This window comes from Budorcas taxicolor, chromosome 16 (genome assembly GCF_023091745.1).
Source record: "Budorcas taxicolor isolate Tak-1 chromosome 16, Takin1.1, whole genome shotgun sequence".
NCBI lineage: Eukaryota > Metazoa > Chordata > Mammalia > Artiodactyla > Bovidae > Budorcas > Budorcas taxicolor.
The window spans coordinates 2770779-2842146 of NC_068925.1; the positions used below are offsets into that span (position 1 = coordinate 2770779).

At 47.6% G+C, this 71368-nt stretch overlaps 1 protein-coding gene, 1 long non-coding RNA gene and 1 pseudogene across 2 annotated transcripts; 2 read left to right on the forward strand and 1 right to left on the reverse strand.

The window, feature by feature from the left end:
- Window positions 1–9304: 9304 nt before the first annotated feature.
- Window positions 9305–27767, reverse strand: LOC128061887 (uncharacterized). The gene is made up of 3 exons (XR_008200750.1): window positions 27719–27767; window positions 13918–14048; window positions 9305–9433 (listed from the first exon to the last, which is right to left on the reverse strand). It is a non-coding gene; the product is annotated as an uncharacterized LOC128061887 (long non-coding RNA).
- Window positions 27768–40338: 12571 nt separating this feature from the next.
- Window positions 40339–40977, forward strand: LOC128061618 (60S ribosomal protein L10-like; annotated as a pseudogene).
- A 6098-nt stretch (window positions 40978–47075) lies between these two features.
- Window positions 47076–49180, forward strand: BTG2 (BTG anti-proliferation factor 2). Its single transcript, XM_052653693.1, has 2 exons — window positions 47076–47288; window positions 48720–49180. Exons 1-2 carry the CDS (start codon window positions 47171–47173, stop codon window positions 49052–49054), a joined length of 453 nt encoding a protein of 150 aa, XP_052509653.1. The 5' UTR covers window positions 47076–47170; the 3' UTR covers window positions 49055–49180.
- The last annotated feature ends 22188 nt before the right edge of the window (window positions 49181–71368 follow it).

The window sequence follows — 71368 nt, forward strand, 5'->3', positions numbered from 1 at the left end:
GTGAAAATGTTAGTCACTCAGTCGTGTCCAGCTCTTTGCAACCCCATGGACTATATCCCGCCAGGCTCCTCTGTCCATGGAATTAATTCTCCAGGCACGAATATCAGAGTGGATAGGCATTCCATTCTCCAGGGGATCTTCCTGACCCAGGGATCAAGCCTGGGTCCCCTGCATTGCAGGCAGATTCTTTACCATTTGAGCCACAAGAGAATCCTGAAGTCATACGTAACAGACAGTCAAACCAGTTGGAGAAAGTGCTGTCAGTGTTCCATAAAAACTATGTCCCTTCTGACTTCTGCCCTGTATCCATTGTTCTCCTAAGACCCCTTGGCTGGAATCTCAGTCTGGTTTCTCTCGTTGTTGTCCTTATCTATTCTCACTGCCATTGCTCTAGCCAAGATCTGGTCACCTAGCTAGCAATTCCCCCTGGAAACACTCGCTGCTTTCCCTCCACAGGTCCCTGAGTGCCAGCTCAAACTTCACCTCCTAGAAAGCTTCCCCATCAGCTTGGCTCAGTGGTTCTCCTCATTCTGACTTTTTCTAATGTCTGTATAGATCTTAAGTCTACTTAAGATCTTTCCTAAGTCTACTCTGCCACATAACTGGTCTTCCCGATCAACCTGGGCTGCCCTGGTGAAACCTGATTCAGATTAGCAGGGGAAAATAATGCACTTATTTGGATAGAAATGACATCCTCTGTTGGTAAATATATATAATGACTGGATTTTTTCGTAAGCTGTATAAGGACCTTCACTTCCCAAAGCTGAGAAAACCGGGGAAACTCAGTTGCCCCTCTCTGCTCACCTCACTCCCTCCCAGGTAACATTCAACCCACTGACCCACTCACCAGATTTCTTCCCCTTCCTAACACACTAAGAGGTTCCTGATGCCAAAGTCTCTTGGATAACAATCTGTAACATTTACTGAATACCTGCTGTATGCCATACATAGGATTAATTTCCTTAAGTATGTTATATCATTTTATCCTCATAGAGATTTTATGAGGTAGACACTTGGGAAAGGCTCCCTGAAGCAAACTTCAGTATGTGTTAGCTAGCCATTTAGCATTTGTCCAACACCTGCCATATACCATGCCTGGGAAAGTGATCTGGCTGGGCACAATGTGCCAAACAACAGAAATTCTCATTTCTACCACACAAATGCAGAATCGTAATCTTTGTATTTATAGATTCTTCATATTTGGTATCTCATTGAATGTTGCAATAATCATGAGAGATAGTGATTATCATTCCCATTATACAAACCAGGAGAGAGACAAGATAGGAGACTCGCTCAAGATCAACCCGCCAGTTAAATATGTCCTGTCTGTTTGGGAATACCACTTTCCTAGATATGTAGCCAGCTGTTGTCAGTCCTAGCTCAGACTCTCCTCCGTGATGTGCAGGCTCTGAGAGTTTACCAGTGGGATATTACAGCCCTTTTAATTCAAACTCCTACTCAGCCCTGAAGCTGATAACCACCCCTCATAAGATCAAGTAAGAGAAAATATACTTCCTGACTGGAAGGGAGCCATGCCTTGCCGACCTGACATTTAAAAACCCTTGTGGCAAGAGAATGCACCTGGGACATTCCTCACCTTTTCAGCAGTTTTCCTTAGTCAAGTTTCATTAGAGGTGACCCAGTAGACCAGAGTCTGTCAGTGGAGATGGAGGGACCCAGGGCTCCCTGAGTACAGCTTTCACCTGCCACAAGGGGTGGCTGTGTGGCAAGTCTTGTGGCAGAGAGCTGGAGTTTCCTGGATCTTAGGGGAGCTGTCATCTCCACCACCCTCTCAGGGTCCTGGGTTTTGTCCCCAAGTTGCCTCTGTATCCGTCAAATGCCCCTGAGCTCTCTTTGGAATGAATGAGTATAAAGAGCCACATCAGACAAGCTCCCTGCCTCCAATTCCCACCCCCTTACATTTCCACCTAAGAGACGACGGGGGTACAGCTGGAGCACACGCAGGGCCCGAGAAGCATCAGATTGTGGTGGGATAGTGTGGGCTTAAGATCTCATTGACTCAGGTTCAAATTCCCCACTCCATCACTTACTAAGCTAGGTAGCTCATCGGGATAAGGCACAAATGAAGGTAACAGAAAACCCACACCAACAAAGGCTTTAACAAGGTACAAGCTTATTTTCCTCTCACATCAAAGTGCTGAGAAGGAGTTCAGGACTGGTGCGATGCCCCAGTCTCTTCCCAGACCGTTACTCTGTGCTCTCAGTGGGCACCCTCGTCCTGGTGGCTCAGGGTGGCTCCCACCTTCCAAACAGCAAAGTAGAGGGAGGGACAAAGAAGGGCTTCCAACCGCTGGAGTAAGCAGCAAGGACTTGCCTTACCTTCACGTCCACCACTGTGACATCTGTGAAAAGAGAATCTTCTCACTCACCTTTCTGATACTGCTAGCAATTTTGTAAGAAAACACCAGCCCAGCCCCTCACGGGAGCCCCAGATCTGATTCTTGCCCTGATGCGGGTGCTGAAGCCCAAGAGAGCTGAGACTTAATTCAAGGAGAGATCTCAGACGTGCAAAAGCCTGTAGGAAAGCTGAGGCAGCGCCAGTGAAGAGGGCTTGCTGGGCAGGGACCACCTCCTCTCACACATCGGTGTCAGACTCATCAAATCTCTCTAAAGCAGCAAGAGTGACCCTTAACCAGATAACCCCTGACCCCCACGTTTAGAGTATAGAGCGGGTGACAATAAATGAAATCACTTCCTTCAGTCTTCTCTTTTTTCTTTAAAATTTGTTCAAATTTCACATCAGTAAAGTACTTACATTAAGTTCCCTACATACAAACCTTCAAGGTGTGAACTTTCAAAGGTGTGAAACATCAAGCATGAGTGAAATTGCAGCTTGCTCCCCATCTCCTTTCACTGCTGACCCTTCAGCTCTGCCTTCCTCACCTCCTCTCCCTCCTCCGGTCAGTAAGTCTTCTTGCCAATTCACTTGATGCCAGCCTCCGTATGCCAGCTATTGTATTGTACTACTGTACTTTTCAAGATACCATACTGTAAGATCTAAAATGTTTTTATTTTTTGTGTTTGTTTATGTATGTATTATTTGTGTGAACAGTATTATAAACCTTTTATGGTACACTGCTATACAGATAATTGTGTTAGTTGGGTACCTAGGCTAACTTTGTTGAACTTACAAACAAATTGAACTTAGGAATGTGCTCTCAGAAGGGAACTCATTCATATACAGGGGACTTACTGTAGTGTACTTCAAAATGCGTGTGTGTGTGTGTTTGCTAAGTCTGTTCAATCTTCAGGGACTCTCTGTGACCCCATGGACTGTAGCCCGCCAGGCTCCTCTCTTCATGGGATTCTCCAGGCAAGAATACTAGACTGGGTTGCCGTGTCCTCCTCCAGGGGATCTTCTTGACTCAGGAGTTGAACCAGGGTCTCATCAGCTCCTGCATTGTAGGTGAATTCTTTACTGCTGAGCCACCAGGGAAGCCCATTACTTCAAACTGTATTTCCCTAAATGCTGCAACTAAATTTACACCCCAGCAGTGTATGCCATGTTTGTCCTTCACCTTCACTTGTCCTCAGCCCGCAGTTCATGCCCTTTGGAGTCACGGCATCATCCCTATGTTCACGTACAATCCCATGTGATATGAACTGTTACACGGACTGACAGATTTGGAAACTGAGGTTGAGAGGTTACACAGACTGCCAAAAGAAATACAAAGGACAGCTGGTTGAAATAGCCCCTCTGGCTCTAAATCCTTGTCCTGTAATCATCGTGTAAGAAAGTAGGGGCTACCCACCACCTGGTGATGTAACCTGTTGCTAAGGATCTTGGCCCTTCAGGGGAGTCAGAAGGAAGGGGTCCAATGAAGGAAGGCCTCTCCTAGATGACAAGATTGAGCTTCAGGAATTGTGGGCCATTGCCTACAGGTGAAGTGAGTGAAGTCGCTCAGTCGTGTCCGACTCTTTGCGACCCCATGGACTGTAGCCTTCCAGGCTCCTCTGTCCATGGGATTTTCCAGGCAATATACTGGAGTGGATTGCTATTTCATTTTCCAGGGGATCTTCCCAACCCAGGGATTGAACCCGGGTCTCTCGCACTGTAGACAGACACTTTACCATCTGGGAAGACTACAGAAGTTACCACCAAATCAACCTACCAAGCTGCCTGAGGCTAGAGAGATGCTTCAACTAATAGCAGGGGACCAGCTTGGGACTTGTTTGGGGCTCTTTCGCATGTTGCCCTGAACTCAAGTGTAGAGAGCCAGGACCAGATAGGACTGGGAAGAGGCCCTCACTGCTGTTCAGTGACTGTGAAAAACGCAAGCTCCTTGGTGAGCTAGAGTCATCTATGAGGGCTGATTTCAGCCTGAAGTTCAGGAGTTCCTGGGGGAACTGAGGCCCATGTGGCCAAGAAAAGCAATACATGTGCACTGTCTCTCCGATACTAGAAGGATACACAAATGCCCCATGTGATCCTGGAGAGGCCGAGCACGGAGGAAAGTTTATAGGGAATTACGTTAAGGAGGTGACGATCTAGGCCCGACTGCCTGCTAGAGACACCAGCCTGTTTCAAGCCATCTTCTGACTTCCTCTGGCCGTGGGTTTGGAAGTGGCTGAGTGCAGAGAAGCCCGTGGCCGGCAGTCTGGGGAATTCCCGGTGTGCCTCCAGGCTTCGTCCTGAGCTGTGGGTGCAGCTTCTCCCATCAGCTCAAGTCCGAGGCCCCAGGCAGCGGCCAGGCTGCACACTTTTGCCCTCAGAGAGGCTGCTGATGCTGCACTGGAGTCCCGAACCATTCACCGCCTTGTCCAGCCCAGAAAGGAGTTATTCTGTAGGCCCTGCAGGACAATGGACCAGGCACAGAGACAGTCCTGGGAGGAAGTCCAGCCCTTGACCCCTGCGGCAGCTCCCCACCCACTTCCCTCCACCCCTTCTCCTTCCTGCTCTCCAGGTGATCGTGGGCCCAGGACAAAAGAAGTCTCCCTTGCTTCTCTGGCCAGAGGAACGGAGCCAAGAGATTGCAATAAAGCCCTTGGGTTCTTGGACAAGAAGGCAAAACAAAACACAAAATAAAAAGCTCAGTGAGATCACTGTCCTGCCCAGAGGCAAGTCATTGCTCAAGTCAAGTCAGCCAACCTGCCCTCTATCCCTGCTGAGTCCCAGAAAGAGGCTGCCTGGCTAGGCGATCTGATGAGGGTGGGTGGGGGAGCTGAGCCCCTGCCCTGGAGCTCCTGGCCCAGGGGAGGGATGCTGTCTTCCTCTCAGAAAACCACGGGAGGGAACAGTGTGCAGGACCATTTTCCACCAAGGATAAATCAGGCTGTTCCAAAGCAGCCTGTGGCCATGTAAGGCAGAGATGAATCTAAACCACAAAGCATTTAAACTCAGACAAATTGCTGAGCCCCTTCCCATGGCCCAGTCAGCGGCTCTCCGGTCTTCTGACTGCCCAGGTCATCCCCTTTCAAACACTTACCAAAGGGCCACTGTGGGCCTGTCCTCCCCAAGCTGAGGGTACAGACAAGGAGCTTGCCGAGTAGGGTGGGTGCTGGACTATTCCCACGGAGCGACAAGCTATGTAGGAGGCTTCTGCTTGAGGAGAGGTATTGGGCCTGCCTCCCAACACCTAAAAGGAAGTGATACTCACACTGGAGAGAAACTGGAAGGAAGTGATGCTCACACTGAGGAGGCAGAAAAATGATCTGGGTAGATGACAGGAGCAAGGCCCCGCTGCAGCTCCCGCCCCAGAGGGACCCAGGGTCAGTGCCGGGCAGACATGCAACTGTCAGTATAACCCATGGAAGACCACAAAGCACTTTAGCTCACTGAGTTATTTCATTTACCTTTATTCTGTGACATAGTTCAGAAAATAAAGTTCAGAGAAGTGAAATAGCTAACCCCAGGTCACACAGCAAGAAGCTCTGATTCCACATTCCAAGCCTCAACTAGTTTTTTTGGTAGCCACTGCCCTCAACTCCCAGAGACAGAACCCTGTTGAAAACATGTCTAGAACTTGTTTTTTTCAAGTTGGTTCACATATGGAGACCCGGCTCATGCCAACCAAACACACAGGAGGTGGATGGGCAAACAGACACCCAATATGCTCATTTACAGACAGCATACATTTGTCATTAAGGCTAGTGTTGAGAATTTGCTGAAGCCACCCATTCCCCCATGGCAATGCCGAGAAAAGCAGAGCCCAAGCAAACGGAGCCAGCCCATTCTGAAGGACTCATCAATCCATCAGATCAAGTGAAGGAGAAGCAGGATGTTCTGGAAGCTTGAAGAAAGGTGACTCTGGAGCAACCTGGATTGGAATCTCAGCTCTACCAGCCTCTGACTGTGTGTCCCTGGCAGGTTACTTAATCCTCAGCTTCTTCATCTGCTAGATGGAGACAATCACAGAACAACGCAGAATTGCTGAAGCGGATTAGACTTGGAAGGTATGTGACACCTTGTCCAGCATGTGGGGGAACTTAATAAATGGTAACCGCTTTGTCATTAGGATAGTGGTGTAGGTTTTACAGGCTTCAAGTTCAGAGGCCTTGTCTATGTAACCATGGTGTAACTGGAGTATACTAATGACAAGATCTTTTTTTTTCTTAATTAATTTATTTATTTTAATTGGAGGCTAATTACTTTACAATATTGTAGTGGTTTTGCCATACATTGACATGAATCAGCCATAGGTGTACACGTGTTCCCCATCCTGAACCCTCCCACTTCCCTCCCATGCCATCCCTCTGGGTCGTCCCAGTGCACCAGCCCTGAGCACCCTGTCTCATGCATCGAACCTGGACTGGTGAACTGTTTCACATATGGTAATATACATGTTTCAACACTATTCTCTCAAATCATCCCACACTCGCCCGCTCCCACAGAGTCCAAAAGACTGTTCTACACATCTGTGTCTCTTTTGCTGTCTCGCATATAGGGTCATCATTACCATCTTTCTAAATTCCATATATATATGTGTTAATATACTGTATTGTTGTTTTTCTTTCTGACTTACTTCACTCTGTATAATAGGCTCCAGTTTCATCCACTTCTTTAGAACTGATTCAAATGCATTCTTTTTAATAGCTGAGTAATATTCCATTGTGTATATGTACAAAGCTTTCTTATCCATTCGTCTGCCGATGGACATCTAGGTTGCTTTCATGTCCTAGTTATTGTAAACAGTGATTCGATGAACATTGGGGTATACGTGTCTCTTTCAATTCTGGTTTCCTTGGTGTGTACACCCAGCTATGGGATTGCTGGGTCATATGGGAGTTCTATTTTCAGTTTTTTAAGGAATCTCCACACTGTTCACCATAGTGGCTGTCAACTAGTCTGCATTCCCACCAATAGTGTAAGAGGGTTCCCTTTTCTCTGCACTCTCTCCAGCATTTGTTGTTTGTAGACTTTTTGATAGCAGCCATTCTGACTGGCGTGAGATGATACCTCATTGTGGTTTTGATTTGCATTTCTCTGATAGTGAGTGATGTTGAGCATCTTTTCATGTGTTTGTTAGCCATTTGTATGTCTTCTTTGGAGAAATGTCTGTTTAGTCTTTGGCTCATTTTTTGACTGGGTCATTTATTTTTTCTGGAATTGAGCTTCATGAGCTGCTTGTATATTTTTGAGATTAGTTCTTTGTCAGTTGCTTCATTTGCTATTATCTTCTCCCATTCTGAAGGCTGTCTTTTCACCTTGCTTATAGTTTCCTTCATTGTGCAAAAGCTTTTAAGTTTAATTAGGTCCCATTTGTTTATTTTTGCTTTTATTTCCATTACTCTGGGAGGTGGGTCATAGAGGATCCTGCTGTGATGTATGTCGGAGAGTGTTTTGCCTATGTTTTTCTCTAGAAGTTTTATAGTTCCCGGTCTTACATTTAGATCTTTAATCCATTTTGAGTTTATTTTTGTGTATGGTTAGAAAGTGTTGTAGTTTCAGTCTTTCACAAGTGGTTGACCAGTTTTCCCAACACCACTTGTTAAAGAGATTGTCTTTTCTCCATCGTATATTCTTGCCTCCTTTGTCAAAAATAAGGTGTCCATAGGCACGTGGACTTATCTCTGGAGATCTTATAACTGAATTGCTGTTAGAGCCCATGGGTGGAAAAGTTAACTTCACAAAGAGGAAGACAGGGGAGGTTCCCTGTGAGCACTTGGACCAGGTCTATCTACTCACACCCATCCCCTCAGGTGTGTCCCCCATCACTGTCTTCGATCCCGCTTGTCCCCTTCAGAGCATCCACTTGGCACGCAGTGTGACCTGAGAAAAGGGGGTGGGAAGAAGGCCGCCCTGCAGGCCGGTGTGCTCCCTGAGCCCTCCCGCATCACCAGGAGACCTGAGGGCTCTCCAGGAGTCCGGGGATTCGGGGTCGGGTGGGTGGAGAAGCTGAGGCCTTTCTGAAGAGCCTTTCTTCTCCCTGACAGACCCCCTCCCTGCCTCTACCCCCACCCCACACTCTCTGTACACAAACTCCTGAAGGAGGCAGGCAGTCTCAGAATAGGTCTTCTCAGGGACACCACCTCAGGCATAGCCTCCAAGAAAGCACACTCGTATCTGCTGCGCATCTGCTGCGATTGGAGCCAGTGGGCTTCCCAGGTGGTGCCAGGGGTAAAGAACATGCCTGCCGATGCAGGAGACATAAGAGACACAGGTTTGATCCATGGGCCAGGATGAGCCCCTGAAGGAGGGCATGGCAACCCACTCCAGTGTTCTTGCCTAGAGAATCCACGGACAGAGGAACCTGGTGGGCTACAGTCCACAGGGTGGCAAAGAGTCAGACAGGACTGAAGCGGCCTAGCAGCAGCCGCAAGCGTGTGAGCTGCGTAGGACAGCGGCAGCACCCGCGCTTGGGCTCCACACGTCCAACGAGCCCTGTTGCGGCTCAGGCGTGCGGGCGGGGCTTGGTGGCTGCTCTTCACAGTTCAGCAACTGTTATTAATGGTCCCTAAACCACAAGACTCAAAAGAGGTTTTGTGACAAGTACTAAATGTATAATGACTTATATCTTGAGCATTTAATTAAAATTCTACCAGACTGTAGACTGCAGTCAACCATCTCCATTCCCTAATGCTGTGAGGTTTACCGCCTCCACAGCTTCAGTGCTCTGGCGTTGGGTAAGGAGCAGTCTATACTGTGGCCTAGGTTCTGCACGTGAATATTTGGGCAACACAAGGATTTGCCCTACACCAGCCTCGACACGGAGGCAACTGTCTTCCAACCCAAAGTCGATGCAACCAAAGCAACAGGAATTTAAACTTAGTGTTAAAGTGAATGGCTTTATTCAGATATTAGAGTTTCACGTCCTTAATCAAAAGCTTTCATTACACTGCAGCAGCCCTCCACTGATTTTGGGAATGAAGAAAGGCAGCAAAGAAGTGAGGTTAGAGGCACAGACTGCAGAGCCAGATGGCCTAGGTCCAATCCTGGGTAGGAGACCTAACCTCTCTGCCTCAGTTTCATCATCTGTAAAATGGAGAACAGATTTTTTTTTTTAATTTTAAATCTTTATTGAAGTATAATTGGCATATAACATTTTAATTTTAAGTATACAACATAATGATTCGGCATTTGCATATACTGTGAAATGATCACATCTACCACCATACACAGAAAAATTTGTTTTTCTTGGGATAAGCACACTTAAGATCTACTCTATTAGAAACTTCAAATAGGCAATACAGTATTATTAACTGTAAGCACCATGCTGTACATTAGTTAACCCCCATACCTTACTAATTTGATAACCTTTCAACCCCCTTCACCAATTTTGCTCACCCAAAGCCTTCCAATGACAACCACCAGCCAGTTCTCTGCATCTATGAGCTTGGAGTTTTGTTTGTGCTTTTTATTCTTATTTTTTTTTTTTAGATTGTGGGTGTAATATCATGCAGTAACAAATATTTTATCCCCATTTTACAGATAAAGAGATTGGGGCTTAAACAGTAAGGGACCATATCCCTCACTCTAAAGTCATATGGAGAACAGGACTCAGCTCTCTCCCAAGATAAGCGCAGTTTCTACTGGTCCCAGACAAGCCGGAAGGCCACGGAGGGCAGCGTGGCTGACACACAGCCCAGCTTGGCTGCCCGGTGAGAGACGCCAAGCCTAGTGCTCCAGAGAGCAGGTGGGTGGCCAGCCCTTCCCCACCCAGGTCCCGACCACTGAGAAGGGCTCAGCCTTGAGAAGAACTGTCAGAAGCCTGAATTCTTTGGCCTGGAACAGAACAGAAGCACAATAAAGGACAGACATGGACCTAACAGAAGCTGAAGATATTAAGAAGAGGTGGCAAGAATACACAGAAGAACTATGCAAAAAAGATCCTCATGACCCAGATAATCACGATGGTGTGAACACTCACCTAGAGCCCATGGGTGGAAAAGCCCATAGGGAAACAGTGGAAACAGTGAGAGACTTCTTGGGCTCCAAAATCACTGCGGATGGTGACTGCAGCCATGAAGTTAAAAGAGGCTTGCTCCCTGGAAGAAAAGCTATGACCAACCTAGACGGCATATTCAAAAGCAGAGACATTACTTTGCCAACAAAGGTCTGTCTAGTCAAAACTATGGTTTTCCCAGTAGTCATGTATGGATGTGAGAGTTGGACTATAAAGAAAGATGAACGCTGATGAATTGATGCTTTTGAACTGTGGTGTTGGAGAATACACTTAAGAGTCCCTTGGACTGCAAGGAGATCAAACCAGTCAATCCTAAAGGAAATCAGTCCTGAATATTCATTGGAAGGATTGATGCTGGAGCTCCAATACTTTGGCCACATGATGTGAAGAAATGACTAATTTGAAAAGACCCTGATGCTGGGAAAGATTGAAGGTAAGAGAAGGGGACGACAGAGGATGAAATGGTTGGATGGCATCGCCGACTTGATGGACATGAGTTTGAGCAAGCTCTGGGAGTTGGCACTGGACAGGGAGGCCTGGCGTGCTGCAGTCCATGTAATCGCAGAGTCAGACATGAGAGAGAGACTGAACTGAACTGACTGAGAGCCTACCTCCACTCTGAGAATCCCTGTGAGTCTGAGTTTTCCCTTTTTCACTCTAACTCGGGTTTTTTTTTGCTTTTTTTTGTTTGCTCCAGAGCTGACAATAAGGGAGAGAAGCGGATACAAATTTCTGAGCTAGGAATATGGAAGGGGAATTGGGCTGGACTCCGCTGCATATCAATATTAATTCTGTGAACCAATTTTAGCAGGTCTGCCCTAACTGGGACCTTGAGGATTATCATGGTTGAAAATATCTGATGGCCCCATCTTCTATCTCTGTCTGTCCCTGCCTGTTTCCTGTGTCTGTCTTTGTCTCTTTCCATAGATACAAATATACATATATAATACATACTTACATACACTTGTGTGTGTGTATATATATATATATATATGAAATATATACACATACATGTGTATTTCTCTGTCTCTGTCTCTAAACACTGATTTAACTTGAAGGATCACAGATGTGGATGGGAGAAGAGTTTTCTCAGACATTCACTACCAGGTTGGTTCTTGAACCATTGGATGTGGGTCAGATTTTCAAACAAAGTCCCACTTCTCACCGCTAGGAGTCAGTCCACACTCAGCCTGAATCTGACGGTTTCATATTCCCTCCTTAGGCCAAACTCACATCCTTTGTACTGCAGTTTGAATACTCACTTTAGTGTGTGAGGGAAATAGTGATAAGACAGAAACTGGCCTTGCCTGATGGGTGGTGAAGTTTGACGCTCTATGGGACTAAGGCACACCAAGAGAAGGGAAGAAAGTGGCAGAGCAGCTCAGAGTGTGGCAGGCTGCTGTCATGGCCGTGTATGAATACCAGCCCAGTGCTGGGCATATTTATCGACGCGCACAAACGTGGGAAAGCACTGTTTGTTTCCTGGAAACAGGTGCCAGTTCTCGCTATTTCACCAGATTCCCCAAGTCGCGTCTTCCTGAAAGAGGGAAAACTTTGTCTTCTCCCTGGCATCCACTGATGCGAAGAGAGATATTTGGAAAACAGACCTAAGCACCTCTCTTCCCTTTGGAAGACTGCAGGGATTTCCCCTTGTCCTCAGGGTAAGCTTTTCCCCGAAGGCCTGACTGCCCAGCTAACTGCTCCAGCCCCAGTCCTGCTTCCCAGGGCTCCCTGAACCTCTCCCAAATCCCTGTATGTCCAGTCTTCTGAATGCAGCAGACTGCCTCATACTCTCCTTGACATTCGGTTCCCCCAGCCCGGAAAGGTTTTCCATCCCTTATTCTCCTGGCAGAGTCCTACCTGGTCTCCACATCCAGCTCACACTGTCCCCAGGGACATAGTTACACATTCCTCTGAGGGTTTAGGACTCTGCCCTCGTACCTCACTGTTGTATTTCTATTCATATCTGTCTCTTCCTCCCATATGACCTCTCCAAGGTCAAGAACTCTCTCTTACTCATTTCTGCCTCCTCAACATCTGGGCCAGCGCCTGCAGCAGGGTAGATGTGTACTGGAGAGCTACTGAGTGGATGGGTGGGATGTTTACAGCGGCTGAGGGCTTAGGGCCTGCTTTTGGTGGAAGGGTGGATTGAAACACCAGCTCCACCACCTGCTACTCACAGGATTTTTCCAGTCTCTTAGCCTCTCTGCCAATCCCCTAATCTGTAAGGTTGCTGTTTTTGTTATTTAGTCATTAGGTTGTGCCTGACTCTTTTGAGACTCCATTCACCATAGCCCACCAGACTCCTCTCTTCCAGGCAACAACACGGGAGTGGGTTGCCATTTCCTTCTCCAGGGGATCCTCCAGGACCAAGGACCAAACCCACATCTCCTGGATTGGCAGGAGGATTCTTTACCACTGAGCCACCTGGGAACTCCACTTATGCGAAAATTTAATGATGTGTATGCAAGCGATTTCCTGGCATCAGTTCAGTTGCTCAGTCATGTCTGACTCTTTGCTACCCCATGGACTACAGCACTCCAGGCCTCCCTGTCCATCACTAACTCCTGGAGTTTACTCAGACCCATGTCCATCGAGTCAGTGATGCCATCCAACCATCTCATCTTCTGTCGTCCCCTTCTCGTCTTGCCTTCAATCTTTACCAGTATCAGGGTCTTTTCAAATGAGTCACTTCTTCGCATCAGGTGGCCAAAGTATTGGAGCTTCAGCTTCAGCATCAGTCCTTCCAATGAATATTCAGCACTGATTTCTTTGGAATTGACTGGTTGGATCTCCTTGCAGTCCAAGGGACTCGCAAGAGTTCTCCAACATCATAGTTCGAAAGCATCAGTGCTTCGGTGCTCATCTTTCTTTATGGCCCAACTCTCACATTCATACATGACCACTGGAAAAACCGTAGCCTTGACTAGACGGCCTTTGTTGGCAAAGTAATGTCACTGCTTTTTAATACGCTGTCTAGGTTGGTCATAGCTTTTCTCCCAAGAAGCAAGTGTCTTTTAGTTTCATGGCTGCAGTCACATCTGCAGTGATTTTGGAGCCCAAGGAAATAAAGTCTGTCACTGTTCTCATTGTTTCCCTGTCTTTGCCATGAAGTGATGGGACTGGATGCCATGATCTTAGTTTTCTGAATGTTGAATTTTAAACCAAATTTTAGGCTCTTCAGCTCCTCTTTGCTTTCTGTGAAGGGTGGTCATCTGCATATCTGAGATTATTGATATTTCTCCCGGCAATCTTGATTCCAGCTTGTGCTTTGTCCAGCCCGGCATTTCTCATGATGTACTCTGCACATAAGTTAAATGAGCAGGGTGACAATATACAGCCTTGATGTACTCTTTTCCAAATTTGGAACCAGTCTGTTGTTCCATGTCCGGGTCTAACTGTTGCTTCTTGACCCTCATACAGATTTCTCAGAAGGAAGGTGGGATGGTCTGGTATTCCTGGCATAGGCACATACTATTTTTCTCAAAACCCACATTCTGTCTATCAGCAAATCCCGCAGGATCCTCCTTTAAAATATCCAGCCACTTTTTACCTTTTGACTGCTAATAGCCCAATTCAAACTGCAGTCGTTTCCCACAGACATGTTCTGGTGGCCTCCTCTCTGGTCTCTCTGCCTCCTTCCTTGTCCCATATCTATTTTCAGCACAGCTGCCAGCTGCAGTCCTTTAAAAACATAAATCAAATCAGATCACTCTTCTGCCACAATCCGCCTTTGGTTTCCCTTCCCTACTGCAGACAACAAGGTTGCTGTTACCTCTCATTCCATCTCCTCACTTTCCCCCTTCCTTTCCCAGCTTCAGCCACAATGGCCAATGTGTTATAATTCAAACCTGCTGCATACCACCCTGCCCCAGTACATTTGCACTTGCCATTTCCTTGGCCTGGAATTCTAAAGTCTTCATTTTCAAAAGTCACGTTCTCCAGGAGACTCTCACTGGCTATTCCATCTAAACTTTCAACAATATTCACTGAACTTTCTGTCCCACTTCCCTCTTTATTATTAGCCTTTATCATTAATAGAAAGACATTTTTATTATTTTGTTCACCATCTATTCCCCTAGTAGAATATAAGCTCTAAGAAGGCAGAGGCCTGTTTTGCTCACTGCTGTGAACCATATCTAGAACCATATCTGGCACAAAGTACGTGTTCAGTAAGTACTTTGTTGAAATGAAAAGATGAAAACTTAGATTGCTATAAAATATGGGGACAGCAGTGTCTGGGCTGAGCTTGGGCCACTCCTTGCTGTCTCTAGGCAGTCCGAGCTGACTCAGGAAGCAGAACCCCAAACCATGCTTCTGTCCTCAGACTGGATTTTCCTCTTTTTCCAGCCCAACCCAGCTCTGCCCTGCCCAGTAAAGGGCTTGGCTGGGAACTCCAAGTTCCTCCTATTCGCTAGAGAGACGGGGGCATAGTACAGACTCCAGGAAGGAGTGGCATGTGACGATACCCTAGGACTTGAAGGCAGGGGGACACTGCTGAAGCTGCCTTTTGTTCCATTTTCTTGGGGTTCCCACAGGTTACTTTCTCAGGAAAAAATCAGTGCTACCCTTCTTGGACTTGTTTTCCCAAAAAAGCAACGCTCCTCGGTGTGGGTCCATGACATCACACTTCTGGGCCCGGCTCCAGGCCTACTATCAGACTCTCTGTGCAAGCCAGGAGATTCTTCTTTATACATAAATGAGAGCCACCCATCAGATAGTGGCCTCCTTGGGGTGGGGATTGCGGCCTTCTCACAACCCAGCCACCTGGTCTCAAGTTTCACCCCCTCCCCTGCTTTATTTTCCTCCTTAGCACTTACCACAATGTAATCTAACATAGAATGTACATATTCCACTTACTTTCCTGTGTATTATCTGATCCTCCACCACCCCCTTGTACACACCAGGAAAGGATTTTTTATCTGTTTTATTCGTTGCTGTATTCCCAATGCATAAACACCTGACACAGAGTAAGTGCTTTTTAAGTACTTGTCCTATGACTAAATCCTTATCCAAAGCCCTCCACACTAAGAGCTCATTACTGAGGGAGGCGAGGGCAGAGAGATAGTAATCCTCTTACAGTGAGATTACCCTTGCCCTCCAGGGACTTCCAGAAGCCACTGGCAGAGCAATCCTGGAGAATTCCTCCTAAGTCACCTATGCACCTTTCTCCGGCTGACCTAAGTGCTGGGCCACTTTGTAGAGCAGGGGTGCATTGTGATGGGGCTTAAAACAAGTGGTGCATTGTCTTCCCTCCCAGGACTTCCTTCCTTTTGCCTTATAATCACCATCCATTCTATAGGCCCCTTCTCACCCAGCAGGCCCCCTTTTCCTTCTCTGAGCCCTAAGAAGCACCAGGGGGCAGTACCATCATCTGAGCACCGATGGCCAGGTTGGCTGCTGCACAGTCAGTGGACCCTTCACAGACATCCTCCTTTCTTCCACCCTAAATAGACTGTGAGTTTGCTGACAGTATGCGCGTGCGTGCTAAGTTGCTTCTGTTGTATCTGACTATGTGTGACCCTATGGACTGTAGCCAACCAGACTCCTCTGTCCATGGGATTCTCCAGGTGAGAATACTGGAGTGGGTTGCCATGCCCTCCTCCAAGGAATCTTCCCAACCCAGGGATTGAACCCATGTCTCTTATGTCTCCTGCATCGACAAGTGGGTTCTTTACCACTAGCGGCATCAGCTGACAGAACAGACTCTGTCTAATTTACCTTCGTCTGCCAGTACCTACATCACTTCTATTCAAAGCACATCATGCGAAATGCTGGGAGGGATGAAACACAAGCTGGAATCAAGATTGCTGGGAGAAATGTCAATAACCTCAGATATGCAGATGACACCACCCTTATGGCAGAAAGTGAAGAAGAACAAAAAAGCCTCGTGATGAAAGTGAAAGAGGAGAGTGAAAAAGTTGGCTTAAAGCTCAACATTCAGAAAACTAAGATCATGGCATCCGGTCCCATCACTTCATGGCAAAGACGGAGAAACAATGGAAACAGTGACAGACTTTATTTCCTTGGGCTCCAAAATCACTACAGATGTGACTGCAGCCATGAAACTAAAAGACACTTGCTTCTTGGAAGAAAAGCTATGACCAGCCTAGACAGCATATTAAAAAGCAGTGACATTACTTTGCCAACAAAGGTCTGTCTAGTCAAGGCTATGGTTTTTCCAGTAGTCATGTATGGATGTGAGAGTTGGACTATAAAGCAAGCTGAACGCTGAAGAAATGATGCTTTTGAACTGTGGTGTTGGAGAAGACTCTTGAGAGTCCCTTGGACGGCAAGGAGATCCAACTAGCCCATCCTAAAGGAGATCAGTCCTGGATGTTCATTGGAAGGACTGATGCTGAAGCTGAAACTCCAATACTTTGGCCACATGATGCAAAGAAGTGACTCATTGGAAAAGACCCTGATGCTGGGAAATATTGAAGGTGGGAGGAGAAGGGGACAACAGAGGGTGAGATGGCTGGATGGCATCACTGACTCGATGGACATGGGTTTGAGTAAACTCCAGGAGTTGGTGATGGACAGGGAGGCCTGGCGTGCTGCAGTCCATGGGTGACAAAGACTGAGCAACTGAACTGAACTACCAGTAGCTACATTATAGTAGAGGCCCCCTGAGTCATGAGTCTGTGGCTTTATGAAAGAAAAGCACATGGAATGCAGATATATTCAGGGCTTGGTGTATGCGAGGGCACAGAAGGGGCTGAACAGAGTTTTCCTTTACTGTGTACACAGATTAACTATGGACGGGGGACTACACAGCAACATGCCTTGATGTTGGAACTAAATTGCCTACCTATTTCCTCTTACTATTACCTCCAGGAATAATAGCTCACATTAATATAATATTTACGGTGTGCTAAGTGCAGTTCGAAGCATTCCCCAAGGATTATCTCATTTAATTCTCATAATATTTAAAGATAGGGAACATTATTATACATGTGACATGCATTTCAGAATCAGGGCTATTTCAGGGATAAAGACTATGAAGTGTTGGTGGGAAGGCCAAACTTGTGTGCTGAGAGATCAATGAACAGATCAGAAAAAGGGATTTCATCAGTGTGTAAACCCCACGTATACGAGGTAGCATAACATTTCCACAGCAGAGTCAGTTCCATCTCTATCATGCCTTCAGTCCTGATACGTCTCAGGAACATCATTCAGGATTTCCCAGTTCTAGAGGTTTAACCTTCAAAATCCCAACCTAGGAATCAAGGGTCCAATGTTTGTGAACATTTATTTGTATGCTGGCCCCATTTTTTACTTATTCAACTGGCTTTCTTCCCATTTGAATTGGGAGTGAAGTAAATATGAAATCACCCTTTCCTGTCCTTATTTCCCACCTGCTTCCCAAGAAGTCTTCCTAAGAAAGGATCCTGCCCTCTTTAACTTCCACCAGACAGAGGCCCTATGGGGCAGGGCCATGTCTACCCACTCAGTGGGACCTCTCTGCCCCCCTTGCCCCACCAATCCCATGACTAGGAACCTCTCTTGACCCTTTGTCACTAGTGGTGAGCCCTGGGCCCCACTCCCAAGCACCTCTCTCTGTCCTGAGAACACGCTCTCTGGGCTCCCAGCTGGGAGTGACACATAAGATGCTCCTGGGTGCTCTTGAGTAGTCGAAAGAAGACAGAAAGGCAAGGACTGGTGACAGGGTGTGAGAAAGCCAGAGAGCAGGAGAGGCTGGAGAAAGCAGCAAATCCATTCCCCTCCCTCTCAGCTTGGAAACTGGGCTTGTAAATAACATCTGAGTGGTCTCTGCTGCTGTGTTTGAATCATGACTTTCTACTCTGCAAATAGACCTTGACTATCTGCTCCAGGCATTCCATGGGCACCGGGGGTAGGACTGGACCCTGTCCTCCCCACTCAGGGCACTCTAGCGGCAGGATCCAGGACTCATGGGCTAGCGGCAGGGTTCTGCTGAAATATGGTCAGTGTGACCTTTGCAACACGTCTGTGTCCCTGTTTTCAACAGTTCGTAAGAGAGATGTTATGGGGAGGGAGGTGGGAGGGGGGGTTCATATTTGGGAACACATGTACACCCGTGGTGGATTCATGTCAATGTATGGCAAAACCAATACAGTATTGTAAAGTAAAATAAAGTAAAAATAAAAATTCAATTTTAAAATAAATAAATAAATAAATAACTACCAAAAAAAAAAAAAAAAGGGTGGCAAATGTTGCTGTGTTTCCCGCTGGAAATAAACAGATTCAGATGTTCTGGGGGCACAAGATTGGGCTTAAAAGAAATGTGTGTTTAAGCCCTATAGAAATACATCCACTCACACCTCCTCCCCAACAAGTTTTGGGTCTCCCAAGAAGACTCTGTGAACAGGCAGTGAAAAGACCCAGTGCAATTGCTGCTGGAAATGGCTGAGAGGAGGCAGGGTGGAGAAGAGAACGGTCAGAGCCATACAAACCTGCAGCTGGGTGTTCTGTCCCCACTCTTGTGTGTCTCCATGCCACCCTCCATGCCTCCTGCCGTTTCATATTTTATGCTCCAATAATTTCTCTTCCTTCTGCATAGCAAAGAAGTGACTGAAGAATCTGCCATCTGCTGCCTCCCCCAATGCCCAGCTCCCTGTGCCAGGGTAACCCGAACAATTTAGGAAACTGAGATAAGATTCTTGCTGCCATTAAACATGGACAGGTCAGAGCATGCTGCTCAGCTGCAGTGAAACTCCCTGGCTAGTCTGCAGGGAAACAGGGAGACCAGAGCAGCTGGGCCATTAAACATGGATGGAAACCAACCCATGGAAGAAAGTGGTGGCACTTCTCCTGTTGGCCAGAGGGAGGGACAAGGAAGATTTAGCAAAGGTCAGCAGGGCTCATACTGAGCAGCATTCAGTCTCAACTACTCACGCCCTTCACATTCTGTCAGTTGGACAGAAAAAGCATGGCCTCTAGAGTCAGGCTGACGTGGAAAATTCTGAAAGAGATGGGAATACCAGACCACCTGACCTGCCTCTTGAGAAACCTATATGCAGGTCAGGAAGCAACAGTCAGAACTGGACATGGAATAACAGACTGGTTCCAAATAGGAAAAGGAGTACGTCAACGCTGTATATTGTCACCCTGCTTATTTAACTTCTATGCAGAGTACATCATGAGAAACCCTGGGCTGGAAGAAGCACAAGCTGGAATCAAGATTGCCGGGAGAAATATCAATAACTTCGGATATGCAGATGACACCACCCTTATGGCAGAAATTGAAAAGGAGCTAAAAAGCCTCTTGATGAAAGTGAAAGTGGAGAGTGAAAAAGTTGGCTTACAGCTCAACATTCAGAAAACAAAGATCATGGCATCTGGTCCCATCACTTCATGGGAAATAGATGGGGAAACAGTGAAAACAGTGTCAGACTTTATTTTTGAGGCTCCAAAATCACAGCAGATGGTGACTGCAGCCATGAAATTAAAAGACACTTACTCCTTGAAAGAAAATTTATGACTAACCTAGATACCATATTCAAAACCAGAGACATTACTTTGCCAACAAAGGTCCGTCTAGTCAAGGCTATGGTTTTTCCTGTGGTCATGTATGGATGTGAGAGTTGGACTGTGAAGAAAGCTGAGCGCCAAAGAATTGATGCTTTTGAATTGTGGTGTTGCAGAAGACTCTTGAGAGTCCCTTGGAGGGAGACTCTCCAACCAGTCCATTCTGAAGGAGATCAACCCTGGGATTTCTTTGGAGGGAATGATGCTGAAGCTGAAACTCCAGTACTTTGGCCACCTCATGGGAAGAGTTGACTCATTGGAAAAGACTCTGATGCTGGGAGGGATTGTGGGCAGGAGGAGAAGGGGACAACAGAGAATGAGATGGCTGGATGGCATCCCTGACTCAATGGACACGAGTCTGAGTGAACTCCAGGAGTTGGTGATGGACAGGGAGGCCTGGCGTGCTGCAATTCATGGGGTCACATAGAGTCGGACACGACTGAGCGACTGAACTGAACTGAACTGAACTGCTGGCTTTAAGTACCCTGAATCTTAGTCTGCTCGATTATGGGCATGCATGCTAAGTTGCTGTTCAAGAATAAAATGGGCTTAATACTTAATTCCAAAGACTGTTATAAGGATGAAATGAAGAAGCATTCATAAGATATCTAGCACAGAGTTTGGCCAAAAGAGGTCAGTACTCAAGGTTAATCTTCCTTCCCCTCCCTTCCTCCTGGAGGGGGATGAGTTTCTTCCCAGGGACACCCGCTTTGGCCTGGTGGGATCTTTTCCCTGACTCCTGTGACTTCCAGAAACCCTGACTGCATTACAGAGTGCTTGAGATGCTTGGATGGCATCACCGACTCAATGGACACGAGTTTGGCTAGGCTCTGGGAGTTGCTGTACAGGGAGGCCTGGCGTACTGCACCTCATGGGGTCACAAAGAGTCGGACATGACTGAGCGACTGAACTGAACTGAACTGAACTGTCTATCTTACCCCACTAGTCTGGAAGCACCTTGAAAATAGCTATCTTGGCACTACTGATTTTCTAGTACCCAGCTCAATGTCTAGCATATAAGAGTTGTTTGGAGAACGTTGAATTAAATTGAAAAAAAAAAAAAAATTTTTTTAAGGATGTAAATTGGATCAATGAACTAAAGGCAAATTACAAAAGATGAAAGGAGTTGAGGTCATTTTGTGAAGAGAAGGTCATCACAGCCTGTTGAAGCTCACAGGGACCTTAGCAACAATTGGTTCAACACACTCACTCACTGTGTAATGGAAGGGACTGAAACTCAGCAAATTGATGGCAGAGCCTGAAAGTTCACAGGGCTCTGAGTCCAGGCTCCATGCTGGATGACCAGCCTCTGTCCCCCTTCTCTGTGAGCAGGGCAGGACACAGCCCTGCTCGGGTGACCAGAGGTTGTGTGACTGACTGTCAGCCACACAGTCTGCCCAGGGTGGACCTGGACCTAGCCAGCTCTTTGGACATTCAGGCCAGCACTGCCGCCCCCAGGGCACCTGACGTTTCTTGTTTGTAGGCTGAAGGGCACTCAGCTCTGCGATCTGGGTTCTAGTGGTATTGTCCCTAGTTCCTGTACCCTGCGAGGTCAGGGGTTAAGTGAGAGGATTTGAGGAGGGGAAAGGAGTAGCCCTTTTCCCTTCACACTGTCTGCTCCCAAATAGCCCACTACCTGTTATTAAGTCCCCCTGTCCTTGTGGGACCCTGAGCTCTGCCCCCATGGAGCCGCCTTGCAGCTTCTGCAGTGGAATAGCCCAGGGCCACGCTGGACGGGCCCCTCCTCACTCTGAGTGGCCTGCTAGAGCGGAGGTCCCAGGGGGCCTCTCTGATAATATCTTTACAGGCTATTCCATGGGACCATTCTAGAGGTTAAATGACACAACATATGTGAAAGTTCTGGAGTATAGACACTGTCATCATAGAAAATATGTCAGGTGAGGGACTGAAAAGAACCAGGTCAGGGATGCTCCGCCAGGCAGACTTCTTACACTGAAAAGATTCTCAGACCTTCTACCGCCTGGTGCCCAGAGCGACTGCTATGCCATCGTCACCCAGAGGAAGGGACTGAACTTTTTGCTCTTGCTGAACCAGGAGTTCAGAAGCCAAAAGATGTGTGTGTGTGTGTGTGTGTGTGTGTGTGTGTGTGTGTGTATGTGAAGTGTCAGAATCAGGGAGAGAATTTTCTTTCATAATAGCAGAGAAACAGGAGACTTCTTAAAGTTCTTCCTCATAATAATAGTATTCATTGAGCCCTAAGTGTTATGTACCCCTTACCTATCAGTCACAGACGATCCTATGTGATAGAAACTCCTGTAGTTCCCATTTTACAGATGAGAAGGTTGAGGCACAGAGAATATTAGGTTGCTTGTTCAAACTAAGGTTTGAGCCCAAGCAATCTGACACCACAGCCTGAACCCAGACCCCTCATTACACAGTTCTGACTCTATTACAGAAGATCATTCTCGGGGTGCTTGCTGAGTGAAGAGCAGCTCTTGTTACAATGACCAACTGCAAGGAAATTTCTCTGGACCTTTGGAGAGAGATTCAAAACCCGTCTCCATTCCAGTTCTAGGTCTGCTTGATAAGCCAGGAACAAAGCTATCCTGTGCCTTCTAGAACCTTCTGCTCCTTGAGGCAGCAGGGAGTTTATTTGGCCAAGGATTCACACCCCAGGGGCTCATGTGCCTCAGCAACTAAGGGCAGCTCACTGATGGCATGCAGTGCCAGCCAGCTTTTGGACAGGAAGCTGCTGGGTATGCTTGCTCTCTGCCACATCTCTGAGAGATGAGATGGCCTGGGAGGGACACTCTTCAGAGCTGGAACCGTGAAACTTTATCCTCTAAAAGGAGGGACTCCCCCCCCCCCCCGGACCCCCACTCTACCACAGGGCTTGGCTTTGCTCAGTTGCCTGGTGGCTCAGCTGGTAAAGAATCTGCCTGCAATGCGGGAGACTTGAGTTCAATCCCTAGATTGGGAAGATCCCCTGGAGAAGGGAACTGGCTACCCACTCCCATATTCCAGCCTGGAGAATTCCATGGATTGCATAGTCCATAGGGTCACAAAGAGTCAGACACAACCAAGTGACTTTCACTATCTGGCCTCCTCCTGGAGGCAGCTGCCTTTTTGAATGCCTAGTGGATCTCAAATTAGCTTGATCCATAAGTTCAAAATATACAAAACCCCTCTACAGCCAAAACTTGACTTGTTTATGAAGCCTCATGTGTTAAAAATAAAGTTTTACCCCCAGGAAGCTGCCTGGCTCTTTGCCCTCTCCCAAGTACACACTTCAGTTCAGTGTACTTGGTACTCTGCACTGTGGGGTAACAGCAGGAATGAGCTTAAATTTTCAGGATGCTGAGAAAGAGGTAGAAGCAGATAAGACGAGCACACAAAGAAAGAAAGTGTAGTCACTCAGTCACATCTGACTCTTCGACCCCATGGAGTAGCCCACCAGACTCGTCTGTCCAAGGAACTCTCCAGAGAAAAACACTGGAGTGGATTGGCATTTCCTTCTCCAGGGGATCTTCCCTACACAAGGATCAAACCTGGGTGGGTCTCCCGCATCGCAGGCAGATTCTTTCCCATCTGAGCCATGCCTGAAGGGAAGCAGGTAAGACAAGCACACAAACCATGGAAAAAAGCTTAAAGATGTTTCCCACACCCTTAAGTAACAGACACTCTTCTCCATGGTACAATTTGGGTAAGTCCTGAGGACACAGTAGCTGCCCAAGGAGGGCAGACTAGATGTTTGAGGAAGATATCTATCTCCCTTTTGGAGATGGTGGTGACCCGGGCTCTATGTGAGTGGCAGGCAGAAGTAACAACATGCTGCTTACACCGCTTACATCTTCACAACCACACCTCATTTGACCCTGATGACCACTCTGTAAACAGATTCCTCCACCCTCATTTCTCAGACGAGGAAACTGAGGCTTAGAGACGTTTCTGAGCAGCCAAGAACTCAAGTGGCTTCTGACTCAAGTTCTTTCTCTTATGTGGCAGTTTGCTTGGGGAAGTCTTGTAAAAGCTTACGGAGCAGGAAGCCTTGTCTTCTACAAAGGCAGCTTCCTCCCAACTTTGGGCAAGGACCACTGCAGGCCTTGTAAAATCACAGTGGTAAAAAGTACGGGGGCCATGCTGATGAGGGCTGGTGGCTGGACAGCAGCAGGAGCAGCCAGGGGTCCTCAGGCCAAGCTGGGGCCAGGCTGCCCACCCCGTGGGGGCGGCTCCATGCCCAACAGAGATGGGGGGCGGGCAGCCCCAGGCCTGAGCGTGGAGGCCTAGCCTGAGAGGTGCGTGACTGAGTCTGGGATTTTGGAGGCCAGAAGCAGGCGTAAGATGAACTAGTGTCCTATTTTACTACCAAAGAGGGCGGTTCTTTGTTTCCAGGAACCAGCAGGAGAGGAAATGGGCTGCCTGGGTGAGGGTGTGGGGCAGAGGAGTGGGGGTGGATTAGATCTCTTGCATGAGGAAGTAGAACCTGTTGTCAAGGGGCTTCCCTGTTGGAACACTTGCTCTCCTCCTGGGAAGAATGGAGAGGCAGGGATTAGAGGCTGGCAGAGCTTTCTCCCAGCCCTGGAAACCTAGAGGAAGACCAATCAGCAAATGTACCCTGAAGAAATGGGGCTCATCTTGGGCTTTGTGTGATGGGAACAGCAGGAATCCCTGAGTCTGAGCAGGGCCAGGACTTGGCTCCCCTCCTCCCCTCTTTCTGCCCTCCTGTCCTCCACAAGCTCCCAGGGGACACAGACTGCTTCCCCAAATCTACTGTGCCACCGCCTTCCGGTTCCATCACTACTAGATTAAAGGAAAGCCATGACGGCTGAAGCATAGCGCGTGTGTGTGTGCGTGTGCATGTGCGTGTGTGTGCGCACGCGCGCATGTGTGTGTGTGGTGGGGGGGTGGGGGAGCGGGTGGTTAGGTATAGGAGCTGCGGCTCAGAAAGAATTCGCCAAGTACAGAGTTGGTCCAGGGGGACAGTTTTCAGTTTTTTCACAAATTTTTCAGTCCTTTGACTTTCACGAAAATGGACACCAGCCAGAAAGGATTCTCCTCTATTTCAGTGACAAGGAGCTTGAGGCCCCAGGAAAGGTATAGCCAGCATGGAAACACCTATTTTGTGCTTCTGCACTCACGGTCATTTCTTTGAGGCCCGGCTGGAATCAGGATGGAGGAGAAAGTGGCAGAGGTGATGAGGTATCAGAGGGGGAAGAAAACTGAGGGACAGGGACCCAAAGGCAGCCCTGGAACACCTGGTGTTGCTGGCCAACTTTCCATGTGGGGCCTGGAGAGGAGGTCTATTACTGCTACCACTATTATTGGTAATGACAGTTACTATTTATTGTTTACCTTGTGCCAGATACATAAATACTGTGGAAGGGATTAATGTACAAAATGCTTTAGAAACATGATCATCTTTAACCCTCAAAAGAATTAATAAGATAAATATTTTTGTTTCTATTTTTCAGACAAGGAGCTTGAAATTCAGAACTTTCCTGAGACTCACGGGACTCCCAAGGCCATTCTTATAACCACTGTGCACTACTGCCCAGGTGAGATACAAATGCTACCCCATTGTTTTTATTCCTCTATAGCTGGTGCCTGAGAAAGGAAGGCCAATGTTCTTCACACTGTTCATGTGCTTCTCAAGGCAAGAATACTGGTTTGCCATTCCCTTCTCCAGTGGACCACGTTTTGTCAGAACCCTGCACCATGACCAGTCCATCTTGGGTGGCCCTACATAGCATGGCTTATAGTTTCCCTATAGTTAAACAAGGCTGTGGTCCATGTGGTCAGATTGGTTAGTTTTCTGTGATTGTGGTTTTCTTTCTGTCTGCACACCAATGGAGAAGGATAAGAGGCTTATGGAAGCTTCCTGATGGGAGAGACTTACTGAGGGGAAAACTGACATTACTTTGCCAACAAAGGTCCGTCTAGTCAAAGTTTCGGTTTTTCCAGTAGTCACATATGGATGTGAGAGTTGGTCTATAAAGACATCTGAGTGCCGAAGAACTGATGCTTTTGAACTGTGGTGTTGGAGAAGGCTCTTGAGAGTCTCTTGGACAGCAAGGAGATCCAACCAGTCCATCCTAAAGGAAATCAGTCCTGAATATTCATTGGAAGGACTGTTCGTGAAGCTGAAACTCCAGTACTTTGGCCACCTGACATGAAGAGCTGACTCACTGGAAAAGACCCTAATGCTGGGAAAGACTGAGGGCAGGAGGAGAAGGGGACGACAGAGGGTGAGATGGCATCACCGAATCGATGAACATGAGTTTGAGTAAGCTCCAGGAGTTGGTGATGGACAGGGAAGCCTGGCGTGCTGTATTCCATGGGGTCGAAGAGTCGGACACGACTGAGCAACTGAACTGAATTGAACTGTTCTTCATTGTCTTAAATTCCTAGGCTTAAAACATTTTTACTGCCCCACCATTGCCCCCACCCCACCAGCCTAGGCCTCAGCAGTAGGGTGATTTCTGCAGCCACGGCAAAGAACAAAGTGGCCACATCCTGGGCAGATCCCGTGACAAGAAAGGTCACTGTCTCCATGCCTCTGACTCCCACTCTCTGACTGGGGCCAAAGCTTGGGGTGGTGTACAGTTTCACCCAGACAGTTCTCTACCAGGGGAATGAGAGAGGAAGTGAGTCTTTAGCGGAAGGAGAGTGCGTGGGTGCAAAGGGACAGTCTGGGAGGCCCTGGGGACTTTCCCCTATGCCTGAGCTCCTCCAGTACGCAGCCAAGTGCCCCTGCACCCCAGCCTCGGGCTGGGTTTCTGACTCTTCCATGTCCTGTTTCTGCCACACCCTCTATTGTGTAACCCCCCTCGCTTCCTTTTAGAATCCCTTTACCACCCATTGTTCCCCTCACCCATTCCTCCCTCCCAACGTCAGTTGAGACAAGGCAGGCCTGGGGGAGGGAGGCACTCCAAGAGGTTCCACCCTGGCAAGCTGAACTCAGAAATGAGCAGTTCCCGGACTCCTGGCATACACACACACACACACACACACACACACACACACACACACACACAGACACACACACACACACAGACACACACACACACACACAGACACAGACACACAGACACAGACACACACACAGACACACATACAGACACACACACAGACACACACACACAGACACACACACACAGACACACAGACACACACAGACACACACAGACACACACACAGACACACACACACAGACACAGACACACACACACACACACACACACACACACACACACTGGAGGCTCCATGAAGCCTGGTTGAAATGTGAGCCTTGAGCTTCTCTTGTGATTTCTCTTCCTTTTCTGTTTACTGACCTGGAGAAGGAAATGGCAACCCACTCCAGTATTCTTGCCTGGAAAATCCCATGGACAGAGGAGCCTGGTGAGCTGGTGAGTCCATAGGATCACAAAGACTCAGACATGACTGAAGTGACTTAGCACCTGGCCCTAGGCATCTTGACTTCTTTTCTGCTTCTTCTCCTTCAGCTCCAGAGCTGACCTGTTTTTATTTGATTTGGCTAGGACGGTGGGGGATTCACTGGTGGCTCAGAGGGTAAAGAATCCGCCTGCAATGCAGGAGACCTGGGTTCGATCCCTGGGTTTGGAAGATGCCATGGAAGAGAGCATGGCAACCCACTCCAGAATTCTTGCCTGGAGAATCCCATGGACAGGGGAGCCTGGTGGGCTACAGTCCATGGGGTCGCACAGAGTCAGCCAGAGGAGGCTGCTGGGTTAAAGGGAAGCCAGTCCCTTACAGCAGTGCCTCCAGTGAGACTGTCGAGGTCTGAGAGTCTCTGGAAGCACAAGTACCAAGACTCTTTTCGATTGTTTAACAAGAGAAACAATGGAGAGCTGCGATTGTCTTACCCAACAAAGTGGCTCATCTGTCTCCAAGGCGAAAATATACACCATGGCTGTAAGGTGAAATAGGCATGCTTGACAACTAGGGACAAAACAGACTGCCCAGAATACAAACACCTGACCCCTCACAGGGACGGAAAGTAGTCACGCATGCGACCCCCGAGGTGAACCCACATTTACACACACAGAGTAAAGAGGAAGTTCAGAACTGGCCGCGCCGGCACGAGTTAACCTTGCCGGCCCTCCCCCACCCCTCCCCCTTGCCCCGCCCCCGCCCCCGCCAGCGTCACCGCTTTCCCAGTCGAGTTGTTTTCCCAGTCGAGTCGCGGCCGCCCCCTCCCTTCCCCGCCCCTCCCCCTCCTCCCCTCCCCCCCTCCCTCCCCTTACCCACCTCCCCCCTCTCCCTCCCCTCATCCCCCTCCCACCTCTCCGTCCCCCGACCAGCGTCACCGCTCCCCCAGCGTCACCACTCCCCCAGCCTCCTAGGGGCCGCCCCCTCCCCCGGCCACTTTTCCCCTCCTCCTCCCCCCCCCGACTCCTCCCCTCTCCTCCCCACTCCTTCCCCTCCCTCTCCCCGGCCAGCGTCACCGCTCTCCCAGCCTCGTGGAGGCCGCCAGCTCCCCCCGCCACTTTTCTCCTCCCCCTCCCTCTCCCCGGCCAGCGTCACCGCTCTCCCAGCCTCGTCGGGGCCTGCCCCTCCTCCCCTCCTCCTCCCCTCCCCTTCCCCCTCCTTCCCCCTCCCTCTCCCCCACCAGCGTCACCGCTCTCCCAGCCTCGTCGGGGCCTGCCCCTCCTCCCCTCCTCCTCCCCTCCTCCTCCCCTCCCCCCTCCTCCTCCCCTCCCCCCTCCTTCCCTCTCCCTCTCCCCCGCCAGCATCAGGGCTCTCCCAGCCTCGTCGGGGCCTCCCCCTCCTCCCCTCCTCCTCCTCCCCTCCTCCTCTTCCCCTCCTCCTCCTCCCCTCCTCCTCCTCCCCTCCCGTCCCTTCCCCTCCCCTCCCACTCCTTCCCCCTCCCTCTCCCCGGCCAGCGTCACCGCTCTCCCGGCCTCGTCGGGGCCTCCCCCTCCTCCCCTCCCCCTCCCCTCCCCCTCCCCTCCCCCTCCCCTCCCTCTCCCCTCCCCTCCCCCTCCCCTCCCCGGCCAGCGTCACCGCTCTCCCGGCCTCGTCGGGGCCTGCCCCTCCTCCCCTCCTCCTCCCCTCCCCTTCCCCCTCCTTCCCCCTCCCTCTCCCCCACCAGCGTCACCGCTCTCCCAGCCTCGTCGGGGCCTGCCCCTCCTCCCCTCCTCCTCCCCTCCTCCTCCCCTCCCCCCTCCTCCTCCCCTCCCCCCCTCCTTCCCTCTCCCTCTCCCCCACCAGCGTCACCGCTCTCCCAGCCTCGTCGGGGCCTCCCCCTCCTCCCCTCCTCCTCCTCCCCTCCTCCTCTTCCCCTCCTCCTCCTCCCCTCCTCCTCCTCCCCTCCCCTCCTCCTCCTCCCCTCCCGTCCCTTCCCCTCCCCTCCCACTCCTTCCCCCTCCCTCTCCCCGGCCAGCGTCACCGCTCTCCCGGCCTCGTCGGGGCCTCCCCCTCCTCCCCTCCCCCTCCCCTCCCCCTCCCCTCCCCCTCCCCTCCCCTCCCCCTCCCCTCCCCGGCCAGCGTCACCGCTCTCCCGGCCTCGTCGGGGCCTCCCCCTCCCCTCCCCCTCCCCCTCCCCCTCCCCTCCCCCTCCCCCTCCCCTCCCCCTCCCCCTCCCCCTCCCCTCCCCCTCCCCTCCCCGGCCAGCGTCACCGCTCTCCCAGCCGAGTCGCGGCCGCCCGCTCGCCGACGCTGACGTGGCCGCTACGCGTGACTACCCGACCGCCGGAAGCGCAGCCCTTGTAGGGCGCAGACTCCTGAGGGCCCCGCGGGGCCGGAGGCCGCGCAACAGCGGCCCGCGGTCTCTGGCCAGGCTCTCATCTTCCAAACGACTCCCCGGTCCCGCAAAGGTGAGCCAGTTCAGAGAGAAGAGATGGGTTCCCATCTCCTCCAGAGAGCTGGAGCGCCCAGGGAGGCAGCCTTCCCAGACACTTCCTCCCAGAATGCTCGTCTTTGTGTTTCTCCTGAACCGTTCAATGCAGGACCGAAATGCAGATGACAGCTGGCCTTTGATAGACACACTCAAATGATCCCATCACGCTCTGGGGCCCTCAAGTCCGAGCCAGAGTCTGTGAGGAGAGGCCAGTGCAGTGTGGTGGGAAGGACAGCCTAGCCTCTGCTGGGTAACCTTAAACCTCATAGTTGCTGCCAGCCTCATTCTCCTTATCCCTGAAGTATAGAAGGTTCTTGCCTTATGGAGTGGTTGTGAGCATCAAGTGGGCATTCAACTTGTTCTTGTAAAACAGCTTTGGAAACTGTGAAGTGTTGTGCAAAATTATGGTGGTCACTTTGTACCCTCAGTTCAGTGCAGTCGCTCAGTCGTGTCCAACTCTTTGCAACCCCATGGACTGCAGCACGCCAGGTCTCCCTGTCCATCGCCAACTCCCGGAGCTTACTCAAACTCATGTCCATCGAGTCGGTGATGCCATCCAGCCATCTCATCCTGTGTCGTCCCCTTTCCTGCCCTCAGTCTTTCCCAGCATCAGGGTCTTTTCCAATGAGTCAGCTCTTCGCATCAGGTGGCCGAAGAATTGGAGTTTCAGCTTCAACATCAGTCCTTCCAATGAATATTCAGGACTGATTTCCTTTAGGATGGACTGGTTGGATCTCCTTGCAGTCCACAGGACCCTCAAGCGTCTTTGCCAACACCACAGTTCAAAAGCATCAATTCTTCTGTGCTCAGCTTTCTTTATAGTTAAACTCTCACATCCATGCATGACCACTGGGAAAACCACAGCCTTGACTAGATGGCCTTTGTTGGCAAACTAATGTCTCTGCTTTTTAATATGCTGCCTGGGTTGGTCATAACTTTTCTTTCAAGGAGCAAGGCTCTTTTAATTTCATGGCTGCAGTCACCATCCGCAGTGATTTTGGAGCTCAAGAAAAGAAAGTCTGTCACTGTTTTCACTGTCTCCCCATCTATTTGCCATGAAGTGAAGAGACCGGATGCGATAATCTTAGTTTTCTGAATGTTGAGCCTCAAGCCAACTTTTTCACTCTCCTCTTTCACTTTTATCAAGAGGCTCTTTAGTTCTTCACTTTCTGCCATAAGGGTGGTGTCATCTGCATACCTGAGGTTATTGATATTTTTCCCGGCAATCTTGATTCCAGTTTGTGCTTCATCCCGCCCAGCATTTCTCATGATGTACCCTGCATATAAGTTAAATAAGCAGGATGACAGTGTACCCTGGAAGAGCCTATTCAGGTGCCCCTTCTAAGGAAGGGATCAACAGAGGCCCAGATGCTGACTTGTCTTCCAGAACCTGCCTTTCTGGGGCCTCCCCCAGCCACTCTGGGATGCCCTTGACCCTATGGAAAAGCTTAAGCTTTATAAACAAAATCACTTGGTGTCTGCCGTCTGTGCTGCCGTGGCAGCGATGGGCTGTTTTGGGCCCCCGCTAGTAAGCAAGTGTGGTGAGCATGCTTGAGATGGCCTTTCCAGTTAAACCCGGGAAGGAAACCAGACTTGCCAAAAGCCGGTGGGTGAGCAGTCATGTGAACACTTGTGCAGTACTGGAGTGTCTTCTGCCCATCCTAATAAGACCTGCAAAGCTAGCTCAGAACTTCGAGGGCCAGCAAGCTATTTCATACTGGACACCAAGTGTCTACTGCTGCCTCCGTTCCAACCCCCTTCATTAACTTCAGACTAGGTTTGCTGGCAGCTTTGCGTGTATGTCCTCAGTATGCATGCCTCCTCCTTGTCCCCCGCTTGGCGTTTCTTGAGGTCAGGAGTCATTTCTTTCAAAGTAGACTGAAGAGCTTCCTCCTTCCACCCTTGAGGATGGGGACCAAGCTTCCTTCCTTTTGATCACTTTAAAACAAGGAGGAGAAAAGGTGTTCAGATCCTGGGGTCAAGTGATTGATTTATGACTCATATATAAGTGGCACTGAAGCATGGGAGGTCAGACAAGATGAATCTCTGCAATACTCCCCTCGCCCTCTTTCTCCACTTCCTGGCTCAGTGATCCCCACAGAACCCCTTCCCTGCCAGGGAAAACTGCTGAGTTGCTGAGAAGTAAATTGCACAGTGTAAATTGCAGTTACCCTCCTTTTGGAGGTGGTTGTCCTCATTAAAGACCAGGCACTTGAGTGTGACACCTAAGGCCATATTCCCAATGGGTGTTTGTCAGCCGAGGTCCACTGCTCCTTAGGTGCTAGCTAAGACTGGTTCAGAACTTCATTCTAAGGCCTATAGCAAATCCAGTGCCCCTCCTCAAAATATTCCAGATTCCTCTGGGAGCAAGGTTGGCTCTAGTTTTGAGCTTCTCTTTTCTTAAGTCAAATTAGTTTAGGAAATGTGTTGCTGATCCATGAGTGTTTTTGCTATATGAGCTGGATTTCAGGCCCTTTCCTTACAATTCTTCCTGTTTTCTTTTGCATGGTAATTCAGCTCTTTTTAATCCCTACCCACACTTCTGTGCCTCTCTACAAATTCAGTGAGATGGGCCCAAAGCGTCTGTCTGTTCAAATTCTTAGGCAGATTCCCTCCTCCTGGAATCTGGCTAGAAGAGGGTGGTTGGTGTCTTCCTGGACTTACATGCATTTTTAAATAAGGATGCTTGGGAAAGACCCTGATGCTGGGAAAGATTGAGGGCAGAAGGAGAAGGTGAGGGGCAGAGAATGAGGTGGTTGGATGCATCATTGACTCAGTGGACATGAGTTTGAGCAAACTCAAGGAGATAGTGAAGGACAGGGAAGCCTGGCATGCTGCAGTCCATAGGGTCACAAAGAGTCGGACATGACTGAACAACTAAATTCTTCTTTGAATTCAAAACCTGGGCATCAGGGAGTTGTCCTCTTGCTGGGAGCTTACCCATCCCCACTAAGAACATAATTCATTCTCTCCAACTTTAGGGGCTCAACCTTCTCGAAGCCCTATTAGACATATCTCATAATATCCCTCTCTCCACTCTCCTCAGGAGCTTTCACCGTGGGACCACATCTCTAATGCTGAAAAGCAGCTGAAAATACCCAGGACCACCTGACTCTCTGACTCAGTGGGACTCAACCCCTGACCTCAGGGGAGTTTCCTGAGCCATGAAGGAAGCCTTGAGCTGAGCACAGAAGGAAACATGGGAAAGGATGTTGATTATTATTTTCCCAGCTATTATCCTGACCTGATTACTCTTGTCATTATGGGCTCTCATTAAAGCTCAGTTGAGGATGACACTAAATGCTACCGAGAATAACTTCAGATTCCTCGGATCCCATGTTCCCACATTAGGGATTCACACAGATTATGGAAGCAGCAAGGTGGGTCTCCTGGCCCACACTCTCTTATAGATACGCAGAGTGTGGCTCGGGGAGGTGACTCCCAGTCTGCCCACCAGGCTCCGCTCCGTGAACCACATGGATGAAGTGCTCTGCCTCCCCGGGCTGGCAGCCACGCTCAGCTGAGAAACACCTGGGGCCCTGAAGCCAAAGCTGGCCGCCACAGTACCTCTTCTTTAGATTCTTCTCGTGTCCCCATTTCTTGGGTCTGTCTTTCTCCACACGTTAGCCCCCTCCCAGGGGGCTTTCTGGCCATCAAAACTGTGATGCCAGCTTCCTGCCTACCCCAGACACCCAGCCACAGGAGGCCCAGCCCACTAAGGTTTTGCCAAAACAACATCTGCGGCAGCGCTTCTCTTGTTCTCTGTCTGGAGATGAAGGGGGTTTGTCCTGGGCTTCGGGGAGTGAGGATGAGGAGTATGTACAATGTGTCTGTCCTCTCGGTTTGGGAAAGAGGCGATAAATGCAGCCTCAGATCTGCGGCTGACCCCAAGTGCCTGTGCTCCGCTGTTGAGGTCCCGGCACTTGCAGTCACACCTTCTAGCACTGTTGGAGAAGGCCCGGAGGGTGAAGCTGTGGAGGGCACATTCTTGGGGGGAGGGGCCTCCAGGATATCAGACTTTTAACAGACAGTTTCTATCCTTTTGCTCCTATGATGCACGTAGGGAATTACAGAAGCGAAAAAACCTCTCTGGGGACATTTCCAACCAAATCCTGGTCTGACCATCTGTCCACATCTCCCCTGCTCAAGCTCCCACCCCGTCACTCTTTCACTCTCTCTCACGTGCACTCAGCCCCTACCGCAGGCCCATGCTGGTGAAGGAGATCGGAGCTGGAGCACTCCTCTCGTGGGTCAGCAGGGCACAGCAGCTGAGAAGCGACCCTCAAGGGCACCACCATCTTTGGGGGAGCAGATCCCCTTCATACTGTCAGCCCGTGTCACAAGTCTGATGAATTAGTAACACTTTGCATCACTTCCCCCAGTTGAGAGAGAGCCTGTATGAGCCAGTGCGGTAAAGGATAACGTGAAGGTGTGAAAGGTGGCTTTGGGAAGCGCAAAGCAGGCCCTGAGAGCCCAGCTCCAGGAATCTGGAGGCCTGTCTTCCAAGCCACAGAGGCCACCTGCAGTCCCCTGACTGACTCCTGGGAGCAACTCTCCGGGCCTCGTGTCTTTGTGGCTGAAACCCTAGGCTCAGCTGCCTCCCGAGGCACAGGCAGGACTGAACCTTCACTCCTTCCCACACTGGCCACTGTGCAAGGGGCAAACACACTCACTCCCACACCTCTGTGTAAGTGCCGTCCACTAACGTGACTCCCCCCACCTCCCTCCCGAACCCTCGCGTCCAGCAAAGTCCCTGGTAACCTCAACCTCATCCAAGCACTTTCTGCAACTCCTGACCTTACCTGAAACAGGACCGTCTCAAGGGGAGCCTGTTGCTCCGTCACAGCCCACACCCCTTCAGGCCCACGTGGTGAGGCGGCATCGTCCTGCTCCGCCTTCCCTATTCCAACCATCGCTTCTCATCACTTTCTCTGAAGGTCGTTCTGTCCTACTCTACCATCGTCTTTGACCCTCCTGGTCACTCTTTCTCACTGACCGCGTGTCTTGGCCCTGTAAAGCTCCGAGTCTTTCTCTCTGTCCCAAATTTCTGCCTCCCCCTGAGGAAACGTCACCATGTGTATGCACAGCTGAATTTTTCTGCCCCTTGGGCTCTCCACCTCCCACTCCACCTGATCATATCCTGCCTTCAGCCTCCAACAGCTGCCACTCCAAAACCCACCACTGTTCCTCCAGAGCCTGGCACCAAGGGTACTCAATAAATACTCCCTAAGTAAGAGAATAAATGAATGAGGGGATGAATGAAGAATGTGTCACAAGAAGGGATGTGGAAAAATGGGAAGAGCTCTCTAGAGGTGAGAGACAGAGGTTCTAGTCCCAATCCTGCCCTAAATAGCTGTGTGACATTGGGCATCTTTTCCACTCTCATGGCCTCCTTTTATTCATCTGAAAAATTAAAAATTTTGTGTAGATGATTTCTGAAAACCCTGCTTCTGACTGTTAGCAATACCAGGCTGTGGTTTACTTATTTATGATATTTATGTCTAAAATAAGTATATATACTTATCTACGATGTTTAAGCATTACACTAAGCACTTTCTATATATTATTATTCATCTACCCAATAACTCTGGGAAGAACTTATTGTCCTTATTATAAAGATGAGAACAATTGAGGATAAGAGAAATTAAAGATTTGCCTTGTCATAGATAGTAGGTGGCAGATTCAGGAATAGAATCCAAGCAAAAACTTGTTTTTGTTGTGGTCAACAAAAACAAGCGTGTCTGAATGTGTCTCAAGTATCAAGATGAAAGAGGCCTCCTGTTTAAGAGACTGCTATTTGCTCTTCTAAACTAGGCTTCTGAGGGAGCTTTCCCTGGCAGTCCACTGAAGGGGGCACGGGTTCAATCCCTGGTCAGGGAAGCTAATATTCTGTATGCCATGTGATGCCACCAAAACAACAGCAATAATTAATAATATAAATAAAGAAAGGATAAACAAGGTGTCTCTGAGGTGGCCGGGGGCTGCCTTCAGAATGCTGTCTGGGGGTATAGACCGCCTTTTGCATAGGCCGGATCCCCACCAGCTCAGCCAACAGTTATGAGCCCGGTGCTGCAGCAAAGGAGGCACTGACGCAGATCGCGGTGTCTGGGCAGATGTGCCAGGTGTCTTGGTGCCACAAGAGTGCCTCTGAGACAGGCTGTGTCACGTGAGGTTCATGGACTGTTACATCAGAATGGCCTGGCTTCTATGACAAATAGGCCTACATCCCATCTCAAACCACAGAATCAGAACCTCAAGCAAGAAAGAGGCTTCTTAATCTGAATTTTTACCAAACTCTCTAGGGATCTGAGTTACTATACTAAGAAGTCCTAGGGTGCAGGGATTTGAATGCCAGATAAGGGATACTTGATTAATGCTGTAGGCAATCGGAAGCCTTTGAAGTCTTTTGAAAGCTGAAAAGTGACATGTTTAGGATATTGTTCGAAGAAAATTATTCTGGCAAGTCTTCAGTGTGGACTGAAGTGAAGAGAGACAGGAGGACAGAATAACCAGTCAGTCAGTCAGTCACTCAGTCGTGTCCAACTCTTTGCGACCCCATGAACTGCAGCACACCAGGCCTCCCTGTCCATCACCAACTCCCAGAGTTTACCCAAACTCATGTCCATCGAGTCGGTGATGCCATCCAGACATCTCATCCTCTGTCGTCCCCTTCTCCTCCTGCCCTCAATCTTTCCTAGCATCAGGGTCTTTTCCAAGGAGTCAGTTCTTTGCATCAGGTGCTAAAGTGTTGGAGTTTCAGCTTCAACATCAGTCCTTCCAATGAACACCCAGGACTGATCTCCTTTAGGATGGAGGTTGGATCTCCTTGCAGTCCAAAGGACTCTCAAGAGTCTTCCCCAACACCACAGTTCAAAAGCATCAATTCTTCTGTGCTCAGTTTTCTTCACAGTCCAACTCTCACATCCATACATGACTATTGGGAAAACCATAGCCTTGACTAGATGGACCTTTGTTGGCAGAGTAATGTCTCTGCTTTTTAATATGCTGTCTGGGTTGGTCATAACTTTCCTTCCAAGGAGTAAGCATCTTTTAATTTCATGGCTACAATCACCATCTGCAGTGATTTTGGAGCCCCCCAAAATAAAGTCAGCCACTGTTTCTACTAATAGAGTTTTTCCAAGAAAATGCACTGGTCATAGCAAACACCCTCTTCCAACAACACAAGAGAAGACTCTACACATGGACATCACCAGATGGTCAACACCGAAATCAGATTGATTATATTCTTTGCAGCCAAAGATGCAGAAGCTCTATACAGTCAACAAAAACAAGGCCAGGAGCTGACTGTGGCTCAGATCATGAACTCCTTATTACCAAATTCAGACTTAAATTGAAGAAAGTAGGGAAAACCACTAGACCATTCAGGTATGACCTAAATCAAATCCCTTATGATTATACAGGGGAAGTGAGAAATAGATTTAAGGGACTAGATCTGATAGATAGAGTGCCTGATGAACTATGGAATGAGGTTCGTGACATTGTGCAGGAGACAGGGATCAAGGCCATCCCCATGGAAAAGAAATGCAAAAAAGCAAAATGGCTGTCTGGGGAGGCCTTACAAATAGCTGTGAAAAGAAGAGAACTGAAAAGCAAAGGAGAAAAGGAAAGATATAAGCATCTGAATGCAGAGTTCCAAAGAATAGCAAGAAGAGATAAGAAAGCCTTCTTCAGTGATCAATGCAAAGAAATAGAGGAAAAGAACAGAACGGGAAAGACTAGAGATCTCTTCAAGAAAATTAGAGATACCAAGGGAACATTTCATGCAAAGGTGGGCTCGATAAAGGACAGAAATGGTATGGACCTAACAGAAGCAGAAGATATTAAGAAGAGGTGGCAAGAATACATGGAAGAACTGTACAAAAAATATCTTCACGACCAAGATAATCATGATGGTGTGATCACTAATCTAGAGCCAGACATCTTGGAATGTGAAGTCAAGTGGGCCTTAGAAAGCATCACTACGAACAAAGCTAGTGGAGGTGATGGAATTCCAGTTGAGCTGTTTCAAATCCTGAAAGATGATGCTGTGAAAGTGCTACACTCAATATGCCAGCCAAGTTGGAAAACTCAGCAGTGGCCACAGGACTGGAAAAGGTCAGTTTTTATTCCAATCCCAAAGAAAGGCAATGCCAAAGAATGCTCAAACTGCCACACAATTGCACTCATCTCACATGCTAGTAAAGTAATGCTCAAAATTCTCCAAGCCAGGCTTCAGCAATACGTGAAACGTGAACTCCCTGATGTTCAAGCTGGTTTTAGAAAAGGCAGAGGAACCAGAGATCAAATTGCCAACATCCGCTGGATTATGGAAAAAGCAAGAGAGTTCCAGAAAAACATCTATTTCTGCTTTATTGACTATGCCAAAGCCTTTGACTGCGTGGATCACAATAAACTGGAAATTTCTGAAAGAAATGGGAATACCAGACCACCTAACCTGCCTCTTGAGAAATCTGTATGCAGGTCAGGAAGCAACAGTTAGAACTGGAGATGGAACAACAGACTGGTTCCAAATAGGAAAAGGAGTACGTCAAGGCTGTATATTGTCACCCTGCTTGTTTAACTTCTATGCAGAGTACATCATGAGAAATGCTGGGCTGGAAGAAGCACAAGGTGGAATCAAGATTGCTGGGAGAAATATCAATCAGCTCAGATATGCAGATGACACCACCCTTATGGCAGAAAGTGAAGAGGAACTAAAAAGCCTCTTGATGAAAGTGAAAGAGGAGAGTGAAAAAGTTGGCTTAAAGCTCAACATTCAGAAAACGAAGATCATGGTATCTGGTCCCATCACTTCATGGGAAATAGATGGGGAAACAGTGGAAACAGTGTCAGACTTTATTTTGGGGGGCTCCAAAATCACTGCAGATGGTGACTGCAGCCATGAAATTAAAAGACGCTTACTCCTTGGAAGGAACGTTATGACCAACCTAGATAGCATATTCAAAAGCAGAGACATTACTTTGCCGACTAAGGTCCATCTAGTCAAAGCTATGGTTTTTCCTGTGGTCATGTATGGATGTGAGAGTTGGACTGTGAAGAAGGCTGAGCACCAAAGAATTGATGCTTTTGAACTGTGGTGTTGGAGAACACTCTTGAGAGTCCCTTGGACTGCAAGGAGATCCAACCAGTCCATTCTGAAGGAGATCAGCCCTGGGATTTCTTTGGAAGGAATGATGCTAAAGCTGAAACTCCAGTACTTTGGCCACCTCATGCGAAGAGTTGACTCATTGGAAAAGACTCTGATGCTGGGAGGGATTGGGGGCAGGAGGAGAAGGGGACGACCAAGGATGAGATGGCTGGATGGCATCACTGACTCGATGGACGTGAGTCTGAGTGAACTCCGGGAGTTGGTGATGGACAGGGAGGCCTGGTGTGCTGCGATTCATGGGGTCGCAAAGAGTCGGACACGACTGAGCGGCTGAACTGAACTGAACTGCACTGTTTCTACTGTTTCCCCATCTATTTGCCATGAAGTGATGGGACCAGATGCCATGATCTTAGTTTTCGGAATGCTGAGCTTTAAGCCACCTTTTTCACTCTCCTCTTTCACTTTCATCAAGAGGCTCTTTAGTTCTTTTCCACTTTCTGCCATAAGGTAACCTGTAGGCTATGGCAACAGTCTAGATGGAACAGAAGTCCTGGGGAGGGAGAATTTTGCCCATGGTAAGAGGCAAAAGCAGCCATGATGTTGCAAATGTAGTTGTGTTGTTGTGTTGGTCAGTGGCTAAGTCGTGTCCAACTCTTTGTGACCCCATGGACTGCAGCACACCAGTCCTTCCCTGTCTTTCACTGTCTCCTAGAGTTTGCTCAAATTCATGTCCATTCAGTCAGTGATGCTGTCTAACCATCTCATCCTCTGCCACCTTCTTCTCCTTTTACCTTCAATCTTTTCCAGCATCAGGGTATTTGCATCAGGTGGCCAAAGTATTGGAGCTTCAGCTTCAGCATCAGTCCTTTCAGTGAATATTCAGGGTTGATTTTCTTTAGGATTGACTTGTTTGATCTTCTGCTGTCCAAAGGACTCTCAAGAGTCTTCTCCAGCACCACACCTTGAAAGCATCAGTTATTCGATGTTCAACCTTCTTTATGGTCCAACTCTAGGCCTTGGCAACTGATCAGGAGGGGTAGGGTTAAAGATGTCTGCCAAACTCAGCCTGGTGTCTAGACAAAGAACGGTCATGCTATTTTGAGAGAGAATGAAATCAGAAGTTGAGCATAAAGGAAAAAAGTATCTTGACTTGTTCAGTCTGACACGACTGAGTGACTGAACTGAACTGAACTGAGCACGTCAAGATAATTTTTTCCCTTATGCTCAACTTCTGATTTCATTCTGTCAAAACGGCATTACCATTCTTGTTACAGGCTTGTTACGAGCTGAGATTAAAACACCAGAAAAAATATTTCAAAATGTCCAGTTCTCAACTGAAATAAAAAGCAGTTGGCAGCTCAGCAGGAAAGTTAGGGTTAGAGATGATAGTTTGACATTTGCTCTGTGTAGGGAGATGCTAATTGAAACACTTCCAGAATCAAGGTAGGTAATGCAAATGAAGATTAACTATATAAAAATCACAGTAAATCCCAGCCTTTTCCCTTTGGCTCACCACTGGAAATCCTGGTGTCACCATGGGCCACTGCCCCGCCCCGTATTATAGATATTGTACGAACAAGCCGTTCTCAAAGTCTTCCTTCTGCCGAGGTATCCCTGATTGTAAGATCCACATCTTTGACCTGTAGTGGGAGAAGGCAAAAGTGGATGAGTTCCCACTCTGTGGCCACATGGTGTCAGATGAGTATGAGCAGCTCTCCTCCGAAGCTGGAGGCTGCCTGCATTTGTGCCAACAAGTACATGGTGAAAAGCTGCTGCAAAGGTGGCTTCCACATCCGAGTGTGGCTCCAACCCTTCCCTGTCACCTGCGTCAACAAGACATTGTCCTGTGTTGGAGCTGATAGGCTCCAGACAGGTATGTGTGGTGGCTTTGGAAAGCCCCAGGGCACAGTGACCAGGGTCCACTTTGGTCAAGTCATAATGTCCATCCGCACCAAGTTGCAGAACAAGGAGCATGTGATTGAACTCTGCAGGGCCAGGTTCAAGTTCCCTGGCTGCCAGAAGATCCACGTCTCCAAGAAGTGGGGCTTTATTAAGCTGAATGTGGATAAATTTGAAGACAGTGTAGCAGAAAAGCAGCTCATCCTGGATGGCTACAGGCTCAAATACATCCCCAGGTGTGGCCTCTGGACAAATGGCGAGCCCTGCACTCATGAGATCCTTGGTATTATCCCCTCTTTACTCATGCGCACCAATAAATCCTACTTTCCTATCAAGTAACAATAATAATAATAAACCCCAGCATCCAGCCATGGTAAGTGATAATCACGACTTGGTCTCAGCAGGGATGCTATAAACAGTGGGTGGGGACTGGACAAATTGAAGGACGCATTCCCTGTCTTAGGTACCAGTCATCGGTAAATAAGAATGTGGAATCAGTGTAAACAGATATGTTAATTTTTAAAGAGAAATTATAATTCTAGTATAATTTGATATGACACTGCTGCTGCTGCTGCTGCTGCTGAGTTGCTTCAGTCGTGTCCGACTCTGTGCGACCCCAAGATGGCAGCCCACCAGGCTCCTCCGTCCATGGGATTTTCCAGGCAAGAGTACTGGAGTGGGGCGCCACTTCCTTCTCCAGATGCGACACTACCTACTAGTTAAAAATTGAGAGCTAATATTTTAAATGCTTAAGCGCTATATAGACCAAACAATGTATATTGTGATTGAGTCTGCTTCACACGCTTCCAACATGTGACTTCTGAGCTATATGGATGGTAATTGGTAAAGAGAGGAAATCCAGAGACTGTGTACTACGGAGAACCATGACCCTCCCCAGCTCCCAAGTTTGCCTGTAGGTAAGCCCGGTAAAGCTTAGGCAGGCCTGTTATTTTGGCCACCAGGTGTCCGATGGGCTCCCAGGTTGGGTGGCAAGCTGCATCTGCCATGGCTGTTTCTATTCATCACTTGGAAACTGTGGGAAACTGCTGAGGGTGACCCATTGCAGGTTAGAGGCTGCATGCTGCCAGCCGCTGCACCATAGCACCCTCTGTGGCTAGCTTCAGCCTTCACTTTGAAGATTTTGTGTACCTCAGAGCATCTGAGTCCTGAAGCAGATATCTTGTTTAGCAGATCCTGCTTGCTCACTTTCCTATAAAGAAGTTCTCTTGCCAAATTTAGGTCTTTTTTGTGCAATGGCATCTTCTTTTTGCATCTTCCTTCAGAGCCACTGGGAAATGGGTTACTTTTTAGCTTTCTGACTCTTCTCCAACCCTCAACAGTTTCTCAGAAATTATCCTTACAGACTTGAAAATGGTTGTGACCAGGGGATTAGAGAGTCCTTTTCATATTTATATTTTACCAAGACTTCCTTCAGTCCAGATGGGTAGTTTTCCACTTAACCCTAATCATCTTTGCATTACATGTTTCTGTCCCTGTTCTCAGTTCACTTTGGGATGAGGAAAGGGAATTAAAGACGGACACTTAAAAATAGCTAACATCCCCAATTTCTTAGTCTTTTTTAACAAGTTCTAGGAACAATGTTATCTTCTTTTTGTCTTTGATTCCTGTTCCTGATTCTAAAGAGTAACTCTCAGACTGATGGTCTAGAGCTGATCTTGAAGGGTACAACTTTGTGAGACGGTGAGAGGGAACTCAAAAACATGTCCTGAACATTATCCAATAATGTTTGCAAAGAATTATGAATATGTTTAGCAATATTTCCCCTTTGATTAGAAGAAAAGGCATTCATCCTCCCTGGGTGACGTTTCTTATCAGCTATGGGCAGCAGTGCAGGGTTATCACCAGTGAGGCCTGAAGAGAGGAAAGATCAAATTAACATCTATACCAGCCACACTCAGACACACCTGCCAAAATATACACTCCACCAAAATACAAACACTTTACAAAATGATGCCCTTCAATATATACTGATGCTGCTGCTAAGTCACTTCAGTAGTGTCTGACTCTGTGCGACCCCATAGACGGCAGCCCATCAGGCTCGCCCGTCCCTGCAGGGCCTTAGCTCGGTTGTCAAGACTACCTCCCAGTTTCCACTACGTGTTGAAACCTGAGTTTAAGTGAAGTTGATCTGCAGGCTGAGGCTGGGCTGTGATCTTCTAGGAAGATTATATCAGCTCATTCTAACACTGTGCAGTGCATAGTTTCAGTAAGTCAGTGTGTGAGTGTGCATGTGTGTGATTCTCCAGGCAAGAACACTGGAGTGGGTTGCCATTTCCTTCTCCAATGCATGAAAGTGAAAAGTGAAAGGGAAGTCGCTCAGTCGTGTCCGACCCTTAGCATGGACTGCAGCCTACCAGGCTCTTCCATCCATGGGATTTTCCAGGCAAGAGTACTGGAGTGGGGTGCCATTGCCTTCTCCATCAATATATACTATGCACATGCTAATATCTGCAAATATATATATACAGGCCCTTCTATCCACAAATATCATACACATTTAAGTATGTACATTCATATATACTGCCTCCCTACCCACACTGATACACACACATACACATGCACACTCACACACTGACTTACTGAAACTATGCACTGCACAGTGTTAGAATGAGCTGATATAATCTTCCTAGAAGATCACAGCCCAGCCTCAGCCTGCAGATCAACTTCACTTAAACTCAGGTTTCAACACGTAGTGGAAACTGGGAGGTAGTCTTGACAACCGAGCTAAGGCCCTGCAGGGTCAGCAGGCTGCTGGGAGAGATGGTCACGTACAATGATCTGATTGTGCTGCATTGGGGAGTGGAAAGCAGAGCATGCCTGATGATCCCACAGACAAAGCTAGGGCTGAGAACTGAGGAGAGGAACCCAGTTCTGGGTGGGGATTTGATCTGAGGAGGGTTGTTAGGGAAGCTGTGGGTCACTCTAGAGCGGCCTCACAGGTAAGCTGTGCAAGTGGGTGAGATGGGAATCCAGGGAAACAGTGGGTTGGGATCACATGCACAGAAAAACTTCTGGTCCAGTTGAGGCATACACTGGCATCACCCCCACCTCCACACTACCTGCCCAACATGGCAGTAGGTAGAGTCATAGTTCAGCAGAGTGTGAGGACATTTAATGTTTAAAATTCAACTCAAGGCATTTGGAGAGAGGGGAAGAGAAGAGTTAGGAGGAAGAGGAACAGGAAGAAGAGAAGAGAGAGGGAGGGACCTATGGTTCTTATCCAGATGCTAGAACTATACCTTGGCTATGCCAAGTAATGGGAGGCAGCAGGCGACAGAAGTGAAATCTGGACTTAAGAGCTTCTCAGGACCCTGGTCCTAGCAGTTTAAGGGAAGTTTCAGAGAATTCCAAAAGTAATTTGGATTATTATAATGTATTTGCCTTTTTAAAAGAAACTGAGAATCCAAATCCTGTAAAGTGACTTGGAAGCTTTGCATGTTGAATACATTAAACTTCTTCTGCCTAGGCTTGTGTGTAGAAAGAAGAGAGGATGAGAAAGTACATGAAGTGCTTTCTGGCTCTTACTATCAATGCCCTCTACAAAGTTCAGTAATTAACCACCAATAATGAGACGAAGACACTCCCTGGGTAATGGGGGAATCTGTGGGGTAAGACCTTGCTCCTATTTCAAAATGAAGAATATTCCCCTCCAATTCATTGCCTCATCATCTAGAATAACAGCTCTGTGGGATGAGGTGGGCCTAGGCGCCACTGTAGTAGAACAGGGGCTTCATGGTCTAAGGAAAAGGGCATGATATTTGAAGTCAACAGATCTGCTAGTCCTGGACTGCTGAGAACTAGCTGTGTGACCTGGTGAGTGACAGGAAAACCTACAATAAGGACAGAATTCTGTTTCCTAAGGCAAAAAACAGGTGATCTGTCACAAAACCTTCCCCCCATCAATTATGGACTAGAGCAAGGCCCAGAACAGCAGACCCCTGTCAACAGCATACCCAGGAAGATGTTATTTTCAGATTTTGGTGCTAAATCACTCTGCACACATGTTTATACCTTGGCCTGTTTCCCTGGTCTTGCTGACAGCTGATCTTTTTGTTTGATGTTCTCTGGGTTATCTTGTTTCCACTTCCAGCCCTATCTCTGAACACACATTGTTTCCCCCCTCAATGAGCAGAGGTAAGAGTCTAATCCAGCCTGATCCAGCTTTGGGGAGTCAGTGAAGAGCTCATCTAAGAGATTTGTTCAATGCCAAAACACTAGAATTCCAGGTCATTTTAATGGGTTATATGAAGCAATGGAGCAGAATATTTGAAACCTGAACTGTCCTGGAAATATAGAACATATGAGCATAGTAACCTGTTTTCCAGTAGTCTGCAAACAAGATGTGAGCCTCTAAAAAGATCACTAATCTTATCAAACAACAGATTATAAATGCCAAATAAATGGTATGGATAATGTTAATTCTGTAGTGAGAGAATGATCAGCACCAGTTTTCAAAGTGGAGGACCCAGCTTAAGCTGTGCCTTCAGGAGTGTGAGGGCTTGGGAAAGATGGCAAGGAGGCAGCCAGGTATCCAAGAGATGATGGCATGAGTGCAGCAAGGCCAGGCACATTCATAGCACATGGGATGGGGACCACATTACAGGGCAGGGATAGGGATCGTGGGCAAACGCTGAGGGCCCTGGGATGCAGAACTGTGCTGATGCTTAGAGAACAGTGAGGAGAGTCACCTGGGAGCACAAAGTGGCAGAAACCTAAAAAGGTAGACGCAGCCAAATGATGAAAAGTCTTAACTATTACACAAAGGGGTCCATACTTAATGCAGTAGACAAATGGAGGATATCTCAGAATGATCTGAGCAAAGGAAGAGCACGTGAGTGAAGAACTTTAGGAAAGTAAATCTACTAACAGTGAGAAGTGTGGTTTGGGGACTGGATTTGATAGTGTCTACTGCAGTCATCTAGACATGAAGAAGTAACAGGCCTTGAGACTCGATCTAATGAAAAGTAACAAGCCAAAAGTGAGTATGAGTTTTCTGAGTAGAGTGACTGGGGAACCGGTGGTATTTGAGAGAAATGGAGGTCAGGGAGGAGGCTGGCCTTGGAGGAATCAGTGGAGTTTAGACTGACGTTGATGTAGAGGCTGGACATCCAAGAGGAGAGACAGAGCAGATAGGAGGAGTGGGATGAAAGGACATGTGAACAGGCTTTCGGAAAGGAAAGCCAGTGGTAAAAACAAAGTAAATATCAAAGTGGACAACATGAATCAGATCTCTGAGAGGAAAAAAAGTGGAGAGAAAAGGAAGGGGAATGAGTGGACATAATGAGGAAAGGGGAACAGGAAGGGATCCATGGGAGACACAGCAGGGGAGGAAGGAGGCAGAGGAACCTGGGGTCAGGGAAGAAAAGAGGAGACTGCCCCCAAAGTGAAGGAAAATAAGGATTTACAGAGGCCATCGGGTTTGACTCGATGTTAATATCTATGTACGGGGCACCTACGTATTCTGAACCCTGGGATGTTGGTTAGGCGTTATCTTCATTCAGCAGACCTCAAGGAGAGCCTGTGATGGCGCCAGGTTCTGAGGATGGAAGAGCAAGACCCGCCAGTCTTGCTGCCGCCAACACTGCCGCCACCGCCGCCCAGCAGCACTAGGTGAGAGTAGGCCACGGTTCTAGGCAAGAGGACAGGCATTTCTGGAGAGGAAGAGCGGAACTTGGAGATCTTGGCACTATCGCAGAAGTAAACAGAAGGCTAGTCTCCGTTTCCGGAGAGTCAAGAAGCCACTCTGGTGGGAAAGTGGTAAAACGGGCGAGTGGCTTTGACAGGGTGTGGCTGAAGATGTAGGAGTCAGAAAAGGGGACCGCCTGGGGGAGGTGGCGTCAAGGAAGGCTTCTCGTCGGAGGTGTTCCTTAAGCTGTGTGGAAGGACGGGAGGAGAGGGGAGGTCAGACCACGCCCAGCCTGACGCGCTGCTTTCCTTCCCAGAGACCCCGGCCGCTCCCAGTCTCTCTTTCCCCTGCTTCCCCGGCCGGCACGCGGAGCTCGAGTTCCCAGCACTGACGTCACGGGCGATGACCTCAGGGCGGCGGGGGCGGCGGGGGCGGCGGGGGCGAGCGCGCGTGGGCAGGGCCGATACAGGCCCCGCCCCCTTCGCGCCGCCGGCCAATGGCCTCCGCCGCCAGCGCCCCCGCCTCTCGCCGGGGCCTGAAAAGCGCAGCTCGTGTTACTAGCACTGACGTCAGCGGGCGATGACCTCAGGGCGAAGGGGGGCGGGGGCGAGCGCGCGGGGCGGGGCGGACGCCAGGCCCCGCCCCCCGAGCCGGCTGCCACCCCGCCTCTCGCCGCGGCCTGAAAAGCGCGTCTCAGGGCGAGTCCGGGCAGAGCCGAGGGGCGGCGGAGCGAGAGAAGGCTATCGGGGCACCCCGTCCAGTCGGAGACCGCCCGGGCCCGCGACAGGAGCCAGACGCGCAGGGCCGAGAGGAGAGCAGACATGCTCCCGGAGATAGCCGCCGCCGTGGGCTTCCTCTCCAGCCTTCTGAGGACTCGGGGCTGCGTGAACGAGCAGCGACTGCAGGTGTTCCGCGGGGCTCTCCAGGCGGCGCTGACGGGTGAGCACGGGGCGGAGGGCCCGGCGCCCTCGGGCTCAGTCCGCACCGAGGGCGGGCTCCCCGCCGAGCGGCCCCGGCCCGTTCGCTCCCTCGGGTCGTGGTCCTCGGCCCTGCGCTTGGGGCCGGGTGCGCCGTGGTTCCGGCTGGCTGCTGCCCTCTGAGCTGTCGTGGGCGCAGAGTCCTGACTGCGACCCCGGGTCGCCGCTGGGTGCCGCGGAAGCGGGGTGCCTGTGGGTCTGCGTGCGGGCTCTTCTCCCTCACTGGACCCAAGACTCTTCAGGCGACAGCCCGACCCGCCGAGGGTCCTTATGGAACGAGAAGGCGCAGTGGAACCTTCCAAACAACTCGGGCTCCCAGCCGAGACTCTTCCGGCCGCGCGGGGCGCGCCGTGCCTGGGGCAGTGGCTGGCACTTCAAGTTAGAATCCGGGCCCCCTTTCTATCCTCCGGCCTCTCTTAGCCATCTGCCACCATTTCTGGTACCGAGAGAGGCTTGTGTGCAGTAACTGCGCTCCGCGGGCCTGTGTTGGGCTTGGGGGTGGTGCGGCGTGAGATGAGGAGGTGGGCAAGAGATAAGCAGCTGCTGGCTGGGGAGAGACCTGTCTCCTAGCTGTTGGCTGGCGGGCTTGGGCAGCAATAGCCATCTTTAAACGTACCCACACAGTCCCGCTTCTTTCTGAGGGACAACATATGTTTCATTAAAACAACCCAGTTCTGCTTCCGTTAGCCGCTGTGACAGGGCTTTGACTTTTCAAGGCAGAGGAAACCACCGAAGCACTGGGTGGGAGACATGTTGACTTGCTGTGGGCCCCACAGTGAGGACAGCCTTTTGGCCTTGAAATTTTGACTCAGAGGTTCCCAGAGGCCCTGCCTGGACATGTCAGCCCCAGGAACATCCTCCTCCTTAAACCGGGAATGTGCCAAAGGCAATATACTGGCCACAAAGGATTGGCCCAGAGCTCTGGGACACCCTCTCGATACACATACACCCATGTCTTAGAAGGAGGGGTCTTTCCAGATTCCATAACTTTTTTTTTTTTTTTTGCTACAATGTCAGGAGGGTTTCAGGAGGGTCATAAAACTCATGAGAAACCATGTTGCTTACTTAAAATAACTAGGCCCTTTCCTCTCCTCCTGTCATCACCCTCACCCTAACCATCACGCTCACCCGAACCTACCAGTGCAGGGGACAGAGACTTGGGTTCTGTCTCTGGGTTGGGAAGATCCCAGGGAGAAGGGAATGGCAACCCACTCCAGTATCCTTGCCTGGAGAATCCCATGGCCAGAGGAGCCTGGCGGGCTACAGTCCATGGGGTCGCATGAACACAACTGAAGCAACTTAGCACACATCCCATCACCCCCCACCCCTTGTGGTCGCATCCATGGCCCAGCTGCACTAACCAGTGCATCTCCGCCTTGTCCTGTCTCCACAGAGCACTACAAACACCATTGGTTTCCTGAAAAACCATCCAAGGGCTCTGGCTACCGCTGCATCCGCATCAACCACAAGATGGACCCCATCATCAGTAAAGTGGCTAGCCAGATTGGACTCAGCCAGCCTCAGCTGCACCGATTGCTGCCCAGTGAGCTGACCTTGTGGGTGGACCCCTATGAGGTGTCCTACCGCATTGGGGAGGATGGCTCCATCTGCGTCCTGTACCAGGAGGCCCCAGTGGCCACATCCTATGGACTTCTCACCTGCAAGAACCAAATGATACTGGGCAGGAGCAGTCCTTCAAAGAACTACATCATGGCAGTCTCCAGTTAGATCACTTGCCAGCCCCAGCTGGCACTCTTCTGTACTCAACCCTGCTGTGACAGCAGGCCACTGCGTATCTCAACCTGGGGAACTGTATTTTAAATGAAGAGCTATTTATATATATATATATATATATATTTTTTTTTTTTTTTTTTTTTTAAAGAAAAGAGGAGAAAAAAACCAAAAGATTTTTTTAAAGAAAAAAATCCTTAAAGGATGCTGCTTCGAAGTGGCCTCCGCAGGTGCCTTTGGGGAGAATTGTGTGCTTGAGTCTGGGAGCCAGTGTCTGCCTATGGGAGGGAGGAATGGTGTTCTGGCCCAGGTGAGAGAAGTTTGGCTAACACCCCAGGAAGGTGTGGGAGGGAGCAAACAAGATTAGCAACTGTGAACAAGAGAGGTCAGGATCTGTCCTGGGAGAGAAAAGAGGCTGAGTTCAAACTTCTCACTCTCCCAAGCAGGACACCTGCACCCCTGGCCCCTCTCTTACTCAAGGGCATTCAAGCCTGGACTTAAGTCATACTATATTGCCTAATCTTCTCTTTTATTTTTATTTTTTTTTATGAGCTCCTAGGCACAGAATGAAAAGGCCTTTCCTAATTCCTTCTGTCCTGAGTAGCTTTTCTTGAAATCGTGACTTGTTTCTAATTCTATTCTCAGAGACCTGTAGATGTTGCTTCCCACCAAGAATATAAAGCTTTTTGTTCTGGAGGTCAGGGGAGTGAGGCAGGGGTTGGAGGTTAACTGGAGTCGGGACAGAAGGGCATCATGTACCGACCCTTGCCTTGCTGTAATGCTGCTCCGTGTGGCGATTAACTTGGGGGTGACTTGGAATTTTAGAATCCAAAGAGTATCCACTGGGATGTTTTTTTGGCCAAAACTCTTCTTTTTGTAACCAGATGGAAGTCCTAATGATGCTACCATCATCTGTTCAAGAGGGAGCTCAACAGCTACAGGGAACTTCAGGTCCTTGATTATTGCCTTCTTTTTAAAAGCACACACTCCTCTCCAACTGCCCCCCCCCCCACCTTAACCCACCAACCCTACCCCACACCCCTCCCCTTCTGGTTGGGTCATGGAACTCCCCTATTTTCTAGGACAGGAGTTCTCAGTCACTGTGCAATATGGCCTCCTGGGTCCCAGGAAGAGCTGGAGGAGAACTGGCTGTCACAACCTCCTGGCGCCCTGGTGGGCTTAGGAAACTATCTCTCCTTCTGTCCTCAGGACTATGGAATTATGCTTAGCCTTGCAGGTATTTTTTGGCTGAAGGAGAGAATGCCCCCAAGTTACTGCTTGGTACTCTTATAGAACTGACTCTAACAGCCAGACCTTGGGCATTGTTTTTTCCTCGTTGGTGCTCCGAGCACCCGTGGGAGAGGCTGCCGTCTCTCTCCCTACAATCCAAGTTTGTCTACAGACTTGTGCAATATTTACTGTTCTGGGTCTGAGGAAAATGGAAAATTTCACAGGGAAGAAATCCCATTGCTTCAGTTTCTCAGTGACATTGGTGAGGGGTCTTCAAGGCTGTGAGTTTCCCAGACCCAAGTCCCCTTGCGAAGGCCACAGCTGGGTGTCTGGTGAACCTGGCTGCTGTCCGGCTGTTGCCCGTAGTGAGGGACTTTTCTCTCCACTGCCGGTCCCCTTTCCTGGATTTCTTAACTACTCAATTCTGACTCAGAGGTGCTATTTACCAAACACTCTCGCTACCCATTCCTGCCAGTTCTGCCTCTTGAACTTTCCAAATCCCAAGCTTCCTTCCCAGGCCCTGTTTCCAGTCCTTATTGCTTTAATGTTGACTTCAGGCCGGTAGACCCAAGTGCTCATTTTCTGGCATATGGGTTGAAACAAAGCTGTGAATCCCTGCAGATTGTTGTTACATCTTGTCTGCAAACAGTTTCCTGCCTTTTTATAAGCAGCCTCGTGGTTTCATACTTAATCTTTTCTCTCTTCTTTTTGACATTCACTTTAAAAACAATAAACACCTAGAGCTGGACTGTTGAGCAGGCCTGTCTCTCCTTTTAAGTAAAAATAAATACATTTGTAAGCTATTCTGACAGAAAAGACAAAGGTTACTAATTGTATGACTGTTGTTATATGGAAGAATGTACAGCTTTATGGACACATGTACACTTTTTTGGGTTACTTTAATAATAAAAATGTAGCAGATGAAGTCCTGTGGTGTGGAGAAGATAAAATTCCCACATGGCTAATTTGCATTTCCCCCAGATCCAAATCCTTTGTGTCTCACGGTGTTTCTCTTTAGCGGGATTCAGAAGTCCTGTGGCATAGGTGGGAGGGACATTTCCAAGCATTTCCTCTTTCTTGGGAAACAGTTTCTTCCTTCCTTCCTTTAATGCATATTCTGACTTCCATGTGAAAATGCTGGATGGGCCCATGATCTAGTCTGAACTTTCCTAGGTTACCCAGGGCTCATCTTACGTATCCTGTTCTTGCTCAGCCATATTCATGAGTTCATTCAGCAAGCATTTATTGTATGTGCTAGGTACTAAAAATATTAAAAATGATAACAACACGGTCCGTTCACAGACTTGGGTGGTGAACAGAGGACGGTGAACCCCTTTGCAGATTGGGGCAGAATTTTTTAAATTCTTGTCCTGTTCCCTTGTGATCTTTTGGGGCTCCCGCATGACACTAACTATTCTCACTATGTGAGAGCAATTGAGCCTCAGGATACAGTTATTGGTGCTGAACATGTGACAGAAGGTTAATGTTACGAGTTAACTAAAATGTGGCTACTTCTGATATCAAACACCAAGAGCAAAGGTTTGTTACCCATTTATGACTCTGACTGGATGGATGGGATCTGTGTAAGGACATACGAGCAACCTTCCTTGTCCCTGACTTTTGGGTTCCACCCATGAGGTTTTGACACAGGCTTCTCCACTCCCACTTCGCTTGCTGGCTCTGCAGTTCACACTGAGGTCACAAGTGAATTTTTGACCTAGGCTATCTTTTTGTTGGCCATAAGTGGGCTATGCATGCGTGCTTAGTCACTCAGTCATGTGACTCTGCAACCCTCATGGACTGTAGCCTGCCAGGCTCCTCTGTCCATGGAATTTTCCACGCAAGGATACTGGAGTGGGTTGCTGTTTCCTACTCCAATGGATCTTCCTGACCCTGAGTCTCTTGCGTCTCCTGCATTGGCAGGTGGATTCTTGACCACTGCCACCTGGGAAGCATAAGTGAACGGTACTTAAACTTAATTTTAAACATGTCGACTCATGAACAGTGGCATACCCCCACCATACGCATACTTCATACCTCCATGACCTTGATCAACAAACACACAGTTTGACCTAGGTGTCCTAGATGGGAAATAGGCCAGGGAAGCTATGGGTGATATACTGGGAGGGTAGGTGAGCCAGGAAATGGCAGTCAGGGAAGCTAGCTCTTCTGTATCACAAATAGAATTGGTTAGAGACCCATTTGTGTCAAGGAATTGTTTAAAAGAAATGGCCCCATTTCCATGGCTACCTTCTAACACAAATGTCCTAGGTACTCATTTGTCAAGGACCTGCTTTTTTGGTAGGTCCTTACAAATGAGGTTAGGGTTGAATTTTTGCTCTTCTCTTATTAGGTACAAAATCAGCATCTATCTTCTTGTTTGCCAATAGACTCCTCTCATGAAGGATATTTCGTTGTTTAGTCAAAGTCCTGAAATTCAGGAAGGGTTGTCTGGAAGTTAAGAGGATACCATCAGTCACTTCTGTTTCCAGGGAACCCGTAGAATGGCAGGCTGGCCTTGGAGTTGCTCTTGGTTCTAGACAGACTAGTAGTCCCTCAATTTACATAAGAGGGTTCTGTGATCAGGCAGTGTGCTGTTCACTTTAGATCTGTCAGTCAGAGTGGAGAGCTCCCCTTAGCCAGGGGAGGAAACGGGGGCTGGGAACAGGAATTGCTTGAGGAGTTGCAGTTGGTGGATTTTTTGTGTTCAGGGCCCAAGCATTGGTTGGTCCCTTCTGCTCCTAGCTTCTCTGCTTGGTAAACAGCACTAGCCTGGGAGACCTGTGCCCGGTCAGCTGTTTCTGGGTGATAGGCACCACCCCAGAGAGTGTAGGCAGGGCTCTAGGAGCTGCAGACTAAGAGCCCATCCTGGCTCCTGATAAGGTTTGGGTGGGAGAGTCCTTGATGCTGCAGCAAATGAGCCCCAGTGGAAAGAAACCCACTTCAGTGAGGCTGACGTCTGCTCCTTTACCAGCCTGTGGTCAGGAAAGATCGTGGGAAATCCTGGCTTCCAGGAGAGTGCTGGAAAGAGTGGTACAGTAGGGAGTTCTGGGCTGGGAGGGAGAATCTATGGGTTGTGGTCCAGGTTCTTCTTCCCAACTAACTGTGTGAGTTTGGATAAGTCCCTAAGTTTTCCTATCAGAAATTAGGAGGTGACCTCTGTTCCCTTCTTCAGCTTTTGGTTCTAAATCATGTTCTTTATCCTGGCAATCACTGGAAGGCAAATTAGCACATTTCTTATCATTTTCAGTTAGTTGAACCAAAAGTTCATCTGGGCTAGGAAGTGGAATCAGTAATAATCTTCTCTTGTTTGGATCAGATTCCTGACTGATAAGGTTTCAACTCCCAGATCTAGGGAGGCAGTGCTGCCAAGAGGTCAGAAGCTCAGATGCTAGTGTCAGCCTGCCTAGAAACCTAATCTAATCTAATCTCAGCTCCACCACCTACCTAGACAGTGTATTAGAAAGCAGAGACATCACTTTGCCAATAAAGTGATAGAGTCAAAGCTATTGTTTTTCCAGCAGTCTTGTATGGATAAAAGAGATGGACCATAAAGCAGTCCCTTGGACTGCAAGGAGATCCAACCAGTCCATCCTAAAGGAAATCAGTCTTGAATATCCATTGGAAGGACTGATGCTAAAGCTGAACCTCCAATACTTTGGCCACCTGATGTGAAGAACCAACTCATTGGAAAAGACCCTGATGCTGGGAAAGACTGAAGGCAGGAGGAGAAGGGGGAGACAAAGGATGAGATGGTTGGATGGCATCACCGACTCGATAGCATGAGTTTGAGCTCCAATAGCATGAGTTTGAGCTCCAGAAGATGGTGAAGGACAGCACTGTCATGCTGCAGTCTGGGGGATCACAAAGAATCGGACACAAGTTAGTGACTAAACACCACCACCACCTACCTACTGGCTGTGAAACCTGGGGCAGATTACTTCACCAGGCCTTCATTTCCCCATTTGTAAAATAGGCTTAGGAATAGAATCCATCTCAAAATGTTGTGAGGATTAAATGAGATGCATATTCTATCCATATTCTTGAATAGTGCTTTGCACTATTCTATTAATTACTAAACGAACAAGAATTATAGTTTTAAGTAGAAATTGACCTCATCTCTTCAAGGGCTCTGAATTGGTCCTGAGATGAGTAAGGACTCTGACTTTCTGACAACTGGAAGGAAACCATTGTAAAAGTAATAGTTCCTATGAAGGCCTCTAAGAGCAGCTACAGAGAACCCCATTCAAGCAGTCTCTCTGAGTACCTGATGAATGAATGAATGAACTGATGTCTGACCTTTGTCATTGTTGCTGAAATGGACAGTGTTCTTTCCAGACAGCTGATCTCATTGGCTACTAAACAGTTTTAACCTGTTGGCTTCAGGCTCTGCTGTAGATTTATACCAAAGTGGCTACATGCTCATTCACACACCAAGTGGGTGGAGAAAGAAATTTTCCAATAACACCTTTGCTTACCTACATCCTGCCTACTTATGGAATCACACCTACCTGCTCTCCCTTCCCAGAAGACAGATAAATGGGGAAGTTGAGAAAGGCAAGGGTGATGAGTTCTGGAGAGTTCTGCCTTTCTTTCTGCACCCTTCGTTTGCAGAGTTAGCAAGAAAAATATTTGAGCTTAGTCTAAAAGATTACCAGGGTGCTGGATAACAACAATTTTATACAAACAAGTGTACCCCACACATGCAGCCAGGCCTTCCCCTGGCATTGAGAGAAGCCAGGTTCTCTGACCTCCCATCAGCTCCAGGTCATTTTGTTCCCACCAGAACCCTGGCTATTCCACTGCCCACCTTCATTCCCATAAACAAGGATGGGTCTTAATTCAGTCCTGGCCTAGTAAACCTGATGGGTTGCCCAGAGCACATCAGGTAAGAAGTTATGGCTGGGCAGGCTGGCGCAAGAGCTACTTGATTTACCAGCAGGGAGGGACTCTTTAAAGTTTGGTGGGTAGCAGGGAGGTGAGGGAAAGAGCAGACAGTCCATGGATGAGGCTGGCCGGACAGAGGACGCGGTGGACTCGCGGAGCTGGCTCAGCCTTGTCGGAAAAGGACCCCGTGTATTATCTCTAGTTACCCTGGGAGACCAGTAATACAAGTTATTGTAATTTTTCTAGAGAAGCCTGAAATGTAGATTTCTATTTGACATCTCCCTCAGTTCTAATCACGAAGACTGCATCTGCCTAGGCTGCCAGTTTGTGACCTAGGATACCTCTAGGGTGTGGGGGTTCTGACCCCTGCCCCCGCAGTGAGGCTCTGCCTAAGGACACCAGTGTGGACTGCCGCAATGGCCGTGGTCTTTAGAGAAGAACACCCCTGATAGAGACAAGGGCACATCTGGGGCCTCTGCCCGCTCCAAGGACTCAGCTAGAAGTAGCTCTCCCTTCCCTTAACCTGTGCCTGGGACTGTGGTCTCCGGGCCTCTTCTCAAGCCTGCTCTGCCCCCTCCTACCCCCTCACTTGATCTGGTTAACTCTTGTCTCTCAAGATGTAGACCTGGGATGTGTGTTCCCAGGATACTCGGGTTTTTCCACTGTCCTAGTCCTTTTAACCTGAGTTTACAGCTAGAGTGTAGGCCAGGGCCTTACCTGAGGAGTGTGTGTTTGATGCCTAGTAGATGTTTTTGAATATTGTTTGAATGAATGCCAGAGTAGCCAAGGAGTGTGTTAGTCAGTCAGCTGACTCCGACTCTTTGTGACCCCATGGACTAGCTCTAGGGGATCTTTCCAACCCAGGGACTGAACCCGGATCTCCTGCATTGCAGGCAGATGCTTTTCTAGGGAGGCCCAAGAGCAGCCAAGAGCAGAGGCTAATAGATGAAAGGGATTTTTAATAGATCAGGGTAGAAGAAAAGGGGACCTCAGGTCCCCTTAAGGTCTTTCAGTGAGAGGTCTCAGCTCAAAATACCAACCTGTGATTGCCCCTCCTTAAAAAAAAAAAAATTCTTAGACTCTCACAGTCTCCTAGATCTTTAAGCACCTGTCGTTGAAATGTAAATATCACTTAGAGAGGGGTGGACACACTTTAAATCATAATTTGGGAGAGCCTCAGTTAACAATTAACTCCCTAAATGGGTTTACCTGGAGGGTAATCACCTGGAGAAAACAAAGGCTGGGCTGCTATCATACAGGAATTCTGAGCAAGGTGGCAGGAGAGACAATAGACTCCACAATTTCTGAACACTGATCCTGTCTGCAGAAATCCTTCCCAGTGTCTACTGATGAGGACAGCTGTGGGGTGGCAGAAATAACTCTTGATTTAGGAGCTGGGAAATCGGGGCCTTAGCTTCAGGTCTGATAGTTTCTAGTAATAGACACCTTTGACAACTTAGAAGTCACTTCCCCCTTCTGAATCTTGGTTTTCTCATCTGTGAAATGAGTTATTTACACTCAGTCGCCCTCTCACCATTCTATTTCCATATAGAACAGGAAAATCTGATTCTCCCCTCCCATTAGGCCAGCACAGAGTCCAAGTCTGTGCTCTGGACATGTCACAACTGAACTAACATAACAGCCTTCTACTTGCTTTACTGCCTGGCCTGGTCAGCAGCCTGAGATAAGTGCAAACTGTTCTTATCATGCCATTCCCTTCCTGCGGCCTTTTTGGTCATTCTGAGTCCCTTAGTCCAGTCTTTCCAACCTCAAACACTCTGCGCAGTGGCCTGTCTGCACCAGGACCCCTCATCTTGTCGGTTCTCACCTGCTCACCTTTCCTTGCGGTCCTGTCCACACTTGCAAGTTTCTCTACTCTGATAATTATGGCCCAAAACTCCTCATAGAAAAGACTTTGACACACTTTCTTCTAGAATATGAGCACTGACCATGTGCTGAGCATCAGCTATTACCAGACATTCTGCCTGGTGCCTTGCACATGGAATGTCTCTTGAAATGTCCACAGCGCACTGTGAGATGCTGTTACCTCAGGCTCACAGATGGAGCAAAGCACCGGTACCTAGACGAGGAGGTAGTGGAAACAGGTTTAAAGCCTAGAGGACACTCTAGGGTTTCTTCTGCTGCCTCTTCAAAATACTTACCCTGGATAATCCTCCTAGTCCTCTTTAAAAACATTCTTATCTCAGGGTTTTTCAATATTTGTGCACTTTTATAACACATTTCGACTTCAGAATCTCTTAACGATACATCTCTTGATATATACACGTCACTTATCACTGTTCCTACTTTCATAACAAAGAGTCAGCACATCTTCGTGCCTCCCTTTTGGCTGATGTCTGGTGGCTTTGCAAGCTTGCATCCCATCTCCAACTGTTAGTGCAGGAGGAACCACTGTGTTTTATTTCCTTTTATGCATCTGTGGGCTGTTCACAACTTCCATGAGATAGTCTAAGCCCACTGCCGGAGAACACTGGCCGTTGAATGAAAGGATCTGGGCTGAGTGAACTTCGGTGTGCCCACAGGTGGGGCAGCCACCTCTCCTCACTGCTCTCTTCTAATCCTCCTCGGGACCTGAAAAGGAAACTGTCCAGTTTGGGAGTTTCCTAAGAGAGGGTGAGGAAGCCCTGTGAGCTGAGACCCCCTGCATACATCACAGTTCCCAACATATGATCTACACACCAGCAAGCTCTGACGGTAGGACTTCATTTGGTCTTTTCGGTTAGGTCTGTTCCACATACAACTGGAACCATAACTTGAAATAATAAGCAATAAGTAGGCAGATCTGGGGGCTCCCCAGGTGGCTCAGTGGTAAAGAATCTGCCTGCCAGTACAGGAGACACAGGTGACTTGAGTTCTATCCCTGGGTCGGGACGATCCCCTGGAGGAGGAAATGGCAACCCCGCTCCAACATTCTTGCTTGGAAAATCCATGGACTAGAGGAGCCTGGCAGGCTACAGTCCATGGGGTCGCAAAGAGTCAGACACAGCTGAGCGCAAGCCAGCACAACTCGAGTGCACAGAGCATGCATGAGCGTGAGGCGGGCATGCTCACACCCAGATAAGTGAGTTTGGAAATAGAGGGAGACACCTCGGGAAAACGCTGTCACGTTCCGTAGGCTGATGCACCATTTAAGGGTTTTGTCTTCATGCTTAGACCATGGGTTTAAATTTACATGGTCTGCAAGGGATTAAACATTCTGGCTGAGACAGAGGAGGCTATTGAAGGAAGGAGAGGGCCAGAGGCACAAGCCCTCTGAGGAATCTTTCCTTTACGAGTGTTTTTGCCCTAGTTCCAGGAAAGCTGGTGCTGGAGAGGGCTGACTCCTTCCCTCTGTGTGTGTGTGTGTGTGTGTGTGTGTGTGTGTGTGTGTGTGTGGTGCTGGAGAGGGCTGACTCCTTCCCTCTGTGTGTGTGTGTGTGTGTGTGTGTGTGTTGGGGAGGTGGGGCAGTGACATGCGTTTGAGCAACTCAGCCATTAGCTCTCAGCAGCTGGCGGGTACTCAGGGAAGGACGGTTAAGCAGCTGCGCCCCTCCCCCAGCTCCTGGCTGACCCCAGTAATCTGAAAACCCTTTCTTCTCCTGTAGAGCGTCTCCCTGCCAGCTGCCCGGCCCTCCAGGTGTTTCCTGTAGCTCTTTGTTTGCTGGCTTGGTGGCTGCGGGCTGCGAGAGGGAGTCTGGTTTGGCTTCCTGTTAGCCAATGGAAGCCAGCATGGGGGTGGGCCCGCCGCCTGTATCTGGGGGGACTACCACAGGCAGCAGCTGCCTCCTGACACCTGCCTTCCTGAGAGTGCCTGAGCAGTGCTCGGCGAGAGAGAGAAGCAGAGCAGGGCAGGGGCTTCCGCTGGGTCAGAACAAAGCGGTCATTTCACAAGTGAAATGTCCACAAGTTTCCCACCCCAATACCCCTTTCCCCAGAGGAGAGGATCGGGGTCTAAAGTGTGGGGCCATAGGGACCACAGGACACAGGCCTGGTTGCCCTCAGCACTTGTGCTCACATGACAAGGGCAGGTGGTGCTGGGTCACCCACCATCAAGTGGAGGGCATTGCTGCTGGGCGCACAGGCAAGAGTAGAAGGGGCCATCTTGACAGAGCCTCTGTTATCTTATCGAAGAGCTGAAGCGACCATACAGTCCGTTTTCACCAAACCTCTCCAACCCCAGATAGTCAGTATGGAGACAAATGCTGTCTTGGGTTTCTCCCTAGCCATTCTTCCCAGGAGGTAGGGCAATATTTGCAGTTCAAGTTTTCCCATTTTTAGTCGAAGTGATCCACTCATCTGGATGATTACTCCATCTCTGCCTCCCAGGAAGGCTGTTGGCTTTGGGAGCTTAGGCTTTCTATGTTGATGCTGCGTTGTATCTCCAGTGCTTACATCAGTTCAGTTCAGTTCAGTCACTCAGTCGTGTCCAACTCTTTCCAACCCCATGAATTGCAGCACGCCAGGCCTCCCTGTCCATCACCAACTCCCGGAGTTCACTCAGACTCACATCCATCGAGTCAGTGATGCCATCCAGCCATCTCATCCTCTGTCGTCCCCTTCTCTTCCTGCCCCCAATCCCTCCCAGCATCAGAGTCTTTTCCAGTGAGTCAACTCTTCCCATGAGGTGGCCAAAGTACTGGAGTTTCAGCTTCAGCATCATTCCTTCCAAAGAAATCCCAGGGTTGATCTCCTTCAGAATGGACTGGTTGGATCTCCTTGCAGTCCAAGGGACTCTCAAGAGTCTTCTCCAACACCACAGTTCAAAAGCATCATTTCTTCGGCGCTCAGCCTTCTTCACAGTCCACCTCTCACATCCATACATGACCACCGGAAAAACCATAGCCTTGACTAGACAGACCTTTGTTGGCAAAGTAATGTCTCTGCTTTTCAATATGCTATCTAGGTTGGTCATAACTTTTCTTCCAAGGAGTAAGCGTATTTCAATTTCATGGCTGCAGTCACCATCTGCAGTGATTTTGGAGGCCCAAAAAATAAAGTCTGACACTGTTTCCACTGTTTCCCCATCTATTTCCCATGAAGTGATGGGACTGGATGCCATGATCTTCGTTTTCTGAATGTTGAGCTTTAAGCCAACTTTTTCACTCTCCCCTTTCACTTTCATCAAGAGGCTTTTTAGTTCCTCTTCACTTTCTGCCATAAGGGTGGTGTCATCTGCATATCTGAGGTTATTGATATTTCTCCGAGCAATCTTGATTCCAGCTTGTGCTTCTTCCATCCCAACATTTCTCATGATGTACTCTGCATATAAGTTAAATCAGCAGGGAGACAGTATACAGCCTTGACGTACTCCTTTTCCTATTTGGAACCAGTGTGTTGTTCCATGTCCAGTTCTAACTGTTGCTTCCTGACCTGCATATAGGTTTCTCAAGAGGCAGGTCAAGTAGTCTGGTATTCCCATCTCTTTCAGAATTTTCCACAGTTTATTGTGATCCACACATTCAAAGGCTTTGACATAGTCAACAAAGCAGAAGTAGATGTTTTTCTGGAACTCTCTTGCTTTTTCGATGATCCAATGGATGTTGGTAATTTGATCTCTGGTTCCTCTGCCTTTTCTGGCACCTAGTGGGTTCTCAACAATATTCTGGAGACTTCCCTGATGGTCCAGTGGTGAAGACATCATCTTCCAATACAGGAGTGGGTTTGATTCCTGGTCGGGAAGCTAAGATCCCACATGCCTTGTGGCCAAAAACTAAACCTTGAAACAGAAGCTGTATTGCAAAATCAAACATAGACTTTAAAAATGATTCACATCAGAAAGAAAAAAAAAATCTCAAAAAATATTAAAGTGAATGAATGAGAATATTCCCTCCCTCTTTTCTGCCTTTGTGTTTGCAATGGGCTAACAGAATAACACAATAATAAATGGCACTAGTGCATATAATCTCATATATAGTGCATCAGACCCAGATGCTGGGGTGGGTATTGAGAAACATCAGAGGTGGTCTCTAGGACCTTAAATTTAAATACAACACGTAAAAAAGTAATCTGAGGAAGACGTACACAAACAAAAGGTCAAATGAGATATAATGAGATAATATAATCTCATTGAATTCTCAGAGTAACTCCATGGGATGACATGATTACTCTTAGACTATAGGTGAAGAGACTAAGACGCAGGGAAGGTGGAGCAAATTACCTTCAGGCATACTACTAGTAAGTGGTAGAACTGGATCAAATCCAGGACTGGCCAAATAGAGGGTAAAAAGAAGAAAGAAAAACTAAGGCAAAACTAGACACAGGGTGTCTTGTCTTCTAATTTTCCTTGTCACCTTTAGTCTTCTGGTCTTATGGATTCCAGAAACTTTAATACCAAGCCACAGTTCATATTGCAAATAGTCAAAAAAGCTAAGAAGTCTGGAATCTCAACCTTACATATATTTTATGTCCAAACTCAGACTGCCTGTCCTTTGAAATCCTGCTGTTTATCCTAGCCTTGACTAACTATATAACAACCCTCTGAACTCTTATAGGAAGAAGTTGCCATTCCCTCCCTTATTCATGCACTTGGTCTTTTGTTTGTGCATGTCTTCCTCAAATTTCTTTTTGAGGTGTCATATTTCAATTTAAGGTCCTAGAGATCACCTCTGATATTTCTCAGCAGCCACCACAGCATCTGGGTCTGATGCAGTATCTGGGTGTGAGCCTGAGTGCAATAAGGGCTGGAGGATCGAGTAGTCTAGTCTATGCCCTTCAGTCGAGTTCCGCCAGCTGCACAGTGATCTCTTTCCATCTGCCCCTCTCTCTCGCCCTTTCTCCCCTCTTTGCTCTTTGCATCTATCCAGCTGGAGAAATCCCAATCCAGTAGAGACCAACGGGCCACATGAACTGCTTCATCCTCAGCTGCTGACTTCCCAGCTCTTGTACAAAAGACAGGAACTCCTTGTGTTCACTGTAACCCACTTCCTTTCCTACAAGGACCTGCTCAGGGTGGAGGCTTAGGTCTCTGTGGATTCTCTTGTTTTTACAAAAGGAAAATAATCTCCCTATCATAGTCACCAATAGATTTTTCCCATGGCACCTTCCAGGGGGGAGAAAGAAAAAAAAGGAACACTGATTGTGTCCTGGGACGAGATTCAAAGATACCCAGGAGAGTGGAACAGGATATAAAAGCACTCGATTATAGTGCTATTTGAATACGAAGGATTAAAACGGGTCAGTGTAGGTCTTGGAATCCAGGGTCTATATCCAGGTTCCAGCACAGGGCCAGTCGCACGTGTGGCTTGAAGGACATTTTTATGCTGTTGAGTTTTCAGTTTTCTGCTTGGCAGGCAGGCAGTTATGTGTCCTGGAGTAAGGGCTCTCTTACGTCCAGAGATGGTTCTTTGTGAGAAACACAGTGTAGGGGTGGGCAGAGCTGAGGTTTTGTCCACAGGATGTTGCCAGACCAAAGGAGTTGATGGGATCATTATAAATGTGAATACATAAGACACTAATATGGGATTAAATGCAAACTAATGGAACTATATAGAATGATACATTATACATAAATAAATGCTTAGATGGTTGCTAGACAAATGGAAAAGATTAGAAATGAGTGAGATTAGATTGAGCAAGGATTGAGAGAGAGAGGTTGTGAGAAATGCCTTTGTTATCTTATGTCAGAGAGAAGAAACCCCACACAATTCTGAGCACAGGCAGCTTGGCCAGCACTAACGAGATGGGTGGGTAGGGAGCCAGGTAAGAGCAGAGCAGTGAGCTCTGTTCTCTGAGCACTCTGAGCCGCTCCACCCACCCCACCTCTCAGCCCCTCACTCCAAGCACTACAGCTCAGTTCTTCAGCAGAAAGAGCAACCTGGGGCGTTCAGCCCAGAAGAGTGCAGACTGTGGCCTCAGAATCATAACTTTGAGTATACTATACATTTTTACTGTTTTAAGACACAGGTAACGATTGCCTTTTATTCTGGATTTATTCAGATCCCTTAGCACCTTAACCTAGAGTTCCCATTAATCCTCCCAGACCAGACTGGATTTATGTTGGAGGGTGGAGGGAGAGAGGAGACAAAAATCAGAAATTCAGGAGATTAGGGGACAGGAGGACCCTTCACCCCTACTCTTTAAAAAAAAAGATCTTTGCATTGCCTGGACCTTTCTGGTCTCAATTGCCTCACAAAATAATAGATGTGAAGCACTTTGAAAAATGTTTAAAGTGCCTTGCCCACTCCCCCTCCTGGGAGTTGTAGCTGTCGGGAAATTGAAAGTAAGGCCTCCATGGGGGATCTCTCTGGTGGTCCCGTGGTTAAGACTCTGTGCATCCACTGCAGGGGGCACAGGTTAGATCCCTGGTTGGTGAACTAAGATCCCACATGCTGCACACCAGGAAGAAAAATAAAGAAAGAGAAGGAAAGAAAGGAAGGAAGGAAGAAAACAAAGGCTCCTATTTGGGCAGCCTCTGCTGTTTATAGAGCACTGGATCGCATGTCAGCTTACTTTTGATATACAGGTGGCAGGTAACTTTTTCACCATTTATGGAGAGAAAACTGAGGCTTAGACAAGCTCAATGACTTTCCCAGAATTATATAGCAGGCAGATGATAAGTTGAGCGTGGAAGCCAGGTCTCCTGATTCTTGGTCCACTCCTTTGCACCTAGCCTCTCAATGCTTGAAAGCACCCATGTGTTACTTTAATAGGATCCCACTTTAGAACAACTTAAACGATATTAGTTAATGACAGAGTACCCAGATCCCACTATTCTCCACCTGTTCCCAAAGTCTTGGATTTTTCCATTCAGCCCTATTTTTTAAGAGGCAAAAAATGCCCAGTCAAGGCGTTTTTACTGAACGAAAACCTTCCAAGCACAAAGCCCCAAGCTACCACAGTGTAGCACTGCTGCCGCAAAGCGAGGCCTCGCTTCCAGGGCCTGGCGCTGCTCAGAGCTGGCCAGAAGCCGAGGAGGAGCGTGGGGTAGAGCACCTCAAAGAGAGCAGATGGGCTGGCTGGCCGCAGTGTCAGCACCCCGAGTAACGCTTTTCTTTTCCAGCCACACATCCAGGGTCCGTTCCCCTCTCACCTCCCCGCCAGCCTCTCCCCCTACCCCGCCCCACCCGCTGTCTGTCTTTGGGCTAGCTCTGAGGAGCTGATGCACTCTGGAGGGACGGAGGCCATTCTCCATTATGACTGGCAGATGGATGAAAAGAGGCTTGCAGCCCGCGTGGGGCCACTGCTGCCATCTGTCTGGTGGGACGGCTGCGCGGATGGCCTTGCCCATTCACTCCTTCACGCACCACTGGGCTCTGGCCTTTTGTTTGGTTGACTGCGGGTGGGGCTGCGGTCCTTCAGACGGACAGCGGAGGGAGGCAGTGAGGGGAGAGAAGCAGCGGCTTTGTGTCTGGAGCAAACTTTCAGTGATTCATCAGGGTGATTGACACGAGGAGGCTGTCCAAGCCCCCAGACACCCTAGTGACTGACAACCCCAGCCCTCTTCCCCCTTCACACACCCCTTCACCTCCGCTTTGGCCAAGCAGCTCCCTGGGGTTAGAGGGGGTGGCCCCGGCTCCTTTGCAGGCATGAGGAGCAGGAAAAGCTGCCCTGGTCTTTTCTGTCTCTCTGTCTACCCTCTCTTCCTATTCGTTTCCCAGGTTGAGGTGGGACCGCCCTTACAGATTTTTTCTTTCTGTTTGGTTTCTGTGTACAAGGCCTGGCAGCTGGAGCGGCCAGAGCATGAGGAAAGGCCCATTAGCCACCCAGCAGCTGAGAAGGAAAAAAAAGGGGGGGAAATTGAATAGAGGTGGTGGGGTTGGCAGTCTTTCAGCCCAGCTCCTGGTCTTTGAATAACACTCCAGGTCAGGGACTGGGATCAGTATGTGGAAGGCTTTAGGGCATTTAATTATTTAAAGGTCTCAATAAAAGGAACCAAAACCCTGGGGAAGCGGGGCGGGGGGGGGGGGGGGGGGGGGTGCGGCGCGGATAGGCAGATGGTGTGCCCAAGCTGCTGGGAACCTGAGAACCAGGTGCAGGATGGGTGAGGGTAGGGGTAGGAGAGTTCAGGAGGGCTGAACCAGAGGTCAGAGCTCAGGAACTAAGAGGATAGGGGAGGGGAAGTGAAACAGAGATTGCCCTCCAGACCCAAGAAGGCCCTGCACATAACCTTTCCCTACACCAACTGGGGGCAGGTCTCTCTCCTTTCTGCACTCCTGCCCACCACTCCTCAACTTCAAAATTAATATCAGCCCTAAGAGATATACATTTTGGAAACACACAACGAAACTGTGAAATGAAGGTGATTATCCCTTCTCTCTTAGGTTAGTGCAAAATTAATTGCAGTTTTGACAGTTGAAATTTACCGTTTGATATTGGAATACATTCTTTTTTTTTCTATTTTTAAAATTAATTTATTTTTTAATTGAAGGATAATTGCTTTACAGAATTTTGTTGTCTTCTGTCAAACTTCAACATGAATCAGCCATAGGTATTCCCTCCCTCTTGAATCTCCCTCCCATTTCCCTCCCCACCCCTCCCCTCTAGGTTGGTACAGAGCCCCTGTTTGAGTTTCCTGAGACACACAGCAAATTCCTGCTGGCTATGGTAACATAAGTTTCCATGATACTCTCTCCATACAGCTCACCCTCTCCTCCCCTCTGCCCACATCCATAAGTCTGTTCTCCATGTCTGTTTCTCCACTGCTGCTCTGCAAATAAATTCTTTGGTACTGTCTTTCTAGATTCCAGATATATATGAGTTATTATATGATATTTATCTTTCTCTTTCTGACTTACTTCACTCTGTATAACAGGCTCTAGTGTGTGAAATGTTTTATTCTAGTTCTGTGAAAAATGCCACTGGTAATTTGACAGGGATCACATTGAATCTGTGGATTACATTTGGTAGTATAGTCATTTTCATAAGATTGATTCTTCCTAGCCAGGAACATGAAATATCTCTCCATCTGTTTACACTTCTCCATCTGTATACACTTATACACTTCATTAGAACTAACTCAAATGCATTCCTTTTTTATGGCTGAGTAATATTCCACTGTGTGTATGTACCACAGCCTCTTTATCCATTCATCTGTCGATGGACATCCAGGTTTGCTTCCATGTTCTGGCTATTGTAAATAGTGCTGCAGTGAACAATGGAATACATGTGTCTTTTTCAATTTTGGTTTCCTCAGGGTATATGCCCAGGAGTGGGATTGCTGGGTCATAGGGTGGTTTTATTGCTAGTTTTTTAAGGAACCTCCATACCATCTTCCATAGTGGCTGTATCAATTTACATTGCCACCAACAGTGCAAGAGCATTCCCTTATTCTCCACACCCTCTCCAGCATTTATTGTCTGTAGACTTTTGGTTAATGGCCATTCTGACCAGTGTGAGGTGATACCTCATTGTAGTTTTGATTCGCGTTTCTCTGATAATGAGCGATGATGAGCATCTTTTCATGTGCTTGTTGGCCATCTGCATGTCTTTGGGGAAATGTCTGTTTAGGTCGTTTCCCCACTTTTTGATTGGGTTGTTTGTTTTTTTGGTATTGAGTTTTATGAGTTGCTTGTCTATTTTGGAAATTAATCCTTTGTCAGTTGTTTCATTTGCTATTATTTTCTCCCATTCTGAGGGTTATCTTTTCACCTGGCTTATAGTTTCCTTTGCTGTGCAAAAGTGTTTAATTAGGTCCCACTTGTTTACTTTTGTTTATATTTCCATTACTCTAGGAGGTGAGTCATAGAGGATCTTGCTTTGATTTATTCCATCGAGCGTTCTGCCTATGTTTTCCTCTAAGAGTTTTATAGTTTCTGGTCTTACATTTACGTCTTTAATCCATTCTGAGTTTATCTTTGTGTATGGTGTTAAGAAGTGTTCTAATTTCATTCTTTTACATGTAGCTATCCAGTTTTCCCAGCACTACTTATTGAAGAGGCTGTCTTTGCCCCATTATATATTCTTGCCTCCTTTGTCAAAGATAAGGTACCCATAGGTGCATGGGTTTATTTCTGGGTTTTCTATCTTGTTCCATTGGTCTGTATTTCTGTCTTGTGCCAGTACCATACTGTCTCGACTGTAGCTTTGTAGTATCATCTGAAGTCAAGAAGGTTGATTCCTCCAGCTCCATTCTTCTTTCTCAATACGGCTTTGGCTATTCAGGTCTTTTGTGTTTCCATATGAATTGTGAACTTTTTTGTTCTAGTTCTGTGAAAAACGCCATTGGTAATTTGATAAGGATCACATTGAATCTGTAGATTACATTTGGTAGTATAGTCGTTTTCATAATATTGATGCTTCCTACCCAGGAACATGGACTATCCCTCCATCTGTTTATGTCATCTTTGACTTCTTTCATCAGTGTGTTATAATTTTCTGTGTATAGTTCTTTTGTCTCCTTAGGTAAGTTTATTCCTAGATATTTAATTTTTTGTTGCAATGGTGAAAGCAATTGATTCCTTAATTTCTCTTTTTGATTTGTCATTGTTAGTATATAGGAATGCAAGTGATTTCTGTGTGCTGATTTTGTATCCTGCGACTTTGCTAAATTCACTGATTAGCTCTAGCAATTTTCTGATACTATCTTTAGGGTTTTCATGTCATCTGCAAACAGTGAGAGCTTTACTTCTTTTCTGATCTGGATCCCTTTTATTTCTTTTTCTTCTCTGATTACTGTGTAACTAGGACTTCCAAAACTATGTTGAATAGTAGTGGTGAAATTGGACACCCTTGTCTTGTCCCTGATCTTAGAGGGAATCCTTTCAGCTTTTCACCATTGAGAATAATGTTTGCTTGCTGTGGGCTTATCATATATGGCCTTTACTATGTTGGGGTAGATTCATTCTATGCCCATTTTTTGAAGCGTTTTAATTATAAATGAGTGCTGAATTTTGTCAAAGGCTTTTTCTGCATCTATTGGGATTATCTTATGATTTTTATCTTTCAATTTGTTAATACGGTGTGTCACATTGATTGATTTGCATATAGTGAAGAATCCTTGCATCCCTGGAATAAACCCAACTTGATCATGGTGTATGAGCTTTTCAATGTGTTGTTGAATTCTCTTTGGTAAAATTTTGTTGAGGATTTTTGCACCTATGGTCATCAGTGACATTGGCCTGTAGTTTTCTTTTTTTGAGTTGTCTTTGTCTGGTTTTGGTATCAGGGTGATGGTGGCCTCATAGAATGAGTATGGAACTGTTTCTTCCTCTGCAATTTTTTAAAGACTTTTAGAAGGACAGGCATTAACTTGTCTCCAAATTTTTGACAGAATTCTCACGTGAACCCATGTGTTCCTGGGCTTTTGTTTTTGGATCACAGCTTCAATTTCAGTGCTTATAATTGGGTTGTTCATAGTTTCTATTTCTTCCTGGTTCAGTCTTGGAAGATTGAACTTTTCTAGAATCTGTCCATTTCTTCCAGTTATCCATTTTATTGTCATATAGTTGTTCATAATAGTCTCTTATAATCCTTTGTATTTCTGCATTGTCTGTTGTAACCTCTCCTTTTTCAATTCTAATTTTGTGGATTTGATTCTCCTTTTTTTCTTGATGAGTCTGGCTAAAGTTTTGTCAATTTTGTTTATCTTCTCAAAGAACCAGACTTTAGTTTTATTAATCTTTACTATTGTTTCTTCCATTTCTTTTTCACTTATTTCTGTTCTGATCTTTATGATTTGTTTCCTTCTGGTAATTTTGTTTTTTTGTTGTTGTTCTTCTTCTTTTTCCAGTTGTTTTAGGTGTAAAGTTAGGTTGTCTATTTGATGTTTTTCTTGTTTCTTAAGGTAGGATTGTATTGCTATAAACTTCCCTCTTAGAACTGCTTTTGCTGTACCCCACAGGTTTTAAGTTGTGTTTTCATTGTCATTTGTTTCTAGGAATTATTTGATTCCCCTTTTGATTTCTTCAGTAAGCTGTTCATTATCTAGAAATTATTGTTTAATCTCCATGTGTTTGTGTTTTTTACAGTTTTTTTTCTTGTAATTAATATAGTCTCATAGTGTTGAAGTTGGAAAAGATGCTTGATATAATTTCAATTATCTTAAATTTACTGAGATTTGATTTGTTACCCAAGAGGTGGTCTATCCTGGAGAATGTTCTATGTGCACTTGAAAAGAAGATGAATTCTTCTACATTTGGATGGAATCTCCTGAAGATATCAATGAGATCCATCTCATCTAATGTATCATTTAAGACTTGTGTTTCCTTACTAATTTTCTGGGTTGATGATCTGTCCATTGGTGTTAGTGCGGTTTTAAAGTCACCTACTATTACTGTGTTACTGTCAATTTCTCCTTTTATGTCTGTTAGTGTTTCTCTTATGTATTGAGGTGCTCTCATGTTGGGTGCATAGTTATTTACAATTGTTATTTCTTCCTTTTGAATTGATCCCTTGGTCATTATGCAGTGTCCTTCCTTATCTCTTGTAATCTTCTTTATTTTAAGGTCTATTTTGTCTGATATGAGGATTGCTACTCCAGCTTTCTTTTGCTTCCCATTTGCATGCAATATATTTTTCCATCCTCTCACTTTCAGTCTATCTGTGTCTTGAGGTCTGACAGCATACATATGGGTCTTGTTTTTGTATCCACTCAGCCAGTCTGTGTCTTTTGGTTGGAGCACTTAATCCATTTACATTTAAAGTAATTATTGATATATATGTTCCTATTGCCATTTTTAAAAATTGTTTGAGGTTTGATTTTGTAGATCTTTTTCTTCTCTTGTATTTCCTATGTAAGTCCCTTTAACAATTGTTGTAAAGCTGGTTTGGTGGTACTGAATTCTCTTAACTTTTGCTCGTCTGAAAAGCTTTTGATTTCTCCATCAATTTTGAATGAGATCTTTGCCAGGTTCAGTAATCCAGGTTGTAGATTTTTCCCCTTTCAGTAGCCATTCCCTTCTGGCATGCAGAGTTTCTGCGGAAAGATCATCTGTCAAACATATGGGGTTTTCCTTATATGCTACTTGTTGCTTTTCCCTTGCTGCTTTTAATATCCTTTTGTGCTTAATCTTATTAGTTTGATTAGTATGTGTCTTGACATGTTTCTCCTTGGATTTATCCTGTATGGGACTTTTTGTGCCTCTTGGACTTGATTGACTATTTCTTTTTCCATGTTGGGGAAATTTTCAATTATAAACTCTTCAAAAATTTTCGCATACCCTTTCTCTCTCTCTTCTTCTGGGATCCCTATAATTTGAATGTTGGTCTGTTTAATATTGTCCCAGAGGTCTCTGAGACTATCCTCAGTTCCTTTCATTCTTTTTACTTTATTCTGCTTCTCAGCAGTTTTTTCCACCATTTTATCTTTCAGCTCACTGATTTGTTCTTCTGCTTTAGATATTCTGCTATTGATTCCTTTTAGAGTATTTTTAATTTCAGTAATTGCATTGTTTGTCTGTGTATGTTTCTTCTTTAATTCTTCTAGGTCTTTGTTAATTGATTCTTGCATTTTCTCCATTCTGTTTTCAAGGTTTTTTTTATCATCTTTACTATCATTAATCTGAATTCTTTTGCAGGTAGTTTGCACATTTCCTCTTCATTTATCTGGGCTTCTGTGCTTCTAGTTTGTTCCTTCATTTGTGCTGTATTTCTCTGCCTTTTCATTTAAAAAAAAAAAAACTTATTGTGTTTTATTGTGTTTGAGGTCTCCTTTTCCCAGGCTTCAAGGTTGAATTCTTTCTTCCTTTTGGTTTCTGCCCTCCTAAAGTTGGTCCAGTGGTTTGTGTAAGCTTCATATAGGGAGAGGTTTGTGCTGAGTTTTGTTTTGTTTTCCTCTGATGGGCAGGGCTGAGTGAGGTGATAATTCTGTCTGCTGATGACTGGGTTTGTACTTTTGTTGTGTTTGTTGTTTGGATGAGGCGTCCTGCACAGGGTGCTACTGGTGGTTGGGTGATGCTGGGTCTTGTATTCCAGTGGTTTCCTTTGTGTGAGTTCTCATATTTGATCCTCCCTAGGGTTAGTCCTCTGGTAGTTTAGGATCTTGGAGTCAGTGCTCCCACTCCAAAGGCTCAGGGCTTGGTCTCTGGTCAGGAACGAAGATTCCACAAGTGGTTTGTTACGACATTAAGTGAGATTAAAGCAAATACCCCAAAATGAAAAAACAAAGATGAACCCCAGACAAATGGCAGTTATAAAATCAGGCAAGTAATAATTTAAATAATGGAATATACACATATACATATACACTCATAAACAAAACCAAAACAGTCCCACAAAAATAAAGTACAACAGACTGACCCAGCAAACAAAGGAAACCAA

Bases quoted from the DNA above. Each gene is read 5' to 3' on its own strand.
- BTG2 (XM_052653693.1), top strand. From the start codon at position 47,171: ATGCTCCCGGAGATAGCCGCCGCCGTGGGCTTCCTCTCCAGCCTTCTG. The intron at 47,289-48,719 runs GTGAGCACGGGG...CTGTCTCCACAG, and splicing joins TCTCCAGGCGGCGCTGACGG to AGCACTACAAACACCATTGG.